The sequence below is a fragment of the Glycine soja genome, chromosome 12 (genome assembly GCF_004193775.1).
Source record: "Glycine soja cultivar W05 chromosome 12, ASM419377v2, whole genome shotgun sequence".
Classification (NCBI taxonomy): Eukaryota; Viridiplantae; Streptophyta; class Magnoliopsida; order Fabales; family Fabaceae; genus Glycine; species Glycine soja.
Window position 1 is genome coordinate 14,760,349 of NC_041013.1, and position 72,089 is coordinate 14,832,437.

The 72,089-nt window shown below is 32.9% G+C and overlaps 1 protein-coding gene and 2 pseudogenes across 1 annotated transcript; 2 read left to right on the forward strand and 1 right to left on the reverse strand.

Annotated features, from left to right (window-relative positions):
- Positions 1-16,751: 16,751 nt before the first annotated feature.
- On the reverse strand, positions 16,752-18,048 carry LOC114379592 (annotated as a pseudogene).
- A 1,317-nt stretch (positions 18,049-19,365) lies between these two features.
- On the forward strand, positions 19,366-20,768 carry LOC114379591 (ervatamin-B-like). Its single transcript, XM_028338279.1, has 2 exons — positions 19,366-19,840; positions 20,054-20,768. The coding sequence occupies exons 1-2, from the start codon at positions 19,414-19,416 to the stop codon at positions 20,638-20,640; spliced, it is 1,014 nt and encodes a 337-aa protein (XP_028194080.1). The 5' UTR covers positions 19,366-19,413; the 3' UTR covers positions 20,641-20,768.
- A 28,272-nt stretch (positions 20,769-49,040) lies between these two features.
- Positions 49,041-53,966, forward strand: LOC114378318 (annotated as a pseudogene).
- Positions 53,967-72,089: the final 18,123 nt, after the last annotated feature.

The following is a 72,089-nucleotide window of genomic DNA, read 5'->3' on the forward strand; positions in this document are numbered from 1 at the left end:
AAGTGTCTCACCACCATCACCAGAGTGGCCACTAGAGTTTCCTCCTCTGCCTTCACCGGAATGGCCACTAGAGTTTCCTCCTCTGCCTTCACCAGAGATTCCAATATCTTGCCTTCATCTACCTATGCGTACAAAGTCCAGAAACCCTCATCCGTTTCCTATGGTTGCATTACCTCCAACACAGAAACCCTTCTTGGGAGGTATGTTCCTTGCCATTTAAGTTGTTTTTCAAAAAACATGATGTTGTTATACTTCATTCTACCAATTTCAAACATTATTGTTTAGTTTTTTCAGGATGTGCACAAGAAGGCACAGGCCATCCAGAAGCAGAATACTACCCCCCACGTAGTGTCTCGTGGGGGTTATGATTATTTGGAGCAGAAGCTCCTGTCTGAGAAGACGGAGAAGAAGCTGGAGGAAGTTGCACAGTCAGAAAGCGTTGATGGCGTCATCGACCCTTCATCCCCGGTCAGACGCCACGTGAAGTGGAAGATGGCCCGCACGAAGAAAACAGGGGAGATAACGACTGAGGTCGCAAAGGAAATCACTGAGAAGATTGTAAGTCAATTTCAACTAACCATTACAATTGTATTTCAATATTTTGTGAATGCCATGTACCCCCGTGTGTTTTTTGTGCAGGATTCCTTTGAGGAGCAGGCCACACAGGGATCCTTCGTCCCCCATGGACGTCAGGATGTTCTCCCCGCTGCTATTGGACGTCCAAAGAAACTTGGACGTGTCCGTGCTACTGGAGCCGGTGTCACCATCAAGCAATACTTTGGATCGGCTCCACGAACGTCCCGCAGCGCTTCCTCCCTGCCTCCTAACGAATTGCAGCAACTGACCCAGCTAATCAGGGACTAGCTAGAGAAGTCCATCACAGAGAAAGTGATGCGGCAGGTCATGGCATCCTTCAGCCACATGCAGTCCCAACTTCAGTCGTAGATGCAATCTCAGGGAATTGCATTGCCTCCTGACCCTCTGGTTGGTCCCTCTGGTCATCGAGTGAGCACAAAGGGGAGTTCTGTTGATTCCTCAGGAAACGATCCTGGGACGGGTGACTCTGACAAGTGTGGCTTGTACATAGAAGCAGATCCTGCTCGCCTGGTTACCATGAGGAGAGTTTATGAGGGATACATTGTTGTTCATAACACTGCTTTGTTGCCTGGCCTAGTAAAGGTGAGTGTGGAGGAGGTTACAGATGCAGATGCTCCAGTTCCTGTACCCACTGATGAGGTTTCCTTAGTGGGGTAGGCACTTCACACCTTCCATGCTTGGCTGACACATCTGGTCAAGTCTTTATCACAGCAAGTACTTACTATCCTTACTATATGTTTCTTCTTTTCAAATTAGGCTATTTAACTTTGTTTCATGAACAGATAGCTGTGTCTCCGGCAAAACCACCTCCAAAGCCCGATCCAGAGATCGATGATCCGCTTTATCTGATGACATTGACCATCCCAGAGCTTTTCTTGAGGCCTTATCAGGTTAGATGGTGTCATACCCTAATTTCGTCCGGGAACTATTGCTTGATGGCATGCAACCTTTGATTGACCGCTTCAAGGTACTTGACACCCTTTGTTGCACAATATGTGAATTCCCGAGACGTGCCGGAAATCAAAAGGAAGCGTTGTTACGCGATCCGTGAAATTCCGTAACATGACGGAAATCAAAAGGAAGTATTGTTACGCAATCCGTGAGTTTCCGTAACTCTTCGAAAGCTAAAGAAAGAGTAATTATATGATCCGCAAGGTTCCATAACCTTACGAAAAGAAAACAAGTATCGTTACGAAATTCGTAAAGTTTCGTAACGTTACGAAAAAAGAATCCCCAAAAAAGGGAAAGGAGGGTGTATTTAGTAAAAAAAAAGGGTGCAAATAGTAACAGGCCCATTTGGGCCTTCCAGATTAGGAAGCAACCTGGCTCGCCTGAGCGAGCTGGGCGGCAACCTCCTCCCCCTTTTTCCTATAAATAGGCTGAAGAGGGCTGTTCTAAGGGTCCCGGATCCCCCTGGTGATGTATTTAAGCTGTTTTGGGTGAACAAAAATGGTTTCCGTGAAGACAATCCAAGCCGAGGTGCTTCCGTAACGCTTCCGAGATGTTTTCGTAAGCAAATCCGTGAAGGTTTTCCTCCGTTATTCACCGTTCTTCAACGGGTAAGTTTCCAAATCTGAGACTTTTAATTCATTTCTTGTTTCTTGGCTTTCATTTTTATTTCGTTCAATTTCGGTTTCTTTTCTTCCATTTTTGACGAGCTTTAACCGATCGTTTAAGCCATTTTCTCGCCTAATAAAAAAATAAAATAAATTTCCACCGATCATTTGAATTGTAATATCCGTTAATTTCTGTTAAAATGAAATCCGACCGTTCGGTCATGTTGTAATCACGTTGGAAACCAAAAAGAGGTAAAATAATAATATAATAATCAAAAAATACCTTTTAGTAAAATAAAGCGAAAAAATCAATCAGACGTTTCTCTTTGGGATTTCTCTTTCTTAATTGAATTGACTAATAACTAAAGTGGAACTAAGGATAAAATCAACTCGCAAAGTCAAGCTCGTCCACAAAAAATCACTAAAAAGTATTTGAAAGTTCAATATCTCAGTTTTTCTTACCAAGTAAATGGATCATTTTTAAGGTCCAACGCCTTAAAATGATCACCTTCCAAATAAAAAGAATTGCTTGATTCACCCTTAAAAAGAACTACGTAGGTCTGATTTCCTCTTCGATGGAGGGTACATCGGAGCAAGAGCCCCGATTTTGTCGACCTCAAAAAATAAAAAGAAATAAAAGTTTAGATACACAATTTCACACAATTCTAATTTAAGGCTGTTGTCCTTTGGGACAAACGTGAGAGGTGTTAATACCTTCCTCAAACGTAAATACAACTCCCGAATCTGGAATATTCTTTATGACCGGTTTCCTTCGGTTTTTCCGATGTTTTCCATAAATAAAAGTTGGTGGCGACTCCGCACATTTTCCTCCTTTGGAAAACGCACCAGAGAGCCTCGCCTTGCTCGCCCGCAAAAGGGTAGGTAGTGACAGATGGGATGCCACAGTGTTCGGGGTCTTTAATCCAGATTTCCCCCTCTACATAAAGCACGAAGACCTCTCCGAAATTGCACACGATGGTCAATGTCTCAGCATATCAGTGTTACAGTTGTAGATTCTGTAAGTCATTTTATATCACTTTTAATTACCTAAATTATTGCTTTCAATTCATAAATATTTAACTTTGACTTAACATAAACAGACATCTCACTGAAACATGTGTGCGAGTGGGGAATTCTGAAATCTATGGATTCCTCGAGCCACAGTCCATTTAGAGGTCTGGGCAATTGCAGTTTGAGTCTGAAAGTTACATAAAGAGTTGGATGCAGAGCTCACAACGCGATGTCTATCTTGGAGCCTACCTAAATGGGTAAGTCACAAAATAACTAAATTTAATTAATGTTTACTAATGTACTAACCCATTTTAGGTTCCATTGCAGCGGATACTGGCAGATGGTGGTCATTCTGCCCAAGGAACACCTAGTTGTCTGGTTTTGTTCATTGCATAACAGGCCAGACAACTACCTTAAGGGGATTATTAATAGGTTAGTGTTCTTTTCAATACATTTGCATTGTAATACCTCAACGTACAACACTAGATTTTAATTGTTACTCATCTGGAACAGTGCTTTAAAAGGTCTTGATAATGCTCCACAACCTAAATCAAAGGCTTCTGCTAGGTGGATTGTTGTCAAGGTACATCATTTACATAAAACTTCCACTTATATATATTTCTTTATGTGTCTGTACACTAGTTGTTTAATTAATATCCAAATTTCATTATGTATTTAGTGTAATAGACAGAAAGGAAGTACTGAGTGCAGCTACTATGTGATGCACTGGATGTCCACCATCATTTTAGGAACTTTTAGGAATAATTGGGAAGCGGTAAGTTTATTTCAAACAAAATCGATTAATTTATAATTTGTATTAAATTATTAACTTATTATGATTTATTTCATCATGTAATATTTTTACGATCCTAGACCATTGTAGCCAGAGAGATTAAAGGCAATGCGGATCCAGTGGACACAGTTTTATCTCCGAGTTAGAGATTAGGCCTAGGATTTAGGGACATTGGTTTTTTCCTTAGTTTACTTTGGTTTAACATTTTTGACATTTTCTATGTAATATGAACATTGAATTCATTTGATGATTGTTCTTTATGATAAATCAATTATTTTATGTTTATTATCATTAAAACTGCTTGAAAGCAGAATAAAATGTTTATTTGTTGTGAATTGGACTTGAAATTGCATTTGACAGGTACAATTTTGGGTTTACTGTAAAAACAAAAAGTATATATAAAAAAATACTTGAAAACAACATCGGTTATTAACAAAAACCGATGTTAATATGATAAACAACATCGGTTATTTACAAAAACCGATGTCGACATGAACCTTAACATCGATTGTAATAGACAACCGATGTTAACGACATCGGTTGTAATAGACAACCGATGTTAACGTTTGTATATTAACATCGATTATTTGTGTATAACCGATGTCAGCATTTTTATTTTAACAACGGTCATTTGTAGATAACCGATGTCAACTCTTGTATATTAACATCGGTTATTTATAAATAACCGATGTGAACATTTGAATATTAACATCGGTTATCTACACATAACCGATGTTATACACAAAGAACTACACCAAATAAGTGTATGCATCATCAATGTTGACATCAGTTTTCTAGAAAAAACCGATTTAGAGAATCGATGTTGTCATATATATGTTAACATCGGTTTTACAAAACCGATGTTAACATTGATACATTCAACATCGACACTTTCAACATGGGTTTTAGAACCGATGTAGAATGTTCTAAATAACCGATGTTGAAAGTGTATTTTCTAATAGTGTATTTCAGCCTAAAGCATAAATATACTATTTTAAATATCTTTGTCTTCTACCCTGGTGTTAGTAATAGTTTTATTCATAGGATGGGCTTACCTATGTTCTTATTTGCCACCAGATTTGGATTGGATCAACTTTTTGAACCAAACTCCACCAAATTAAAATCCGATAGCACATGGAACAAGATCAAGTCAATATGACTTGGTGACCGAAAATATTAATATTAACACTATATGTAATTAAATACTAGAATGTTGGACTATTATTAAGGTATGATTTATAATACATACTTTGGGATAAATATAATCAGCGTATATAAATATAATATCATGTTAGAAAAAATATTATTCATTAGGTCAAAAGTATTTATCATTATTTCATGATTGATTAAACATATAATGATATTGGACTTGGTTGGGTCAACCCGAAGAATAACTTAAACTTGTCCTCAAAATACATAGGATATATCACTACTAGAAAATAGGCTTTTGACATCGGTTGTTTTTAACTTTCAACATCGATTTTTAACCGATGTCAAAACTACCGACGTTAACATTATCTATGTTAATATCGGTTTTCAAAAAATGGTTGTTAACATACATCATAGGACATCGATTTTTTGTCAAAACTGATGTTGTAAGGTGCATAAAAACATGGATTATAAAAAAATGGATGTAGAAAGTGTCTTTACAACATCAAATTTTCCAAAAACTGATGTTCAATGTGCTTACGATATCAGTTTTGGTCAACACTAATATATAAAGTGCCCCTAAAGGATACTTTCAACATTAGATTTAGACCAACCGATGTCATTTTTTCCAAATTTTTTTAATATTTTGTTTGTTTTCACAATGAATCAACCAAAACCAATTTATAAAAAATATAATAATTTTAAATTAAAATATTTAAACAAATAATTAAACATGATAAGTAGGGAGATGATAAGATTAAGCTGACTAATTAATTCTAACTAAATTTAAAACTAAATTAAACATTTTCAAGGTAACCCCATGCCTCTCTAGTGAAAACTATAAAAGACAAGCTGCACTGAGTTCAAGAAACTATCAGCAATAAAGTTTAGAAAAAATGATATCCTCTTCAAACGTGGATATCTTGCATATATAAATCAAATAGTGTATTTCATAGCTGTGAATCAAACAAGTAGTTTCCACTTAAAGGACTCAATTCCTACACATTTTCTTCTTTTACATATATATATATATAGAAAAAGCAAGTTATCTAATTGGAACCTTTTGACTTTTCTATTTCTTCTTTGAATTGGTAGTTGGAATTATAAGTTGCGAAGAGGCAACAACATAAATAAAACTTTTTTAGTGGTCTGAATTAAAACTTGATTCAAAATAGTATTTCTTCAAATTAAAAACTACACTCTGAAGTTCTTGTCTCTAAGATACATGTGGCTTGCTAAATGTTAAACATGACAAATCAAAATTTGTTAGGGACACATGCCCATTGCTCTAGAGTAACACATTTTCTGGCTTCAAATCTCGATATATTATCCCTGTCAACTCTCACCAAACAATATCACATTAAACCTAGTTCTAAGAAAGTGTCTAGCTTGTTATACATCAGAATTTTTTCCTGGCAATATTTTTGGCAAGTTGCAAGGGGAAAATTTTGTGATCGAAATTGGTAGTATGTCAACATATGACACTTGATGACTTGAAAGGAGAATAAAATAGAATAAATTTGTTTTTTATTAGTTCTTCTTTTAATAAGATATGAGAAATAAGAAATAATTAAAAATAGAAAGTTAGAAATACATATAAGGCCTAAGTGAGACAGTAACAGAGATGGGAGACGAAAAAAATCAATAAAATTATTTTGAATATAATTTACATTTTAATAATAAATTAATAGTTTGTTATCATGGACAAACAATTTTATTAAAGACTTAAGAAGTATTCTAACCTAATGCATTGACTCAAATTACATATATAGCATATACAAAGTTAAACACAAAGATAGGAAAATTATCTCAAGGTGACCAAAGGGGAATTACCACAATTTGAAAGGAGATACATTACCCCATATACCATTGAAAACTGCTCTGCTATTTGAATCCCTTAGCAGCTCAAGTCCTCATGCCACTTCACTTTCCTACTCATGACAAAAGAACAAAATTTGATTGCTAGGTAGAAAACAAAGAAAGTACTCATGAGTTTTCAACTTGTTTTAAATGGAAGTAAATTTAGAACAAGTAAACTTGGTAAAAGAACCTAAGACACTAATTGAGATATGATCCTAAGATAGAAACATATAATATAACAATAGCTATATATATATATATATATATCAATGTTACATTTTGCTTGATGTATTTGTGCCTATAATGCGAAAATAACTAATACATAAGAATAGAATATAACAATAGTTGTATAACAATATCACCTTTCTTTACAATTAATTATCTGTACAAGTCAATTTCATTTTTCATTCCCAAATTCAAGTTAAGGGGCATGGGCCTATCTCTTAATTTATGAGTTGGAAATGTCTAGCATAAGAAGCATTTTGTTGGTATGATTTCAATTAATTTAAACGAACCGGCAAATTATTAGGAGGCAAATTCTTATTTCAGAGATATATAATGAAACAAAAATTAGACACATTTTTCAAAAGCAAAATAAACACTGGCACATTCTTGAATTCCTTCTCTTTAGTTTCTCATAAATATATCGAGTCACACATATCTTCAAAGAAGTTATGATAAAAAAAATTATGTCTGTTTTTAGCAGTTGGATAATAAATGCTCCTACAAAAAAATTACTCATACCCACAAGGGATCGTGAGAACACAACAAAAATTACACCGTAGAAAAAATAATAACAAACACAAGAATTTAACGTGGTTCGACACCTCTTGTTTACGTCCACAAAACCGTCACAATTATTTTCCTATCATAAAAATGATTACAAGGTTGTAACTCATCCCAAATAGTATATCACTCTATAAACTCAAGTACTCTATTCAATGGTTACCAGAAATGATAGTAGTCTCACATAAAGACACTTTTCTCTCAACAAAAATGACTTTGTTTCACAATCTCTCTTCTCACGCACTCTCTCTTCATGTGTATCTTCTCCACTAATTCTCTTATCTATTTATACTGAAAATTATCACCAACTATAATAAAAAGATACCCTTAGAAGTTGAAAGAAAAACAACTTCTAATGCATCCATTCAAACAACTTTTACTCAAGTGGAGTTTTCCCAGGACAATGTGGGACTCAACTAGACCATGGCATTACTGCAGTTGGTTATGGTAGCACTGATGATGGCACTCAGTATTGGATAGTGAAGAATTCATGGGGCACATAATGGGGTGAAGAAGGTTACATAAGAATGCAACGAGGCACAGATGCCCAAGAAGGCCTATGTGGCATTGCCATGGATGCCTCGTACCCAACTACTTAGAAATTAATCCTTGAAATCATAATTTGTGTTTCAAATTTACTTTATTTTGCATTGTCAACGCTGCATGGAATATTTTTAATTTTTCATACACTAAATTACTTCTTACATTATTACATCTACCTAGTATATGAGCTTTACATTGCTTTCTCTTTTCCTTCAATTTTATCTATATTCTTTTACGTAGGAGCAGTATTTGCTGCCTATGTAGACATGTCTAGAGGGTTTGTGTAACTGATCTCAAGTAAAAAAATGACTGAACAACATCATTTTAAATCATCGATCAACAGAATGTTGATGGTATTACACTACATGATGTTATGTTAGTAGTAGAAAGTATTCATTGACTTTGCTTATGATTAGTATATTTTTGCCAAAAAAACTAGTGACCACTGTTAATAAAGTTTTCTCTTTATATCGTGTTTTTTTGCTAAAATATAATTTTCGACCTCATAAATAAGAAAATGTTCTTGTTTAATCCTAGCATAATTTTGAGTTGTTCTTTCTTTGTCACAAATTTGAAATATATTATTTTTTGGTATGGAGTTAGACTTGGTTGATTTAAACCTATGTGTCACTCCTTCATCAGTCTCTTCATTAGCAACAGGAGTGGATGATTTATGTGAATTAAAAACTGCCAAAAAATGTAGAAAAAATTGTCACAAATTTTTGAACTCCTCTTTCATAACCTTTTTCATCTTCTTCAAACTCCATTAACTACCATGGCCGTAGACAACACCTTCCTTGCCTAGCTGGTACTCAGCTTCCGGTTGTTGGTGAAATTGAACACTATCCCAAAATCCCCACCACCATCCCTAACCTCACACTGGCTCCACCGTAGACAACACCCAACCTTGCCACTACGATCGATTCAATCTGAACAAGGATGAAGAGGAAGGATTCGTCGTAAAAAACTCAACCACAATTTTTGAATACAAGGAAGTTTTTCAAATCAGAGAAAAAAATGAAGAGAAAATGCAACGATTTGTGTGATGTCAATGCTGCTGCATTTATAGTGTGGAGGTTGTCGAATGCTAGCAGTGATGAGAAATCGAGATCAGAACTGCACAAGAAGAACCAATTAGCATACAGGTGACCACATATTTTTTTATGGCTTAATTGAAGAAGGTTGTCTTAGACATGGTTTTTCTATTTGTGCTTCTCTTATCAATGAATCTGGAAACATCACGGGTGCCCCATTGCATATCAGAACCTCTCAAAGCATGTACCTAGCATCCTTACAAGAAATTATTAAATCTTTAAAATAGAGTTAAATTAATGTTTCTGATGTAGCAAGAATCAATAATGAGTGCTTCAAATTTTGATAGCTTTATTTTCTTAATCTAAAAATATTTAATTTCATTATTTGTATTATTTTGTTTCAATAATTGAGTTTTCATATTGTTTGGGAACCATTATAAGATGGACGCCTCCTTCTTAGTGAAGCTGCTCCACGAGGCCACAATTATATAAATAATTCATGAAGAGGGAGGACCTGACCAATTATGCTGGCAAAAGCAAGTTGGATACCAAGACATGATGAAACCAGACTAAGGCAGAGCACTGGTGTTAGAAGAAGCTGAAGAAGATTAAGGAAGATGGGTTTATAAACTTGTGACAGTTTCTTTTAATTTTGTGGTGGTTTTTATCTCCCAAAATTATTTTCTAAAATTTAAATTAAAAATCATGGGTTCGGATTTATATGAACCTAGGGCAAACACACAAGTAATAGATTTATATTTTGTGAAAATAAAAAGCAATTATGCTGGCAAAAGCAAGTTGGATACCAAGACATAATCAAACCAAACTAAGGCAGAGCACTTGTGTTAGAAGAAGTTGAAGAAGTTTAGGAAAGATGGGTTTATAAATTTGTGACAATTTGTTTTAATTTTGTGGTGGCTTTTCACCTCCTGAAATCATTTTCTGAAATTTAAATTAAAAATCTGTGGGTTCGAATTTATATTAACCTAGGGCCAAACAAACAAGTAATAGATTTTAATTTTGTGAAAATAAAAAATGACTAAAAATATAATAAGAATGGATTCCGAATATTTTCATATTTATAAGGATGAAAAATAATATATTTTAACTTCTTTTTTCTTCCTATCGATGAGACTCAACCATGAACTTGTGTACGGACCCAAGTGCAATTTCACTCAGAAATATTACATTTTTTCAGAAATAACAATATATATGGTTAACTCTTAAAGTTAAAAGTAAGTTTTAGCTGCACAGAATTTTTAAATATCCTATTTTAAATATCTTTGTCTTCTACCCAGGTGTTACTAATAGTTTTGTTCATAGGATGGGTTTACCTATGTTCCTATTTGGCATCAGATTTGGATTGGATCAATTTTAATTTGAACCCAAACTCCACCAAATTAAAATCCGATAGCACATGGAACAAGATCAAGTCAATCTGGCTTGGTGACCAAAATTACTAATAATAACACTATATGTAATTAAATACTAGAATGTATGACTATTATTAAGGTATGATTTATAATATATACTTTGGGATAAATATAATCAACGTATATAAATATAATATCATGTTAGAAAAAAATATTATTCATTAGGTCAAAATTTTGTCATTAGTTCATGATTGATTAAACATATAAGGATATTGGACTTGGTTGGGACAACCCGAAGAATAACTTAAACTTGTCCTCAAAATACATATGATATATCACTACTAGAAAATAGACTTTTAACATAAGTTGTGTTTTACTTTCCACATTAGTTTTTAATCGATGTCGAAACTAACAACATTAACATTATCTATTTTAGCATCGATTTTCAAAAAATCAATGTTAACATACACTACAAGACATCCGTTTTTTATAGAACGAAATATAGCACGATAAAAAATTAATGTTAACATACACTATAAAAACCGATGTCATATAGCACGAAATATACACAAAAAGCAAAAACTACAAAACCAATATCAGTTTTAGTCAAAACCGATGTAGAAAGTGTCTTTACAACATCGATTTTTCCAAAAATCAATGTTGAATATGCTTACGGCATCGGTTTTGGTCAAAACCAATGTAGAAAGTGCCTTTACAACATTAGTTTTTTCAAAAACCAATGTTGAATGTGCTTACGACATCGGTTTTGGTCAAAATCGATGTAAAAAATGTCCCTAAAGGATACTTTCGACATCATTAGTTTTAGACCAACCAATGTCGTTTTTTCTAAATTTTTTTAATATTTTGTTTGTTTTCACAATGAATCAACCAAAACCAATTAAAAAAAATATATTAATTTAAAATTAAAATATTTAAACAAACAATAAGTTTTAAAATATTTTGTTTGTTTTCACAATGAATCATTTTGAATATGATTTACGTTTTAATAATAAATTGATAATAAGTTTGTTATCATGGACAAACAATTTTATTAACGACTTAAGAAGTATTCTAACCCAATGCATTGACTCAAATTACATATATAGCATATACAAAGTTAAACACAAAGTTAGGAAAATTATCTCAAGCTGGCCAAATAGGGGAATTACCACAATTTGAAAGGAGATACATTACCCCATATACTACTGAAAACTGCTTTGCTATTTGAATCCTTTAGCAGCTAAAGTCCTCATGCCACTTCACTTTCCTACTCATGGCAAAAGAACTAATTAAATTTGATTGCTACGTAGAAAACAATAAAAGTACTCATAAGTTTTCAACTTGTTTTAAATGGAAGTAAATTTAGAACAAGTAAACTTGGTAAAAGAACCTAAGACACTAATTGAGATCTGATCCTTAGATAGAAACATATAATATAAGAATAGCTATATATATCAATGTGACATTTTGCTTGATGTATTTGTGCATATAATGCGAACATAAATAATACATAATAATAGAATATAACAATATTAGTATAACAATATCACCTTTCTTCACAATTAATTATCTGTACAAGTCAATTTCATTTTTCATTCCCAACTTCAAGTTAAGGGGCATGGGCCTATCTCTTAATTTATGAGTTGGAAATGTCTAGCGTAAGAAGCATTTTGTTGTTGTGATTTCAATTAATTTAAACGAACTGGCAAATTATTAGGAGGCAAATTCTTATTTCACAAATATATAATGAAAAAAATTAGACACATTTTTCAAAAGCAAAATAGACACCGGCACATTCTTGAATTCCTTCTCTTTAGTTTCTCATAAATGTAGCCAGTCACACATATCTTCAAGAAGTTAGGATAAAAAATATGTCAGTTTTCAGCAGTGCCTGTTGGGTAATCAATGTTCCTACAAACAAAATTACGCACACCGACAATGGATCGTGAGAATGCAATAAAGATTACACCGTAGAAAAAATAATAACAAATACAAGAATTTAACATGGTTCGACACCTTTTTCTTATGTCCACGAATCGTCACAAAATTATTTTCCTATCATAAAAATGATTACAAGGTTGTAATCCACCCCAAATAATATATCACTTTACAAAATCAAGTACTCCATTCAATGGTTACCAGAAATGATAATAGTCTCACACAAAGTGTATTTTGAGAAGGGATTCAGGTTATACTTTATGCCATCCAAACCTGGTCCAATATTATATTTTTAAATAATTGTGTTCTAAAATAATACATGTTTTAATTTATCTTAATAAATAATATTTTTTCTAACATGTGACTTAAGCATCCCAGCTTGTGGGACTTGAGTCTTTACTAATTCAATTCATGCAACCCGGTTTTTCACAGCCAGACTTGAGTCTTGCGTTGATAGGGAAGCGTGATAGCATAGCAAACAAAGGGATGTATTCAGAAGAAATAGATGCGAATCAAGACATAGCAACTACAGGGTTGTCTACAGCAAAGAAGGGTGCAAATCAAGTAGAAAAAGAGGTGCAAGCAATAGTCAATACCAAAAGAAAGATCTCGAAGCCTGCTTACCTTAAGGACTATGTGTGATCCTGAGGAATGATGCTGAATGATCTATCTTGGAAGCAAGGGAGACAAGAATAACGATTTCTGATTTCCTCTAGCACAAAAGGGCAAAATCTGTTATGTAGAAATCAGTATAAATACAATAGCATGTAATAAGCAGCACCATATATGAATGAAATTAACAAATTACTCTCCTCTATGCTCTTCTTCTTCCTCTGGAGGTTCTGGTGCCTCGAAGCCAGCTCTTAATTTCCTGCATTTATGTTCTGTTCGTAATAGGCGTCATGCATTGGACTCGAGTTATTTCCAAACTGGAGTCTCAAAACTCTTCATGCCTTAAATGACTTGTTGTGATCCTAAGCCTATTTTAGTTTCGGTGTGGTTTGTTAGATACTTCATTAGACACCTTGATTCAAATTTAAGGTCGTAGATTGGATCAGATAGCATAACTTTAATAGATGAGTAGGGAGTTTAAAAAGTTACCAGTGATCTTAGACTAATTTCTTCAAATGTATTCTCATAACTTTGATCCTTTGGCTTTGGTTTCAATTTTGTAACAGAGAATGCACCAATCACTGGCTTTGTCATTATCAAAACGAACTTTGAATCATCTTAATTTGCTAAATCCTTTAGCTAGAGAGTTCATAGTTGCTCCTGTTTAATTACACACATAAAGTATGTAGTTCGCAAATGTCACATGAGAGAAGGAAAAAAAGGTACTCATTTCATATTTATTAGGGATGAAAAAATAAAAACAAGTGCAAAGACCAAAATCAAAACTCGATCGTTCATTTATAGGACTAAATATTTCAGCCTAAAGTATAAATATACTATTTTAAATATCTTTGTCTTCTCCCCAGGTGTTAGTAGTTTTGTTCATAGGATGGGTTTTGCTGTTACTATTTGCCACCAGATTTGGATTGGATCAATTTTTTGAACCCAACCTCTACCAAATTAAAGATAGCACATGGAACAAAATCAAGTCAATCTGACTTGGTGGCCGAAAATATTAATATTAACATTATATATAATTAAATACTGGAATGTAGGACTATTATTAAGGTATATTTTATAATATATATTTTGTTATAAATAGAATCAACATATATAAATATAATATCATGTTAGAAAAACTATTAGTCATTTAGTCAATTTTTTTTATCTTTATTTCATGATTGATTAAAAAGATAACAATATTGGACTTGATTGGGACAACCCCAAGAATAACTTAAACTTGTCCTCAAAATACATCTGCTATATATTCTTACACTTAAACTCATCAAAAGTCCCATCAATTTGGATGGAGTCAGCAGAATGAGAAGAGTCACGAACACCTTATTTGATGAGTTGACATTTTAGAATGCTTGCAAACGAGATATAAAAAAGTGACTTAGCTTGAATTTTTCAATCATGTCTTTTCTTTATTAGTTTTTCAAACATGTCTGAAGAAGCAACAACTTTCCCATTAATAATTAACTTAATAAGATACTCTTTAGTGTACTTTTAAGTGTAAACTATTTTTTTTAGTTTCTAAACTTTTCTTAATTTATTTTTTTAGTTGTAAACTTTTTATTTGTATTTTTAGTCCCTTAACCTTTTCCATCCTTAGTTTTAGTTATTTAACTTTTTTTAGTCCTTGCTTTTAATCTTTTAGGGACTAAATGCCAGTAAAAAAAAATTCAAAGACTGAAAACGGATAAAAAAAGTTCAAGGATTAAAAACATAACATTTAAAAAGTTTAAGGACTAAAAAGATAGTAAATTTTATTTTTATTTATTAGGATTAATATCAAATAAATTCTATTAAATAGGGAATGAGATCTGTACAAACTTAATAAATTTTTTTGAAAAAAATATTTTAAGAAATACAGTTGTTGATCTAAGGCAAACTGAGCTTGGTTTCCATGAACAAGTTCACGGATTTAAATTTTGTAGATAGAAGACAGACATTCTTGGAAGGCAATCGAGACCCCAATAACATAAGAATAGGGATGCTAATCATATATATATTTTTAAAGATATATGTTAATATGTCTTTTCAAGATCCTCATTCTTTACATAATAAATTAAAAATGTTTGAAATTTACAAGTGCAGTGATAGAATAATATTAACAATCTATATAGGATAATAATCAAATAATTCTTATGGGAATCAGATATTCTAACATATATTTGGAAGCTTTAAATACACATCCACAGACACATATATCAATCAACCAGACAATTGGTGTTACTGTTGCAAACCAACCGGTGTCGATTACCATTGATGCCGGCGGATCTTCTTTCCAATTCTTCTCAAGTGGGGTTTTCGCACTGGACAATGAGGGAGTCAACTAGACCATGGTGTTACTGTTATTGGTCATGGTAGCACTGATGATGGTACTCTGTAATAGATAGTGAAGAATTCATGGGACACAGGGTGAACAAGGATACATATATTGTGTTTCAAATTAAAATATAGATGTCCAAGAAATCATATATATGTGACATTGCTATGGATGCCTCGCACCCAACTGCTCAGAAATTAAGCCTTGTATTGATAAATTGTGATTCAAATTTACTGTATTTTTCATTTTTATCTGTGCATGTAATACTATTAATTTTTCAAAACACTAATTTACTTAATAAATTATTACATGTACGCAGGATCTGAGCTTTACAAGCCTTTGTAGACGTGTCTAGAGGATTTGTCTAAATGATCTTAAGTAAAAAATGAGGTTAAACAACTTCATTTTAAATGATAATAGAATGTTGACAATAGCCAACTATATGTTATTATTAGTAGTAGAAAGTATTCATCGTCTTTGCTTAAGATTAATTTTGATAAAAAAATCTGACTGATCAACATTAATAAAACTTCTCCTATGAATATATTCAAATGGGCGAGATCGGGAGAACAGAAGAAGGGAGAGTCAAGCAACAAAGATAAATGATCAGGCTCAATCAAGACTATTATACTCCTTTGAATGAAAATCGTGCTAGGGGGTGTTGGAAGAGGCATTTAAAGATGAGCTGTTGTTATCACACCGCCATCGAGACTGCCAGTTGAGCAGATCAGACAAAACAATGCTGGTACCATCAGCATAATGGTCTCACCACAGAGGAATGTTGGGCTTTGAAGGTCAAAATTGAAGAGATAACCCAGAGAGAAACTCAACCAATATATCGAATGCAGCTAGCAATGCTGGTCGTGGTGGAAAATGGATCATTACAATAACCCTCTATCACCCGCCCTGTTGGATAAAAGTCATCAAATTAACTGACTGTGGATATTTAAATAATATGTGAACAAGGTAGTAAGAACAACTTTTACTAATATAAATTTGACTTGCAAAAATATTAGGTCAAATTTCTCAATAGGTTCATAAATTATTTGCAATTTTTCAAATAGATTTCTAAACTATATTTTTTTAATTAGGTCTCTGATCATATATATTCAAATTATCATTTTGCAAAACATCAATCTTGAAAAGTTTTTCTTGCATGGAAGTACATTTGTGAAACATCAATTAGTGATTGAATATTTATATTTACATGCATCAACAATAGGAAAACTAAGGAAATGTTAAACAATATCACATAGCAGAGCATTTTATTCAAGCAGTTGGGTACGAGGCATCCATGGCAATGCCGCACAGGCCTTCTTGGGCATCTATGCCTCGTAGCATTCTTATGTATCCTTCTTCACCCCATTGTGTGCCCCATGAATTCTTCACTATCCAATACTGAGTACCATAATCAGTACTACCATAACCAACAGCAGTAACACCATGGTCTAGTTGAGTCCCACATTGTCCTGTGAAAACCCCACTTGAGTAAAATTGGAAAGCAGATCCTCCAGCATCAATGGAAACCGACATGGTCTAATTGGTTTGCAACTGCTTTCTGTAGTTCCTCCTCACAATTAACAGGTACTGTTTCATAGCCCGTTATTTGAGCTACAGGAGAAGCCTCTTTGTTAGTGTCACAAGTTCCATTAACAGCTGTGTAGGGGTAGTTTGCCTCACTGCTGATTCCACCATTTTTTATAATGAATTCAAACCCATGTTCCATGAGACCTCCATCACATCCATGATCTACACTATCACAATCCACTAACTCTTTCTCTGAGAGGGATACTAGGTTTCCTGTAGTTATTTGGTAGATACCTTCTGTTGCAGCAACTGCTGAAAATGCCCAACAGCTACAAATCTATTTGCTTAGTTTCATAGCAGTGTTCACAAAGAAAACATATAGTAGTGTCACTAGCATGGGTTTTTTTTTTTTTTTTTTTGTGTTACTTACCACATTGGGCTTGGTCCTTGATTGAAGTAACATCACCTTTCTGCCTCCAATCCACTGCCCAAGGAATATCAGTAACGTTTTCATACTTGAATGGTGTTTGTGTTGTTATTCTCAACCCTTGCCAATGTGAACCTTTGTATCCTTTATGGGAAGCCATAAATTCCTCATTAGTTTGGTCAGCTAGGTGATTGATGCTAAGCTTGTAAGGTTTGTTGCCAGCAGCATTGAAGGATTCAATGAATTCAACATTGTTTTCGAATATCAGGAAACGTTTTTGCATCTCAGCAGAATCCTTGTATACTTTACCATATTTTTCCATCCACTGCTCATGTCTTTCGTACATGGATGCATCATGGAGTTTGCGGGACTTTACTTGGGAAGTGCAAATTGAGAGAAGGAGAAGTAGAGCTAAAACTTTCAGGTTTTTGCCAATGGAAATCATCTCTTTGTTAGCAATTGATGACACTACGTACTGATTAATTGTTGCTAGAGAAACTCTATTGAGTTTAGTGTTTGGAGCTAGATGTGTAAATTGGTATGCTCCTAAGGCAATGTTTCGATTAGTATATATAGGATTATTGTCCTTTTAAGGGGAATTATTTTAATCTTAGTCAGAATGAAACTGTATTCTGACGGATGTCCCCTGTTATGGTAAATTGCTTTGTTATATAAATTGGATCTCTTAAAAGTCAAAAGACGGGCAAGGTAAAGTTCCAAAATCCAATTAGTCGAATAAGCTTAAATAACAAAAAGGAAATATATATATATATATATATAAAACTACAAAAGAATCTCCGCAATAATCTAATAAGCCTTACGTATAATTAAAATAAAAAGAAATGAAAAAAAAAGACTGGCTACGGTTTTGTGTTGAACAATGGATTAACTTCTTATTCGGATGCCACAAATTGTATTATTCTGAGGCCGAATTTTACAAGGAACTTGATATGACCTGAGGCCTGAGCCACCATGGTTCCGCTAAATAGCAGCTGTTCACATAAATAAGTTACTTTTTAAATATTATTTTATAGTCCTTAACATATATTAATAATTACTTGGATCGGATTATCACGTTTTTAATCACAAAGTTTTAGAATTACTGTTTTTAGTCTCAGTTTTTTTTTACTTGCTAATCTTTCTTAATGAGATATTGTCAAATTTTTCTTATTTGAGAATGAGATATTCTAACATTTCCCTCCCGCATATAATCGAAACATGAGACTCTTTAATGAACGACAAAATGTAGCCTCAAAATACAGCACATTACTAATAGTCTAATGATACAATATGTGGCATCTAATTAAAAATGAAAGAGTTAAAAAAGATTGTTTGCATGATTGCTCAAATGCAACACATTACTAATAGAATAATAGAAGACAGCTTCGACGGGTAGTATAATAGTACAGCATGAAGCATCAACGCAGAGACGCAGAGGCAGGGACACCTCTCTCTCTCTCTGAAAAGTACTTCTTAAATTAATTGCCAAATTTTGTAACGTCTTCTATATTCCTTTTCTTATTCTCTGGTTTTATTTCACTCATCTTACTAATAATTAATTTTTCTAAATAGATGGTCAAACGTCAATATTTGACCTTTTAATATCTAATATTTAGGAACAAAATCCCAATTACCCTTGGTTAGCCCCTATTTTGTTTTCTAGCAGAGTAGAGGTCTAAATTCTACAAAGCAACTTATATACATAACAATCAACAAGGGCCATGCATTAGAAAACAACTTCATTCTGATTCTGGTTAAAAAATTGCTCACTCCTATAAATACCATTCAAAACATTGCATTCAGAGCATACATATCCAAACACAAAATTCAATATACAAACAATTAATAAAGAGTTATACATTGTGAAGAAAAGACATGGCTTCCATTGGCAAAAAGCAGCACATTTTAGCTCTTGTGCTCCTTCTCTCAATCTGCACTTCCCAAGTAATGTCCCGCTACCTCCATGAGGCATCCATGTCCGAAAGACATGAGCAGTGGATGAAAAAATATGGAAAAGTATATAAGGATGCTGCTGAGAAGCAAAAACGTTTACTGATATTCAAGGACAATGTTGAATTCATTGAATCCTTCAATGCTGCCGGGAACAAACCTTACAAGCTTGGCATCAATCACCTTGCTGACCAAACAAATGAGGAATTTGTGGCTTCCCATAATGGATACAAACACAAGGCATCACATTCACAAACACCATTCAAGTATGAAAACGTTACTGGTGTTCCTAATGCAGTGGATTGGAGGGAAAATGGAGCTGTCACAGCAGTCAAGGACCAAGGCCAATGTGGTAATTAAGTAACAGAATTTCTTTTATCAGTAAGAATCGAAGGCAGGACAACAGGGAGTTTACAACAACTCACATGTTCTGCTCAATTAACTGAGCTAGACTCCCTCGGTTAACACAGAAAATTAACCATAAATTAAAGTGATACTATTTTCTTTTCTATATATCACTGTTATGATGGCATTAATTAATATTGGTTAATCTGTAAATTAACAGGTAGCTGCTGGGCATTTTCAACGGTTGCGGCAACAGAAGGTATCTACCAAATAACTACAAGTATGTTAATGTCCCTTTCAGAGCAAGAGTTAGTGGATTGCGACAGCGTGGATCATGGTTGTGATGGAGGTTACATGGAAGGTGGGTTTGAGTTCATTATAAAAAATGGTGGAATCAGCAGTGAGGCAAACTACCCCTACACAGCAGTTGATGGAACTTGTGACGCAAACAAAGAGGCTTCTCCTGCAGCTCAAATAAAGGGATATGAAACAGTGCCTGCTAACAGTGAGGATGCACTGCAGAAAGCTGTTGCAAACCAACCCGTGTCAGTTACCATTGATGCCGGAGGATCCGCTTTCCAGTTCTACTCAAGTGGGGTTTTCACAGGACAATGTGGGACTCAACTAGACCATGGCGTTACAGCAGTTGGTTATGGTAGCACTGATGATGGCACTCAGTATTGGATAGTGAAGAATTCATGGGGCACACAATGGGGTGAAGAAGGTTACATAAGAATGCAACGAGGCACAGATGCCCAAGAAGGCCTATGTGGCATTGCCATGGATGCCTCGTACCCAACTGCTTAGAAATTAAGCCTTGTAATCATAATTTGTGTTTCAAGTTTACTTTCTTTTGCATTGTCATCGCTGCTTGTAATATTTTTAATTTTTTATATACAATTACTTCATACATTATTACATCTACCTAGTATAAATGAGTTGTTCTTTCTTTCTCGCAAAATTGAAATATGTTACTTTATGATCTGGAGTTAGACTTGGTTGATTTAAACCTATGGGTCAATGCTGCTGCATTTACGGTGTGGAGGTTGTCGAATACAAGGATGTTTTTCAAATCAGAGAAAAATAAATTAAGAGAAAAGCCAACGATTTGTGCGATGTCAATGCTGCTGCATTTACAGTGTGGAGGTTCAGGAATGCCAGCAGTGACGTGAAATCTGGATCGGAGCTGCACAAGTAGAAGCAATTGACATACAAGTGACCAAATATTTTTTGATGGCTTAATTGAAGAAGGTTGTCTTAGCCATGGTTTTTATATTTGTGCTTCTCTTATCAATGAATCTGGAAACAACACGGGTGTCCCTTTGGATATCAGAACCTCTCAAAGCTTGTACCTAGCATCCCTACAAGAAATTATTAAATCTTTGAAATAGAGTTAAATTAATTTTTCTGATGTAGCAAGAATCAATAATGAGTGCTTCAACTTTTAATAGGTTTTTTTTTGTAAATTCAAAGATATTTTGATGTTTTGATGATGCCAAAGGAACACGTTTCTCAAGTTTTATTCAAGACAAGAATTCAAGATATTCAAGAAATTCAAGAAATAATGATCAAGAAAATTCCTAGAGTCTTAGGAAGAAAATTCCAAGTTGAAACAGCAAAAGGTTAGGCCAAAGGATGTAACTTCAAATATTTTTTAAAGAGTTTTACTATCTGATAATCGATTACTAGAAGATGTAATCGATTACACATGACTTGTAATCGATTACACATGGCTTGTAATCGATTACTAGAGGTTTGGAACGTTTTAAAATAGCCATAAGAAATTTGAAATTAAATTTCAAGTTGTGTAATCGATTACAGTAAGTTGGTAATCGATTACCAGTGTTTAAATATTCAAATTTCAAATGAGAAGAGTCATAACTCTTCAAAAGTAACTGTGTAATCGATTATATCATTATTGTAATCGATTACCAATGAGAATTTTCGAATATAACTCCCAATAGTTACATATTTTCAAATGTTTTTGAATGGTCATCAAAGGCTTATATATAAGTGACTTGGGATACGAGAATTCTTCAGAGTTTTTACTGACTAAAAAGTTTTATCCTCTCAAAAGATTAAATTGTTTTATCTTCTAAAAATTCCTTGGCCAAAACACTTGCAATTCAATAAGGAATTATTTGAGCGCTTCATTGTACTATCTTTCTCTTACAAGAGAGAATTCTTCTTCTCTTTCTTCTTACTTAAGAAAAGTGATTAAGGGACCGAGGGTCTCTTGTTGTAAAGTGACATGAACACAAAGGAGATTGTTCTTGTGTGATTCAGAATTTGTAAAGGGTTTTTACAAGATAGTAGAACTCTCAAGCGGATTGCTTGGGAACTAGACGTAGGCACAAGGGTGTGGCCGAATGAGTATAAAACTGAGTTTACATTTTCTCTTCCCTTAAACTCCTTTATTTATTGTTATTTATCTTTTGCATTAAGGAAAATTAGTCTAAATTGAATTATAATAATTCATAATAAGGGAATATCGACATTGTCTTTAAAGAAGGATAAAATTTTAATTAGGAAAATAGTTTGTGATATCTTAATTCAACCCACTTCTTAAGATATCTGAGACCACTTGTCTAACACTTTTTTTCTTGTTAATCTAAAAATCTTTAGTTTCATTATTTGTATTATTTCGTTTCAATATTTTATGTGGATCACTGATTATTGAGTTTTCATGTTGTCTGGGAACCATTATAAGATGGACACCTCCATCTTAGTGAAGTTGCTCCACGAGGCCACAATTATATAAATAATCCATGAAGCGGGAGGACCTGACCAATTATGTTGGCAAAAGCAAGTTGGATAGCAAGACATGATGAAACTAGACTAAGACAGAGCACTTGCGTTAAAAGAAGCTGAAGAAGATCAGGGAAGATGGATTTATAAATTTGTGACAGTTTCTTTTAATTTTGTGGGGGCTTTTCATCTTTGGAAATTATTTTTTGAAATTTAAATTAAAAATTGTCGGTTTGGATTTATGTGAACCTAGGGCTGAGCAAACAAGTAACAGATTTTAATTTTGTGAAAATAAAAATACAATTGAAAATTTTATAGGAACAGATTCTGAATATTTTCATATTTATGAGAATTAAAAATATATTTTAACTTCTTTATTTCTTCCCATCAATGACACTCAAAACCATGAACTTGTGTACAGACCCAGTTTCACTCAGAAATATTACATTTATTCAGAAATAACAATATATATGGTTAATTCTTAAAGTTAAAAATAAGTTTTAGCTGCACAGAATTTTTAATATACTTTTCCAAATTCTTTCATCAAATAAAATTATAGATAAGTAAGTTGTTGCTTTGAAAAATGCAAGCTATGTCCCTTATTTTTATATCCCTTTTATACTCATAATAAAAATCTTAGCTAAGGTGTTCACGACTTTTCTCATTCTACTGACTTGACCTGATTCAAAAGGACTTTTGATTGGTTTCAATGTAATAAAATAGGTCAAGTGTATTTTCAGAAGGGATTCATGTTATACTTTATGCCATCCAAACCTGGTCCAATATTATATTTTTTAAAAATTATAAGTTTTAAACAATTATGTTCTATAATAATACATGTTTTAATTTATCTTAATAAATCATATTTTGTCTAACACGTGCCTTAAGCATCCGAGCTTGTGGGACTTGAGTCTTTACTAATTCCATTCATTAATACCGGGTTTTCACAGCCAGACTTGATTCTGACTTCATGCATTGGACTCAAGTCCCTTATTTGCAAACTCAAGTCTCAAAACTCTTCATGCTCCAACTGGCTTGTTTTGTGATCCTAAGCCTATTTTAGTTTCGGTGTGGTTTTTTAAACACTTCATTAGACACCTTGATTCAAATTTAAGGTCGTAGATTGGATCAAGTACTATAACTTTAATAGATGAGTAGGGAGTTTAAAAACTTACCTGTGATCCTAGCTAGACTAATTTCTTCAAATGTCTTCTAATAACTTCAATCCTTTTGGCTTTGGTTTCGACTCTGTAACAGAGAGTGCACCAATCACCGGCTTTGTCATTATCAAAACGAACTTTGAATCATCTTAATTTGATAAATCCTTTAGCTAGAGAGTTCATGGTTGCTCATGTTAACACACATAAAGTATGTAGTTAACAAATGTCACATGAGAGAAGGAATAAAAAGGTACTGGTTTCATATTTAAAATATTGGTTATTGAATGGTGATAATTTAAAAGTATTCAGTTTTTTTTTAAATTATGATTTAGGGTTTTTAAAAGTATTCATTTTTTAAAAAAATTATGATAAAATTTTAAAAATATAAGAATAATTATTTTTATTTTTTATATTTATTTTAAAAAATTAGTAAATTTCAGAAAACGTAAAGCAGAAAAGAACTGTTGAAAGGCCACATATTTATAAACCTTTTTTTAAAAATGGTTTTTTTTATAATGTTAAAATCAACAATAAAAAATTAATTTATCACCATTTATTTTTTAAAAGTAATAATTATGATTCTAAAAAATCTGCTATTTCGATAATAGAAAATAAAAAATGTTAATATAAAAAAATGAAGACACACATATGCGCTCTATTAGCCCGTAAATGTTATCGAAGCATCCAAATTCTATTTTAATAGCTTCTATTTTTAAAAGTATTCAGTTTCTTGTGAAATGATGCATGCTTCCATCTTGAGTACCGTGAGTTCGACCCCTGCTTACTTCTATTTTCAATTAATTTTTTCTCTTCCATTTTTGTTGACAAAAACAACCTTAAAAAAATAAAGAGAGAACAAAGCATTGTAGCTGGATCGAACCTGCGCCTACGAAACAAATACGAATACCCTTCAAGCCGGTAGACATCAACAAATCTTGTCCATTCCTTTTTTTTATAGTTAAATCTGACGGTGTATGTCCCATTCCTTCTTTTTTTTTCCAAGTTGCGTTGGGTGCAAAAGTAGTTTCACTTTCACACCCTAGACACCGTCGAACAAGTAAACTTGGTAAAAGAACCTAAGACACTAATTGAGATATGATCCTAAGATAGAAACATATAATATAACAATAGTTATATATATCAATGTGACATTTTGCTTGATGTATTTGTGCCTATAATGTGAACATAACTAATAAATAAGAATAGAATATAACAATAGTTGTATGACAATATCACCTTTCTTTACAATTAATTAGCTGTACAAGTCAATTTCATTTTTGATTCCCAAATTCAAGTTAAGGGGCATGGGCCTATCTCTTAATATGTCAGTTTTCAGCAGTACTTGTTGGGTAATCAATGTTTCTACAAACAAAATTACTCACACCCACAAGGAATCGTGAAAACACAATAAAGATTACATCGTAGAAAATATAATAACAAACACAAGAATTTAACGTGGTTCGACACCTCTTGCCTATGTCTACAAAACCATCGCAAAATTATTTTCCTATCATAAAAATGATAACAAGGTTGTAACCCATCCCAAATAGTATATCACTCTATAAACTCAAGTACTCCATCCAATGGTTACCGAAAATGATAATACTCTCACACAAAGACATTTTTCTCTCAACAAAATGACTTTGTATCACATTCTCTCTTCTCACACACTCTTTCTTCATGTGTATCTTCTCCACTAATTCTCTTCTCTATTTATAATAAAGATTGTCACCAACTATAATAAAAAAATTCTCTTGGAAGTTGAAAAAAAAAAACAACTTCTAATGCATCAATTCAAACAACTTCTACTCAAGTGAGGTTTTCACAGGACAATGTGGGACTCAACTAGACCATGGCGTTACTGTAGTTGGTTATGGTAGCACTGATGATGGCACTCAGTATTGGATAGTGAAGAATTCATGGGGCACACAATGGGGTGAAGAAGGATACATAAGAATGCAAGGAGGCACAGATGCCCAAGAAGGCCTATGTGGCAATTCCATGGATGCCCCGTACCCAACTGCTTAGAAATTAAGCCTTGTAATGATAATTTGTTTTTCGAATTTACTTTATTTTGCATTGCCATCGCTGCATGTAATATTTTTCATTTTTCATACACTAAATTACATACATTATTACATTTACCTAGTATATGAGCTTTGCATTGCTTTCTCTTTTCCTTCAATTTTATCTATATTCTTTTACGTAGAATCAGTAATTGCTGCCTATGTAGACATGTCTACAAGGTTTGCCTAACCGATCTCAAGTAAAAAAATAACTAAACAACGTCATTTAAAATCATCGATCAACAGAATGTTGACGGTAATAAACTACATGATGTTATGCTAGTAGTATAAAATATTCATTGACTTTGCTTAAGAGTAGTATATTTTTGCCAATATTCCTAGGGACGACTATTAATAAAGTTTTCTCTTTATATCATGTTTTGTTTGCTAAAATATATTTTTCATCCTTAAAAATAAGAAAATGTTCCTGTTTAATCCTAGCATAATTTTGAGTTGTTCTTTCTATCTCGCAAAATTGAAATATAACTTCTTTCATCACAGGAGTGGATGATTTATGTGAATTAAAAACTGCCAAAAAATATTAAAAAAAAAATCATCGTAAATTTTTTAACTCCTCTTTCATAACTTCTTTCATCTTCTTCAAACCCCATTAACCCCCATCGCCGGAGACAACACCTTCCTTGCCTAGTCGGTACTCAGCTTCCGGTCGCTGGTGAAATCGAACACCATCACAAAATCCCCACCACCATCTCTCTCTAACCTCACACCGGCTCCACCGCGAACAACACCCAACCATGCCACTGTGATAGATTCAACCTGAGCAAGGACGAAGAGGAAGGATTTGTCCTAAAAAACTCAACCACAATTTTTTAATACAAGGAAGTTTTCAAATTAGAGAAAAAAAATTAAGAGAAAATGCAACAATTTGTGCGATGTCAATGCTGCAGCATTTACGGTGTGGAAGTTGTCGAATGCGGGCGGTGATGAGAAATCGAGATCGGAACTGCACAAAAAGAACCAATTGACATATGAGTGACCACAGATATTTTTTGATGGCTTAATTGAAGAAGGTCGTCTTAGACATGGTTTTTCTATTTGTGCTTCTCTTATCAATGAATCTGGAAACAACACGGGTGCCCTTTTGGATATCAGAACCTCTCAAAGCATGTACCCAGCATCCCTACAAGAAATTATTAAATCTTTAAAATAGAGTTAAATTAATGTTTCTGATGTAGCAAGAATCAATAATGAGTGGTTCAAGTTTTGATAGCTTTCTTTTATTAATCTAAAAATCTTTAATTTCATTATTTGTATTATTTCGTTTGAATATTTTATGTGGGTTACTGATTATTGAGTTTTCATATTGTTTGGGAACCATTATAAGATGTACGCCTCCTTCTTAGTGAAGCTACTCCATGAGGCCACAATAATATAAATAAGCCATGAAGAGGGAGGACCTGACCAATTATGCTAGCAAAAGCAAGTTGGATACCAAGACATAATCAAACCCGACTAAGGCAGAGCACTGGTGTTAGAAGAAGCTCACGAAGATTAGGGAAGATGGGTTTATAAATTTGTGACAGTTTCTTTTAATTTTGTTGTGGTTTTCATGTCCCAAAATTATTTTTTGAAATTTAAATTAAAAATCATGCGTTCGGGTTTATATGAACCTAGGGCAAAGAAACAAGTATATATTTATATTTTGTGAAAATAAAAAGCAATTATGTTGGCAAAAGCAAGTTGGATACCAAGACATAATCAAACCAGACTAAGGCAGAGCACTTGTGTTAGAAGAAACCAAAGAAGATTAGGAAAGAAGGGTTTATAAATTTGTGACAGTTTCTTTTATTTTGTGGTGGCTTTTCACCTCCCGAAAATCATTTTCTGAAATTTAAATTAAAAATCATTGCTTGGAATTTATATGAACCTAGGGCCAAACAAACAAGTAATATATTTTAATTTTGTGAAAATAAAAACTACTAAAAATATAATAAGAACGGATTTTGAATATTTTCATATTTATAAGTATAAAAAAATATATTTTAACTTCTTTTTTTCTTCCTATCGATGAGACTCAACCATGAACTTGTGTACGGACCTAAGTTCAGTTTCACTCAGAAATATTACATTTTTTTTTCAGAAATAACAATATATATGGTTAACTCTTAAAGTTAAAAGTAAGTTTTAGCTGCACAGAATTTTTAAAACACTTTTTCAAATTCTTTCATGAAATAAAATTATAGATAGGTAAGTTGTTGCTTTGAAAAATGCAAGCTAAGTCACTTGTTTTTATATCCCTTTTACATTGGTAATAAAAATATTGGCTAATGTGTTCATGACTTTTCTCATTCTACTGACTTGACCTGATTCAGAAGAACTTTTTATGGCTCTCAATGTAATAAAATAGGCCGAGTGTATTTTGAGAAGGGATTCATGTTATACTTTATGCCATCCAAACCTGGTCCAATATTATATTTTTAAAGAATTATGTTCTAAAATATTACATGTTTTAATTTATTTTAATAAATAATATTTTGTCTAACATGTGACTTAAGCATCCCAGCTTGTGGGACTTGAGTCTTTACTAATTCCATTCATGCAACCCGAATTTTCACAGCCAGACTTGAGTCTGGCTTCATGCATTGGACTCGAGTTATTTCCAAATTGAAGTTTGAAAACTCTTCATGCCTTAAATGACTTGTTTTGTGATCCTAAGCCTATTTTAGTTTCGGTGTGGTTTGTTAGATACTTCATTAGACAGCTTGATTCAAATTTAAGGTCATAGATTGGATTAGATAGCATAACTTTAATACATGAGTAGGGAGTTTAAAAAGTTACCTGTGATCTTAGACTAATTTCTTCAAATGTCTTCTCATAACTTCAATCTTTGGCTTTGGTTTCAATTTTGTAACAGAGAGTGCACGAATCACTGGCTTTGTCATACTTTGTCCAGAAAAATATATTTGCCTCTAGCTTGTCATACTTTGTCTAGAAAAGAGATCAATTTTTGTTAGTGTCTGCGCCGAGTCAAAGTCCCACAAGGATACTCTTCAAATATTAAGAGCCTTGTGCAGTTGAAAGACCTTAAGTTGGTAGGCTTAAAGTCTCATGATTGTCACGTATGGATGCAACAATTGTTAGTCGTGGCCATATGAGACATTTTGCCTAACAAAGTCAGGCTTGCCATAACTCGACTGTGCTTATTTTTCAATGTCATATGTAGCAAAGTCCTTGATCCTGTCAAGTTTGATGAGCTGGAAAACAAGACTGTTATTATATTGTGTCAGTTGGAGATGTATTTTCCTCCTGCTTTCTTTGTAATCATGATTCACTTAATTGTTCATCTGGTCAGAGAAATCAAATGTTGTGGTCTATTTTATTTGTCATGGATGTACCTGGTTAAGGGATACATGAAGATCTTAAAAGGGTATACTAAAAATCTACACCGTCCGGAAGTATCTATTGTGGAAAGGTACATTGTAGAAGAAGCCATTGAATTTTGTTCAGAGTACATTGAAAAAGCTAAACCTGTTGGCTTTCCCGAGTCTCGGCATGACGAAAGAGTGGGAGGTAAGGGTTCAAGAGGACTGCATGTTATCACTCCAAGTGTAGAAGATTTGCAACAAGCTCATTTGTATGTGTTGAATAACAGTAATGAAGTTTTGTCTTACATACTTTGCCATGAAGGTTTAGTGGAAGAAAGTAATACAAAAATGTCGAAGAACAGGGTCTTGAAAGAGCATAACAACACTTTCTTACATTGGTTTAAAGATACAATCTTTGTTGATGATAATGCTTCTAAAACGTTAAGAAAGCTAGCAGATGGGCCTAAAAGAAATGTTATAACTTGGCAAGGATACGATATAAGCAAGTATTCCTTTTACACAAAAGCACAAGACGAGAAAAGTACAATGCAAAATAGTAGGGTTACCCTAAGGGTTGAATCACAACACTTCGCTAGTGTACATGATGACAATCCCAGTGTAGCTTTCATCCCTTACTTTGGTTTCATTGAAGAAATTTGGGAGCTTAACTATGTCAAATTTACTGTCTGTGTTTTCAAATGTAAATTGGTTGATAGCAATACCAGTGTGTGGACTGATGATGTAGGATTTACGTTGGTAGATCTAAAGAAACTCACTTACTAGAATAACCTTTTCATCATGGCAGAACAAGCTAAACAAATATTTTATGTTCAAGACCCTTGTGATGAAAGGTGGTCAGTGGTTCTACACAGGAAAACAATTAGAGTTAATGTTGAAGATGATGATTCATACATTATTACTTATATTAGTCCTTTGTCCACACAAATATCGCCTAACATCGTTGGAGAAGAAGAAGCTGACGACGTTCATGTTAATCGTAATGATCATGATAAAGGAAAATTAATTAATATCGTCTAATGTAATTTTTTTATTATGTACTTCATTTCAGTCCATTCATATACATATGTTATTCAGTTTTGTGATAAGGTTAATTACCTAATGTTTTTTTTCTTTACAGGTAAATGGCTACACCACCCAGCTCTCCTCCTCCTCCTCCTCCTACTAGTGCAGCATCACAGTCGTCATCTACCTTGAAGCAGACAAGAAAAGCCACACGTCTAAGATCATTGGCAACTAGACCAGTTGGGGCAGAGAGACCTCTAGTCCATGTAGATCCTACGACCAAGAAAGCCGACGGTCCCCACAGAAAAAAGTTAAGAACATATTTGGGGATCATCGCTCGTGATAAGGTGGATGTGACATTTGAGAATTAGAAACAAGTCCCTGCTGCTCAGAAGGATTTGATATGAGAGGATATTAAGGTATTTTAGTTAAATGTTGCATTTTGTTTATTAACAATCAAATTTTAATTTAGTAACAATAAAGTGAAATTTTCCATTTGTCAAGATGAATTTGATATCTCTAAAGCATCTGATTTGAGTTAAGACTGTGGGGGAGCGGTGGAGACAATTTAAGTTTGATTTGATGTCGAAATGGGCACTTGCAGCTACGGCTGGGTAAGCGGGCCGACCCACCCCGCGTAAGGCCCGCCCGCATAAGCCCGCATTGGTAGCGGACCGGGCCAATCCGCCCCGCTTCTTATACGGACCAAATAAATTGGTCTGCCCCCGCCCCGCGGGTCAAACGGGCCGGTCCGCGGGCCTAATTTTAAAAGAATTTTAATTTTAATAAAAATATAATACAATCAAATTAAGTTCAATACAAATGTAAATAAAATCTCAATAATTAGTCAATTACATCAATAAAATAAATAATGTCTTAACAAAAGAAAATCCAAGCAATAAATCTAAAATATGAAATTTATTCATCTCCAACAACAAATGATTCCATATTTGAAGTAACTTGAGTTTTCTCCATCTCCATATCTTCATCTTCTATTCCTAAAACTCGAAATAATAATAAATATTAGAATAAAGTCAAGTTAAGTGATTAAAAGACAATAATTATTACATATTATTTACCTTGCATATCAAATACTAGTAACCAATTTTTAGTATATATCAAGGCTTGTACGTTATCAATAGGAAGCCAAGTTGGATATTTGTTAAGCACACGTGAGGAGAAAAAATGTTCTTAGCCTGCTACAACTGCTAAATATAACATGAGCTATTTTTTATAATAAAAATATATTGAAATATCTTTAAAAATATTTATTTAACAATTATTTTTGGCTTAAATGATAAGAATTGATATTTTTATTATTTATGACTTTCAGATATGAAAATGATAGATTAAAAGAGAAAAAGATCGAGAAAATATCAAAAAAGAAGATTTTTAGCAGGTTATCACTTATCTTTTTAATCTTAATCTTTTAACAAACAAACTAATGTTGTATGTTATAATAACATCGGTTCTTTCAAAAACTGATGTCGAGCTTCATAAACAACATCGGTTTTTATTAAAAACCGATATTGCTGGCAATAAAACAGCATCGATTAATGTTGTTTTATTACTAGCAACATCGGTTTTTAAAAACTGATGTTGTTTTATGACCAGCAACATCGGTTTTTAACAAATACGAAGATATATTACTTTTTTTTTATAATTCCTATTATATAACATAGGTTATTTCAATAACTGATGTTATAATTTTATATTAACATCGGTTTTGAGAAATTGATGTTAACGGTATTACTTTAAACATTGGTTATTAACCAATGTTGAAACCCTATTTTTTAGTAGTGTAAGGTATTACGAAACAACCTATATATCTAAGTTTTAATTTCATAACTAATCACTATGCCTATTTTAAATTCTTAAAAAAAACTTAAATTATTTGCAATTTGACCCTCATTGTCACATAAAAGTATTGAAGAAAATAGGTATGCGTATACTAGACCATCAATAAATCTGAGTCTTTTTTTATCGTTTTCCTTGTTTATGTTTTGTATAAATTCGTAAAATGTTTATTTCATAATTCAACTTAGACTTGAGGGTGATAATATGAAAAGTTGTAACTAATTAATCTATAAAATACCTGATTTCAGTTTTATTGAAAATCTTATAAACGTTCAAAAAATGTCAAGAAGGTAACTTCATGGTATATGTTGTAACAAAAAAACAATTCCTCCTATAGGCATGGCTTAAGTATAAAGAAGTCAAGTTTTACACAGGCTAAGCAGTTGTTCACCGACAAATTGGCTGACCTACTTTTACCAAATCTAGGATGAATGACTAATGATAAAAGAATTGGGAGAGTGTAAAAAAAAGACAATATTAATGTCTAAGGTGAGAAACAAAAACATTTTTTCCACAGTGAGAAACAAAGGTAGTGGATGTTGAATTAAAGATTGAAGACTTGAAGATTAGTCTTTGATTTTTTATTTTTAATCATTTTACAATGACAAATAAATTTTAAAAGATGTGACATTTGTATTAGATATTTTTTAGACTAGGCATGATGAGTGATTTAGTCTTAGTTTTCTTATATCTATGCTTAGTAGAAATAAAAAATGGTAGTTAATAAATTGATCTCAAAGTTTCTTAGAAGCAATGAGTTTAACATAATGTAATTAATTACAAAGTTTAGCAATCAATTACAAAGTGTTAAAATAAACAATAAAACTCATTTCTACTTGAAATTTGATAAGAATCATCGAATTAATTGATTACCAATTTTAATAATCGATTACATAAGCCAGTTTTAGTAGAAGGAAGACTCTGTGGCTCGAGATAATCGATTATCATATTTACTAATCAATTAGATTGCATATGAAAACTTTAGGAGCTCTCCGTGTGTCGAAATAATCAATTACCACATTGGACAATCGATTATTCCAGAACCACAAAAGCTTGAGATGCTCTCTATGAACGAGATAATCGATTACCATATTTTGTAATCGATTACCACGGTTTTGGAAATGTAGAACAAAGACAAATTTGAACAAATAAATTGATTACTATATTTGATAATCAATTAAATTAGCTTTAGTTATTAAAATTATAAATACCCTCACTTGTTCTTTCTCATCAGTGACTCTTGATGCAATCTTATCTTTTGGAAAACACTTTCTAAGAGTCATCTAAGGGAATTACTTTGTATTTCTTCAAGAGATTCAAGTTGATCAAGATTCATTAATTCTTCATCATGAGTTGATAATCAAAGGAAGATGTTGGGATATGTTCATGAAGGTGTATTCAATCTAATTATGATTTCTTTATACTTTCTTAATCTTGGTTAGGGTTACCAAGGGATTTATGATTTGACAGGGTTTCAATTCATGGAATTTCTTGTTGTAGGGTTCAACAAGGTTTTGGTTCTTCTCTTGTAGGGTTCAAGGAAAAAGTAAAATTTTAGAAAATTGCATGTGCATAATGTTTGTATTTGATTCTCTAATAGTGGAAGTTTCAAAGGATTTTAGAACAACGAGATGTAGGTCCTCTTGAATAATAAACCAGTATAAATTCTGTGTGTGATTCTCTCTTTCTCTAACCTTAGTTTTGTGAATCAATCATGGTAATGAATTGATGTGAAAGGCCATAAAAGTTTGTTTTTTAAGATTTTTGAATATATTGATTTTACGTGTTGTTGATCTTTCTTCAACAAGCCTTTTCAGAAAACCTTGATTTGTAAATAAGGGTTAATTTTAATTGAATCTAGGAAATAATTGGTAAAATCTTAAAGAATCTATTCAACTTCCTTTCTACATTCATGGTTATTCCAACAGTATATAATATTTTTTGAAATTAGTGTAAGATTACAACAAGAATATCTACACCACATTAAATTAAAATTTTATTATTATTTTTTTTCTCTCTATTCGTGTTCTAGAATTTATCAAAAAAACCTTCCCCCAAAACCCGAAATCCCAATCTTTGCCACAATTGCCACCGCCACCATGACACCAAGTCCAATTCTACTCCCAAAGCTTGAACCTTTTGACGTCAACACCCGCACATACCAACAAGAAGAAGAACAACAATGTTAGAACCCTCATTGGTCCTCGTGGTGGCTCTGGCGTGTTGGATTGAGATCAATTTGAGAGGAACCTTTTCTATCCAAACCTTCCTTTTTTTGTTTTATTTTTGGATTGAGATCGATTTGAGAGTCCCATAATTCATTGTTGTTATCAGGATCCGAATAGATACCCCTTTTTGCAGAAGCCTGGGCATTCTCTTATCAATAAGCTCAATGCTTCGCGACTAGAAAACTACTATTCTACATAGGTCGAAATGGGTATTCTACATCTGTGCTCAACCATTGTTGATACTAATGTAGTTGAAAGTAAAAACTTTCAACAACGGTCAACAATCGATCGTTGTAGAATTACACTGATTTCTACATCGGTGCCAACCAAACCACCGATGTAGAAGGGTGCCTTTCAAATACGGGGATGACATCAGCAATGACTTCGAAAACGTGTTTTCTACATCGGTGGTGACGTCACGCATGACATAGTAACTGGCACGATGTAATAAATATGTGTTTCAACATCGGTGCCAATGTTGCATGTTGTTTCAACATCAGTGCTTACGTCAGCACCAATGTTAAATGTTGAATATCCTGCAATTAAATTTTAGGTTAATTAATAATCAATATTTATATTTACAATATTATTATATAATATGAAAATCAATATTTATAATTACAATATTATCTATATTACTAATAATCAATAAATATAATTATATAATATGAAAAGCTGTATTTATAATTACAATATTATCTATATTTGTAATAACCAACAAATATAATTATATAATATGCAATAATATTATCTATATTATCTATGTATGTAAATGTTGCACAGAAAGCCAAAATAATTAAGCATTCATCAACCTAATATGACCTTGTATGTGCATGTGCTAATGAAATGGATGCCAATATGATTTCATAGTTATTCTCAATAGTTTTCTCCTTCTCTTATACCAGTTGAAGTTGCATATTAGCACAACATGTTATCTCTACCTTTTATATATAAGGACACATGTGTATGCTTATTTCCAGTTTTCACAAGACACAACTTATATGCGTGCAAATTCACAAGTCCTTCTGCTTATCCATTGCCATTGACATAGAATTAGTTGGTATAGAACTAATATGCCCTTATGTAAAGGTCAGAGGGGAAACAATTTCTATTCTAAATCCATAAAGATTTATGGCTGTAGAGGAGAGGCTCACGGATACTGCTACCAAACTCCCCTTGACCTCATTTAAAAACCACCTTTATTTCATCCAATCAAGCAATCAATCATTTTTATTTTCCAATCAAATCCGTAATCACCATCAAACAGAAAGGTACCTTAAACCTAAACACTATTGGGGAGTTTTGGACACCAAAAAAAGATTTGTTGGGACTTGGGGATTTTTATTTTAAAAGATGGACAAGAACTTTATTATACTCTACATTTTTTTATTTTTTGGAGTCAAAATTAGGCGCTAAGAATAGCTAATATACTGTATGAAATTTAAGGTCATTAATTAAGAAAACTATAATAACATATGAGAGAACAGAGTACTTGGACAAGTTATTACCTCCTTGGCTAAAGAACTCAAATGGCTTTCCATAATATATATTTTTTGTTCTAAACTCTAGCTCCTGTGAAACAATGTATATTAAGATTTAGTTACCAATAAAAAAAATCAAAACATGAGAGGGAGGGGGCCGGTGGGACAACTAAGGTTAAATACAGAGAGTGAATGCAGTACATAATAAAAAAGAAGCAATTCTTACCCCTTTTAGGCTCAAAACTGCCTTTTCATTCAGCAACTGATTGGTTAACCACCAATGTAGCCTGCATAACACATGATGTATTTGAAAATATTAAATATCTTAATAAATCATTTCTCAATGATCTGGCAATTGTTCCTTGTTCTGTTCAGGCCAATGATCTAGATTGGGCCCAAGATCCAATATGCCATCAATAATATACTTCAAATCACACATAAGATTCATTCAAACATTCAAACATTCAGCAACTGATTGGTTAACCACCAAGTTTCATTAACAAAATTTCTAAATATATGAATTGACTAAGGTTAAATATATACCAGATCCAAAACCACCAAAATAATTATAAGAGTAAGTACCTAAAATTACTGAACAATATCAGTCACTTTAGTCCATATTATTGCACTTAATCTTTACACAGATTCATACAGCTTAAATTTCTATCTCCTATGCTACTCAAGCAAATACCTCAATTATTGAAATCCAATTAGTAGAAACTAAGAAACATGGTTACAAAGTAACAAAAAAGTTTGTTAAATTTCGGGTTCTAAAAGGGGTAAACAGGTAAATACCAATGAAAAGGGGTGTTATTCCTAATTATCTAACAAAGCAGGGGCTACAGACTATGGATAAAGGATGCAACAATGTTGGCATACAGGACACGCCTCTGTCATCTGTTTCTTATTAAATTATCGGGTACCAAAATTGGCTCTAAAAGGAAAAAGGTTCTAAATTTTGAGAACCACAGATTTACCAACAAATGGTTTGCAATTGTATTGTCTATAGTAAACAGTAATGCACAAGAGAGATACCTCTGTAAGTTTCTGAACTTGAAGATGGAAGCCAGCTTCTTTCTTGTGCCAATCAAAGCCCTAAGAACACATTTTATACAATGTTCTTAACCAAGAATAATAGCAATATAGCCTCATATTCCAGGATAATCAAAACCAGGAAGAAAAGACAGTATCTACATATGATAGGGTTAGTCTCAACAGGCTGGTATTATTTTCCTGATGCGGTCATAGCAAACCATATAGCGGGCTGAATAATTAGGGTCGTGAGCAGAGCTATGTATTGCTTCAAAAAGAGCCTTCTGACCATATAAATGTCATTAATTTTGAGTAATTTTTATCATTTAATAATTTGTAAATATATATAGTATGCATTATTTAAAATACAGAAAAATAAATAAAAAATAGTTGTTGTTCTGCTATCCTGCTATAGTGTTTTTGGACTCGCTGCTATCCGGGAATTAAAACATCTGACTTGATTATTTTTAAAGATAACATAAACCTGGGGAAGCAGAGTGCGTGCTGCCACTACTAAAAAAAGTTGTTTTTATGACGCACATTCTAAGGCGGTTCCCAGGAACCGTCTTAGAATGTCCCTTAGTGGCATTTTTGTAAATAGCGGTAAGATAATTAGGACGGTCTTCGAGACTCGTCTTTGTAGGACTTATTTCTACAACGGGTGTAAATAGAAACCGCCTTTGTTCATTTTTTAAAAAATAAAAAGCTTTTTTGATTAGGTTTTCGCATGCATCCTGCGCGCGACGCCGCGAAGCTCAGAACTCGAAGGACCTCGAAGCTGACATCCCCTGTGCCACATCAATGTTGTTGCAGTATCACCGTGCCGTAGGCTACCCCGTTGTGGTTGTCAGCTGTGTCGTGAGAGTGAGAAGCAGAGGGTAACGAGGAAGGTGAAGTGGTTCGATGACCAGCAGGGAGTGGGTCGCGTCAACGACGCCAGCACTGGAAAATCCTTTTACGGCCCCGGCGGCCCCTATGCCATGTTCGCCGGCAAAGACACCAGCAGAGCCCTGGCGAAGATGAGCAAGAACGACGACGACATCCCCCCCTCCCTCGACGACCTCTCTGATAAGGCGATAGACGTTCTCAATGACTGGGAGAACAAATTCCAAGCTAAGTACCTGGTGGTTGCTCGTGTTCTCAATTAATCATATGATAACCTAAGTGTATTTTGTACTCTATCATGTGAGTGACATGATCTCTTACCGAACTCAATCACCCTTAAATTCCTAATAATATTAATAAAATTCCTCTATCCAAATTCTGGATATGAGATTGGATTTCTCTTTCATGCATCTCATGTAGCTCCTCTAATTGATTTTAATTTCTTTTATTGCTTAAGAAAGGGATTTTTGTTGCATTTCCAATTTGGGTTATCTTATTTGAGTACTAGCCACTATGAAGGAGAAATTAAGAAAATTGCTCTGCAATCTGCGTAATTAAATTATCTCCTCTGCTAAATTATATATAAATCTCTGTAGTGCACATGCCTTTGACCCCTGGCCAACACGTTGGATAATTCTTCATTGTCCCAAATTATTTAGGTCAATGTAGTGCACATGCCTTTGGGTAGTTATAGTTTGTGTATATGCTGATTGGAATATATGAAGTGAAAGTGTGCTAAACAATGTATAGAGTAAGCACAAGAATTATTTTGATTTTTTTTACTGTACTCTTAAGAGTTAAAGCCATTTTAATTTCTTTTACATGGCTTGATTACATGACTCCAAAAATGCTATAGTGGGATAGCAGTAGTGGGATGACCACTATTTAGATCCCGAAGTACATTTATATTACTAGATGTTTGTGTTTGCTGAAAAAAAACACCTACAATTCAAAATCTTGCCTCAGGTTCAATTTATTTCTTAGACAAGAAAAATTATTAATGTCCTCTCCACTTGGTTTTCTTCTTCAATTGTGTATCTTGTCATTCAGGGAATCAGTTATGCTAACCTTGCCCCCCCTGTGTATGTTGTTCTTGGAAGCTCAATGGATCTTGCAGTAGGACATGTTTCTATTGCTTCCCTAGTGCTGGGATCCATGCTCACAGAGGAAGTGTCTCCCAGTGAACAACCTCATCATTTTCTTCAATTAGGTTTAACTTCAACATTCTTTGCTGGGATCTTTCAAGCCGCTCTTGGAATTCTAAGGTAATTAATTCCTTATTAGCATTTCCATTTTTAGTTAAATTATTTACTTAGTCTGTAAAGTTATTTTAATTTTAAGTTTTAGTCTAGATACTAGAAAATGATAAGTTTTTAGTTTTTAGAAAATGATAAGTTACTAGCTGGAAGTGTTACACATTCAAGAACTGAGCTTGATGGAAGTTCTGAGACTGAGATGATGGTTTATCCTCCATTCGAATTCTCAGATGTTTCCCCTCCTTCCATTATTACCGAGGGAACCCATGGAGGTCCGTGGAGAAAAAAAATGTCTGATTTAGATGGAACTGTGGATGAAAAAGACTTCCCCTGGTGGTGTTTGGACTCTGTATTGAATAATCGGTTACCTAGCTTCTAGAGAAAATATGAAGTAATTAACGTTTTGCCTTCCTGTACACTCTCATTGTTTGGTGGAACCCATGCTTGTAGTAGCAAGGAAGAAAACTTGTTTGTGGGTCATGGCAATTGCATTTATTAAGAACTTGGTTGGCTGATTTCATTCTTTCTTTCTTTCTTTTTTAATCTCCTTTTTTTCTTATCGTAGGCTTATTCTAATGTTTGAACATGATTGTGGATAATCATATATATGATAGTATTTTATACACATCCCATAAACAAATATGATGATACTGAACATAGTAGTTTATAACACAAATCAATTAAGTAGTTGCGATTTTGTTTTAAGTTATAGTAGTTTGCTGCTAATATTTATCCAGTGCTACCTGTTGTTCGGTTCCATGTATTTTTCGTATCATCTATCTATATATTTTTGTTTTCTTACTTTTTGAGAGAGGGTGGAACATTTACCAATGGATATGAGTCACTGACCTTGATGAAAATTTTATAACTCTGGAATTCTTTATAATTATCATTTCTCTTGGGTTAGTGAATAGTAATTGTATACCATTTTTCTTATTAAGATTATCTAATTTTGTTAGTTGAATCATATGCGTGAATTTTTGTAAATTCTCTCGATGTCAATTCTGATGGATAAAAAATTTATATAATAAACTTGATACAGATCTTTTTTGGATAACCTTTGCGGATGCAGTTTCTATTTGCATCCATGTGAAGGTTCTAGTCTCCAAAACCTTACCCAAGGGAAGCTAAGTGCTCCACGTATATTAAGAATTCATCAAGATTTAATTTCCTTAGTAATGGACAGATTAGAAAAGAAATCAAGCAAAGAATGGGTGCCATGAGTATTTTGTGCTCATCGTATAGCTTCACAGCCAGTCAAACTATGCAGACTTAATGTGTTTGTCTATTAACAACCTATGCAGACTTTTCTAAAAGAAAATCTATAGTCAAACTAAAAGTTGCTAAATTTCCTAAAAATGGGAGAAATTGAAAACTTCAGCACTCTTGCCCTATAGCTTCACAGTAGACACCAATACAGGACTCAACACAATTAACCTGCAATCCCTCATTGTTCAAGTCTCAAGGTATTTTCATGGGAATCCATAGAGTGTTAATTGTGTGAAATATGTCTCCAAGATACCACAAACCATAGAGTGTTTCCACTTACAAGCTTTATCAAGGAGAATATTAACTTACATTTCTTTACACCTATAAAATTGTTCACTCATTCTTTTTCTACACAAATTGCCCCCTGGAATCTAAATGTTAGTTATCTTACCTGCATTCCGATGCATTATGGGATTTCACTAACCAGCAGGATTCATACGAGATATGCCTTATTCACAAGTACATTGTATTTTGTACACCATAGTATTTATGCAGAACCTGGATTGCCACTTATAAATTGTAATCTATTTCTTGTTTATAACAATTATATAAATTTTATAAAGAATAAATGATATATGCAGTATAATTCAATCACAGACAAACATGTAAATTTATTAATTTGTATAATAATTAAAAATCATATCAATGATAATTTTTAATTAGTTAAAAGTATAATTTTTTTTACATAATGTATGCTTTCTTAAACTACAGTAGTGACCTGCTTATTTAAAAACATATTCTGAGTTTTTGGTATGCATTGCCAGCACTTGCTACTCCTTAGTCAAAAACATAAAATGTGCATTTTTTTTTCTCCATGTTACTTCAAATTAAATAGTTTTTTTATGTGTTTCTTCACAGAAAATAATATAAATATTAACTCCTACACAAATCAAATTATAATTATTTGTTGCTATTAAATTTATTTAATTTTATTTTCTTCCTTTTCACTAAAAATATAATTTAATTAAATAAATTTATAGTTTTATGTGTTAGTAATTTCTTTTATGTTAATATTTTTTTTATATACTTATACTTATTTATACATGTGAATGATGAATTTCTTTTTTGGTTTATATCATGATTTTATTTTAACACCTTAATTTGTATTTTAATCATGTTTTGATTGTTAAATATTTTAATGTTTAAAATTATCGATAGGTCTAAGGTGTTTTTTGTGTCACTTAATTTTTTTCAAATTTATAAAACTTAAAATTTTGTTTATGAAAATTAAAAAGAGAAATTGTGATTGGTGATTTTTATTTTAATATTTTGTCATATTTATAATAATATTAGTATATTAATTATTTAGTTAGTTTTTAGTTTTTAATTTGTTTTAAATCGTTATTTATTCATTTATTTAATAATTGTAGTAGAAATTTTTTTTACTTGGTCTCATTCTATTCTGTCATTTGCAATTCCCCTGCCTATTCATGAAATGATGCTGAGTACACTTATATTTATAACCCAATTTTTTGTTGTGTTATATGTTTATTGTTAACTTTGTTCGTTTAGATTGGGTGAAAAGTAGGCACCGATAACAAAAGGTAATGCTTTGGTTTTTATTTTGGCTATCAATCTTTCTTATCTGTCAATTTGATTTAACATGTTAATCATTTACAAATACAATGTTTATTTTATTTTATTTTTTTATTACTACAAGCAAGTCATATGGCTAACTGGCCTAATAGACTATGATTTACATTATATTTAGGCTAATATACCCAATGTTTTTTTCATCTCATTTCATTGGCTCTGTACCTTAAAAGAACAAAAACATATTGTTTTGTGTCTTTTTATTTCTCTCATTATGTCTATGTTTTGTGTCTTTTAATTGAAATGAGTTCATCAATTTCCAGGTTCCAAGTGATAAAAAACTGCCATCTTTTTATCTCTTAGACAGGATTGTTAAGAACATCGGACAAGATCCAAGTGATCAAAAACATAAAACAATCATATAAAGTGGAAGTAAATATCTATTCTTTTTTTTTTTTGTTACTTTGTGGCTTTTAATTTTGATATATATGATATGATGATAATCGATGTGCCTTATGAGCAGGGGATGTGATGGCCTTGGACCTCGAGAACTGGAAGACCAAGTTAATAGTAAGCATCACTTGCTTCTTTTCAAACCATGGGTTATACTTATAGGAATCTTGGATTTTATATAGCTACGCAGATATCATAGCAAGTTGTTCCTGAGCTTTGGACCGATGTAATTGATTATAATTTTTAGTTTAAAATGCATGTTGGGTAGGATTTTAGCTCCATCTTTTAATGTTGCAGTATGCTAGTCATTTGGTCCAACTCTGACAGCTTGGTTCTATATAGGCTGAAGTTGATAGTCTATATGCTGAGGAATGCAAACTTGATGATTGTATAAGGTTAGCTACTAATTTCCCCCAAGATTTTGTATGAGTCCCAGTTTGTTATTTTCGATTGTATGCTTTCACATCTCAGTCCTAATAACATTGCGAGTAATACTCATATTCATGATGTTTTTCTTACCCAAGTATGTACAATTCTTAATTTTTGTCGTTATCCTGACTCCGGAGATCTGCAGTTTAACCATATGTTTTATGGAATTGTTCAATTACAACATAGTTCACTTTTTAATAAATATTAAAATGAAAGTCTACTTGTTTTACCGCGATAAATAGATGTTTTGCATGGTTGAATTTTGTTAATTAGTGTGAGCTTGAAGATGTATGCTAAAATGACTCTGTTACTAGCTAAATTTGGCAAAAAAAAAAAATCAGCATTCTACATCTACATCAGTTGTAGACCAAAAACGATGTAGAAACTCTACATTCTACATCAGTTGGATCTCATAAATGATGTAGAAACTTCACAATTCTACATCGGTTGGACCTCACAAACGATGTAGAAACCTCACATTCTACATCGGTTGCACCTCAGAACCGATGTAGAAACCTCACATTCTACATCGGTTGCATCTTAGAACCGATGTAGAAATCTCATGATTCTAAAACGGGTCTGACACGATGCCTGTCTTGGTAACCATGCCCTTTTAAGACGATCTTTCAACCGATGTTGTAGGGCCTAGCATTTTCAACGACTCCTATCTACAATCATGCATCAAAACTGATGTAGAAAGGTTCTCAGAATCGATGTAGAAGGCCTATTTTCTAGTAGTGTGCATTCTCAGTCATGGGTTGCAAGTCCTTTGTATTGCAAGGGACACACTTCTTAGATGACAACAGTAAAATAGAAAGAAAGAAAAAAATTGATAGTAGGAATAAGTTTTATCAAACGCCTACAGTGAAAGATGTTGTAGGTAGACATACCTTTGTTGGTAGTGCAAAATGCAGCGCTTGTGCGAGGAGGGTCCTCAATCTTATATATTTGAGAATTTATTCTAAATGCAACAGAGTGAAATCTGTCAATGAGGGAACAATGATAGAAAGTGAAGAAACAGATATAGAGGAAATTACTGTGTGGGTGTGCATGAATAATAATAGGTTTGTGAAAAGGGTGATAGTGGTAATTTATTCCTTAAATATATACCGATCATTGATCAACCACAACGGAACCTTGCTCATTAAGTTACATAACCTCTCTCTAAACTTTAAAAGCAACTAACTTCCTTTAAAAACATTTCTAAGTGTTAAAAAGATGACATGGATCTTTCTGTACCATTATTTTTCTCTAAAAGCAACTAAAACAGTCCATGTGGCTTTTATACTATCATGAAGATGCCATGCCAGTTGTGTCCATATATATGATCATAGTTGATGATCTAAGAATATGAGTCACCAAAAATAAAAAAAAGGGAATATTCATGCACATCCTAGCTTAATTTCTCTTTAAATAGCTCTTTGGAATAGAATCAAGGAACTTACCAAATCCATTACAAGAATAAATTTCTTACACCTTCAATAAAGCTCAAGTCCTTTAAAGCATCAGAATTCAGCCATGAACACCACATTACTTCATTCACTCAGCATAGCTACCTATAATCAACTGCATAAGTCAATACTCAACAAATTCTTACCTGATCCTGCCAATGAACGCCAATTGTCAACAACAACGTCAAAGCAAAGTAAAACCTTCTTTTCTTTACCTACAAACATTAAATTTTATATATATCAAGTAATGGCTTAATTTAGAGCTTCAATATTTCAGGTAGAATATATTCGATTATTAGGAAATCTTCACTAATTGCTACACGCACAAGAGCTTTACCATGCTGAATTGCCTTCAACCATCAAAAGACAGGACAAGAATTCCATTAATTTACTTAGCTGAGCAAAGCAATTCCACGGATAGTAAACTAAATGAAAATACCAGGCATTACAAATCTGTGTAGACTCTAAGGCTGTAAAACAGTCACTAGTTCACATCAACACCTGTAAAACAGAGACAGCTCTAGCAGAAACAAGCTTACCATAAGGCTGGAAAGTTGTACTCTTATATGAGTGCCAAAAAGTGGCTCCAAATAAACAGTGAGTGAAACATTAAATTCCATACCTCAGCAACCTTGACACAAGAAGCAATATATAAAATACTCCCTTGTAACAACAACAATAATGTAAGAGAAATGTTTCTTTCAAGCATGAGAAGAACCAAATAAAGACAAAGTTTGTAATTAATTTCCTGAGTTACCTGTAAGTAATATATAAAATACTCCCTTGTGCCCCAATACTTGTATTTCCATTTCTTACATTACTCAGAGCATGCTTAATTTCATATGGTAATATGTTCCTAAAAGCCGAAGAAACTCCCTAACAGACAAAACTATTTTTCAACCGAAACTTTCTTCACGAGTCACAACAAACAAGAAACAGCTAATAAAGACGTCAAAATTATTTTCAAACTTTCTTTCTTAAGCAATCATTAGAGTAATTTGTTCCCCCCCAAAAAAAAAACAAATCATTTGAGTAACTTGTTTTCTCCCTCAAACTTTCCCAGACATGGCAATTTAAAGATAGTACCATAAATAAATCAATCACGAATGAACTTCTTTAAATGCTAAAGATGCCTGTGGCGTGCCAGTTTGGTTGCCCATCCAGAACATGGAAAATTATACTATCAATTTTGCCCAAGGCGTAGTAGCTATACCTTCTAATTAACCTCTTGGTGAATAACGTAAAACCGAACATGCTAGAAATCAATTGTACCTCAATAGTTTTTTTCTTCTTGCTCATTCAATTAACAATTCAATGCATCCAAAGGGATAGACCAAAAACTAACACATAACTTTCTACAATATTTATTTAACCAGAAAAACAAAATAATACAAGCAAAAAAAAAGAGTATGTTTTTAATATAAAATATGTTAATTTATACTAACTTTTTTTTAGGATGAGTATTATTTTTCTTTTAAATCATAAGCATCCTTTTCAATAAGCATCTTTTAATAAAATCCTACGAGAAAGTCAAATGATCAATGTTTGTAAGAATAGTTGGAAGTCCTAATATAAAGGCAAAGTTCTTAATTAGTACTAAATAAATCTCTTTCCATCTTTTTCAAAAATAATAAAATCAACCAAATTCCGGGGTGAATAATAAAGCAACAGATATCTGAAACCAAATGAAAACACAGGTTACAAATAATAATAAAGTAAAAGTAAATAAAAATAAAGTGGCAAATGATGGTGAAGGAGTGGGACTTACAGAGCTCGAATCCATCGAGGAGGAACATCAAGGGAAGCAATGACAACAAGATCGACTTCAGCGTTGAGCGTAGCCAACGATTTGAGAAGCACGCGTATGGCTATGTAGAATTCGTAGTCCCTTGGTGTACCTACGTACATCATCATTGCATACGCATTTCTTTTCCCTTCTTTCACACCGGAAACACACCAAAACCCCGATAGCAACACCAACAACACCACCACCAACATTCTCATAAACCCTGCATTTTTTGAGTCACCTCGCTTATTCGCCCACGCCATCAACCACCAAAAAAATCAGAGAAAAACAACGAAAGGAAGTGTTAATTGAAGCGATGATGAAAAGAGAGGTGGTGGAATAGGGTTATCTGTAGGAAGTGAAAATATCTATTTGCAGTAGTGGAACTCTTGTTTTAATTTGAGCATGTCAAGAAGTAGTGAGAAGGTGGAGGAATAGTCTTGGAATTAGTCAGTTTTGGGAGGAAACCGAGGGAAAAAAGGATTGAATGAAGAGAAAGTAGGAAGGCAGCTTTTAAATGGAATCTACTCCCATACGAAAAGGAATCTACTCTTATAACTCTCTCAAAATGTTGAAGTCCGACACAAGCTTTCGGGTGGAGACGGTGGCAAAGTCGATGGCTTCTAGCTGGAATAGCCACACGACGGAGAAAATAGAGGGTAACAAGCTGAGTGTGCGTAATCATAACGTGCATGAGTCTGAACTAAGTGAAGAATGGGAGCAACGGGGTGGAGATTGCATCGCGACAGGGGTTTGAGTTTTTTGGAGGTTAGGGTTTTTTGAGGTTTCACTGGAGGAGAGGGGAATGGGGGCGGAGGACGAATGTGGAGTTGGGAGTGGTGGTGGCACCAGGGAGAAGGTGGAGAAAGTGTAATGGGAAGAGGAGAGAAGAGGAACAGCTAGCGAGTGGGGAGAGGAACAGACGTCAGTTGGGATTTGCACTTTAAGCACTACTAAGACATTTTTGTACGACCGTCGTAAATATGATGTCGTAAAAAAGTGTTTTTTTAGTAGTGCTTAAAGTGCAAATCCTTTATGAATACTCCTAGAAACCAATCCAAGTTCGTTATTTCAACATCATTCAAATTTGTGTAGAAAAAATCATTGGGTGAATCCGCCTCCAATTCAACAAACACCAATCCAGCAAATAAAAAATAAAACTTCCTATTCAAGGAATGAAAAACATGGGAATAAGGGAAAGGTAGGACATTAATTAATTCACACATTCACGCCACCGGATCCATCACCGACCCAATATTGAAATGCTTATGTACCAACAAAAGATTAAAATTATACCCCAAAAGAAAAAAAAACTTGAGTGACAATTACAAGTCTGATCTGGGAAAGAAGATTCAAAGATGTTAAAATTGAAGTAAAGAAGAACGTCTCAGATCTGAAAACGCACTCATGCATTAGAAAACAACTTAATTGTGATTCTGGTTAAGAAATTCCTCACTCCTATAATTACCATTCGAAATATTGCATTCAGATCATACATATTACCACATTTCAAAACACAAAATTCAATATACGTACAAATGATTAATAGTGTCAACCTGACTTGTTGGTATAAAATATTAATATTAACATTATATATAAATAAATTGTAAATATATGATTATAATTAAGTATAATTTACAATATATATTTTAGGATAAATAGAATCAACATAAATATAATATCATGTTAGACAAAACATTATTCATTAAGCCAAAAACTTGTATTATTAGTTTACAGTTGATTAAAAATATATTGAGATTGGACCTGGTTCAGAAAACTTGAAGAATAATCTGAAGTCATCCTCAACATACATCCAATACATTTTTTATACTAAAATTCATCAAAAGTTCCCTCTAATCAGGCCGGGTCTTAGAATGAGACGAGTCATGAACACCTTAGTTGGTGAGTTGACATCTTATTACATAAAAGAGATATATAAAAAAAGCAAACACGTTAGCTTGCATTTTACACACATGTTATAAGCAACTTAACTAACAATAAATTGAATAATAATATACTCTTTAATGCATTTTTAATTATGAGGATTAATATCAAATACATTATATTAACTAAATAGGGAATGAGATCTCTATAAATTTTATTTGATAAAAAAGTTGAAAAAAGTGTTTTAAGTAATGTTGCAAGTGTCTTGCTAATTTTTTTTAAAAAGCTTTATGTTTGGGCATATAAATTGATTCTAAAACCAATAAGTTATTGATGTAAGTGAAACTGAAGTTAGATCTTTTGAAAATGTTCACTTGTTCAAATTTTGAGGGTAAATAAAAACCTTACCGGAAAGGAGAGACTCCAATAACATATAGCAACATTGATGACAAGTCTATTTTTATTCTTTTTGAAAGGTATAATATACGGCAATATTTATTCAAATTGAAGATCATATCCTTATCCTTTACTACCTAATAAATTAATTACGACTGTTAGAAACTAAACGTGCTATGATAGGATGACATTAATAATGTATAGGATAATTATCAAATTTTTCTTATTTGAGAATGAGATATTCTAACATTTCCCTCGTGCATATAATCGAAACATGAGAATCTTTAATGAACGACAAAATGTAGCCTCAAAATACAGCACATTAATAATAGTCTAATGATACAATATGTGGCATCTAATAAAATATGCAAGTTAAAAAACTTTGTTTGATTGCTCAAATGCAACACATTACTAGTAGAATAATAGAAGACTGCTTCGACGGGTAGTATAATAGTACAGCATGAGGCATCAACGCAGAGACGCAGAGGCAGGGACACCTCTCTCTCTCTCTGAAAAATACTTATTAAATTAATTGTCAAATTTTGTAACGTCTGCTATATATTCCTTTTCTTATTCTCTGGTTTTATTTCACTTATCTTACTAATAAATAATTTTTCTAAATAGATAGTCAAACGTGAATGTTTAACCATTAAATATCTAATATTTAGGAACAAAATCCCAATTAACCTTGGTTAGTCCCTATTTTGTTTTCTAGCAGAGTGGAGATCTAAATTCTACAAAGCAACTTATATACATAACAAGTAATTAACAAGGGCCATGCATTAGAAAGCAACTTCATTCTAATTCTGGTTCAAAAATTGCTCACTCCTATAAATACCATTCGAAACATTGCATTCAGAGCATACATATTACCACATTAATTCCAAACACAAAACTCAATATACAAACAATTAATAAAGAGTTACACATTGTGAAGAAAAGACATGGCTTCCATTGGCAAAAAGCAGCACATTTTAGCTCTTGTGCTCCTTCTCCCAATCTGCATTTCCCAAGTAATGTCCCGCAACCTCCATGAGGCATCCATGCATGTCCGAAAGACATGAGCAATGGACGAAAAAATATGGAAAAGTATATAAGGATGCTGCTGAGAAGCAAAAACGTTTACTGATATTCAAAGACAATGTTGAATTCATTGAATCCTTCAATGCTGCCGGGAACAAACCTTACAAGCTTAGCATCAATCACCTCACTGACCAAACAAACGAGGAATTTGTGGCTTCCCATAATGGATACAAACACAAGGGATCACATTCGCAAACACCATTCAAATATGAAAACATCACTGTGTTGGTTAATTTGAAAATCGAGATAATACTGGATAAATCTGAAGTCGTGTATAACATTTTCAGATTGAATCAAATTTCGGGGTTCAACCAAAATTGTTCAATCGGATAAAATCAGAAGATTATAATTCAAGAGTTTTGTTTTGGTCTTGTATGTTTTGTCACCCGTTATGCTTTCTGAACCAGAATGATTATTTATGATCAAAGAACAAATGGTTTTTGGCGGTTGATGGAAGTTATTTCTTTTTAAAACCTGCCGTTGATGGAAGTTTTAGTAACTTCCATGTAACTTCCAACCGTTGATGGAAATTTTAGTAACTTCCATGTAACTTCCAACCGTTGATGGAAGTTTAGTAACTTCCATGTAACTTCCAAAATTTTCCTAAACCGAACATCTCGTTATTACATTAAAACAAGCGTGCACTCTTATTTTAACATAATAAAGAGATCAATTATACTAAAATGTCCAACAAACCTCCCCTATTTTAGTGTAATTACCGATCAAATCACCAAAGTCATAACATACAAAAAACTACTGCATAGATGAAATATCGTGACGATTGATTTCATCTTAGCAGATTACACGTTTCAAATATTCGAATATCAGGGTGTCACTAAGGATTGAACCCTTTCTATTCATAATGAATACATGAAGATAATCTGCACAATAGTTTATAACATTACTCTTGCTCGACACTAGTTTACTAGCCTGTGTCCCTATCCTTCATAAGCATATCAAAGCCAAGTCCCAGCTTCTTGAAGCGGCTAAACTTCATGCTTATATAGGTAGTCCTTTTCTTTCTTGCACCTGCAAATGCAATTTTTCAAAAGAACCATTGAGAAGTTATACTTCAAACTCCTTAACTTACAGAACCGAACACATTCCTTTTGGGATACTTTCGATGATGTGTTCCAATCTCTACATGTTAAGCTTTCCACATTGAATTCAGCACCTAATGTCATATTAGATGGGAATTGGGTATCTTAACATAAGAGATTTCAGATGGACTTTAATCCTAATCCCACAGCTGACCTTTTCACGAGATCTCTACTTAACCCTTTGGTTAAATGATCAGCCAAATTATGCTGAGTTCTCACAAACTCCACTGATATCACACCATGCATGATTAACACCCGAACCATGTTGTGTCTAACACCCAAGTGTCTAGACTTCCCATTATACACTTGATTATATGCCTTAGCCAAAGTTCATATGGGGTAACCTTATTCCTTTTGTTAGGAATTCGGTTCAACAAGTAACAGGCTGTCAACATAGCCTTACCCCAAAATCCTTCACTTAAACCTGAATAGGATAACATGGAATTCACTATTTCTTTCAAGGTTCTATTCTTCCTTTCGGTTACACCATTCTGTTGTGGTGTATAGGGAGTTGTAGTTTGATGTATTATTCCAGTAGATTGAAAATAAACCGGATCATAATACTCACCTCCCCTATCCGTACGAAGAGTTTTGATTAGCCCATTTTGATGAAGTTCTACCTTTTTCTTATAAATTTTAAATTTATCAAGAGCTTCATCTTTTGTATTTAATAAATATACATAACAATACCTTGATGCATCATCAATAAAAGTAACAAGATATTTTTTATGACCTAATGATGGAGTAGCATGCAAATCACACAAATCACTATGAATAAGGTCTAAGACTTTAGTCTCACTTTTAAAATCCTTAAAAGGTTTCCTAGTGATCTTGGTCAACATGCAAGTTTTGCATTTTTCAATGTTCATATCAAAAGGAGGAATCATACTTGTTTTTGACATATCTTTTATTCTTTTGTAATGAACATGTCCTAATCTAGCATGCCAAATTTCTGATTTTGTCATATTAGTTATAGAACTACACGAGGCCATACAAACAGATTCATGAACAAAAGGAACATCAATGTTTAATTTAAACATTCCATTACAACGATAACCAAATCCAACAAACGAACCATGTCTTGACAAGATGTACTTGTCACTTTCAAGTACTTGCTTGAAACCACAATTATTTAAAACCATACCAGACAATAAGTTCTTACGAATACCAGGTACAAATAAGACATTATCCAAATACAAACTTTTTCCGGAAGTAAAAACTAAATTCACACAACCTAATCCTAGGATTGGTTCAGTTGCAACATTGCCCATCTTCACAATAGAGCCATCATCGATTGGTCTAAATTCCTTGAACCAACGACGATCTTTGCACACAAGGCTTGTTGCTCCCGAATCAAACCACCAAGCAACGTCATCATCCTGCACATAGAATGCATCAGATATTAGTGATACATAATTTGAATTCGTATTTGAATTAAAATTATTCACTACAATCTGACCTTGTTGCTTTTCAGGATCATTAGACCCACTTGGACCAGCCTTGTTCTTTCCTTTGAACACCCGGCAATCCCTCTTTAAATGACCAGGTTTCCCACACTTCCAACATGACAATTTTGTCTGTTTGTTTGGACCTTTGTTCTTATTTCCTTGAAATTTTCGTTTGTTACCTTTAGCATTGTAATTTTGCTTAACTGTTCCACTTTCCTCTACCATATTAACAGAAGAGGAACCTACTACGTTTTTATCATTGACTTTGTCAATTTCCTGAGCCCTCAGCGGCTCCTCAATCATGAAATGACTACCGAGTTGAACCAGAGTCAACTCTTCCTTCTTATGTTTCAAGGTATGCTTGAAGCCTTTCCAAGAAGAAGGCAGTTTATCAATTATAGATGAAACTGCAATGGATTCATCCATTTTCAAATCATGTTGAGTAAACTGACCCAAAATCCGCAGCAGTTCATTATATTGTTCCATAACAGGCCTCAAATCAATCATTTTGTAATTAAAGAAATTACTAACTAAGAATTTGTTACTTGAAACATCTTCTGCCATATACTTGGATTCAAGAGAGTCCCATAATTCCTTAGCAGACTCTACATTTTGATAAATATCAAAGAGAGAGTCAGACATACCGTTTAGAATGTGTCCACGACAAATGTAATCGTCGTTCTCCCATTTCGAATGCTTCCTTGCTTGATCCAGAGTTTCGTCTTCCATAAACACCAGCATCGGTGTACTCAGCACATACACCACCTTCAATGTTGTCAAGAGAAAGTGCATCTTCTTCTGCCATCTTCTGAAATCCTGCCCTTCAAACTTGTCTAACTTCGCAAACTTGCTTGTCATCTTCGAACTATCGTTCGTGTTCTCGAAAGCTTTGATTCAATCTTTTGTTGGTTAATTTGAAAATCAAGATAATACTGGATAAATCTGAAGTCGTGTATAACACTTTCAGATTGAATCAAATTTCGGGGTTCAACCAAAATTGTTCAATCGGATAAAATTAGAAGATTATAATTCAAGAGTTTTGTTTTGGTCTTGTATGTTTTGTCACCCGTTATGTTTTCTGAACCAGAATGATTATTTAAAAGAACAGATGGTTTTTGGCGGTTGATGGAAGTTATTTCTTTTTAAAAACTGTCGTTGATGGAAGTTTTAGTAACTTCCATGTAACTTCCAACCGTTGATGGAAGTTTTAGTAACTTCCATGTAACTTCCAACCGTTGATGGAAGTTTAGTAACTTCCATGTAACTTCCAAAATTTGCCTAAACCGAACATCTCATTGTTACATTAAAACAAGGGTGCACTCTTATTTTAACATAATAAAGAGATCAATTACACTAAAATGTCCAACACACTGGTGTTCCGAATGCAGTGGATTGGAGGGAAAATGGAGCTGTCAAGCAATGAAGGACCAAGGCCAATGTGGTAATTAAGTAACAGAATTTCTTTTATCAGTAAGAATCAAAGGCAGATAACAGGGAGCTTACAACAACTCAGGTGTCCTGCTCAAGCAACTGAGCTAGACTCCCTCGATTAACACAGAAAATTAACCATAAATTAAAGTGATACTATTTTCTTTTATATATATCACTGTTATGATGGCATTAATTAATATTGGTTAATCTGTAAATTAACAGGTAACTGCTGGGCATTTTCAACGGTTGCGACAACAGAAGGTATCTACCAAATAACTACAAGTATGTTAATGTCCCTTTCGGAGCAAGAGTTAGTGGATTGCGACAGCGTGGATCATGGTTGTGATGGAGGTTACATGGAAGGTGGGTTTGAGTTCATTATAAAAACGGTGGAATCAGCAGTGAGGCAAACTACCCCTACACAGCAGTTGACGGAACTTATGACGCAAACAAAGAGGCTTCTCCTGCAGCTCAAATAAAGGGATATGAAACAGTACCTGCTAACAGTGAGGATGCACTGCAGAAAGCTGTTGCAAACCAACCCGTGTCAGTTACCATTGATGCCGGAGGATCCGCTTTCCAGTTCAACTCAAGTGGGGTTTTCACAGGACAATGTGGGACTCAACTAGACCATGGCGTTACTGCAGTTGGTTATGGTAGCACTGATGATGGCACTCAGTATTGGATTGTGAAGAATTCATGGGGCACACAATGGGGTGAAGAAGGTTACATAAGAATGCAACGAGGCACAGATGCCCAAGAAGGCCTATGTGGCATTGCCATGGATGCCTCGTACCCAACTGCTTAGAAATTAATCCTTGTAATCATAATTTGTGTTTCAAGTTTACTTTCTTTTGCATTGTCATCGCTGCTTGTAATATTTTTAATTTTTTATACACTAAATTACTTCATACATTATTATATCTACCTAGTATAAATGAGTTGTTCTTTCTTTCTCGCAAAATTGAAATATGTTACTTTATGATCTGGAGTTAGACTTGGTTGATTTAAACCTATGTGTTAATGCTGCTGCATTTACGGTGTGGAGGTTGTCAAATACGAGGATGTTTTTCAAATCAGAGAAAAATAAATGAAGAGAAAATGCAATGATTTGTGCAATGTCAATGCTGCTGCATTTACGGTGTGGAGGTTGTGGAATGCCGGCAGTGACATGAAATCGAGATTGGAGCTGCACAAGTAGAACCAATTGACATTCAAGTGACCAAATATTTTTTTATGGCTTAATTGATGAAGGTTGTCTTAGACAAGGTTTTTCTATTTGTGCTTCTCTTATCAATGAATCTGGAAACAACATGGGTGTCCCTTTGGATATCAGAACCTCTCAAAGCATGTACCTAGCATCCCTACAAGAAATTATTAAATCTTTGAAGTAGAGTTAAATTAATGTTTCTGATGTAGCAAGAATCAATAATGAGTGCTTCAAATTTTGATAGTTTTTTTTTGTTAATCCAAAAAGTCTTTAGTTTCATTATTTGTATTATTTCGTTTCAATATTTTATGTGGGTTATTGATTATTGAGATTTCATATTGTCTGGGAACCATTATAAGATGGACGCCTCCTTCTTAGTGAAGCTGCTCCACGAGGCCACAATTATATAAATAATCCATGGAGAGGGAGGACCTAACCAATTATGCTGGCAAAAGCAAGTTGGATACCAAGAGATGATTAAACCAGACTAAGGCAGAGCACTTGTGTTAGAAGAAGCTGAAAAAGATTAGGGAAGATGGGTTTATAAATTTGTGACAGTTTCTTTTATTTTTGTGGGGACTTTTCATCTTTGGAACTTATTTTCTGAAATTTAAATTAAAAATCACGGGTTCAGATTATGAACCTAGGGCAAACAAACAAGTAATAGATTTATATTTTGTGAAAATAAAAAGCAATTATGCTAGCAAAAGCAAGTTGGATACCAAGACATAATCAAACTAGACTAAGGCAGAGCACTTGTGTTAGAAAAAGTTGAAGAAGTTTAGGGAAGATGGGTTTATAAATTTGTGACAATTTCTTTTAATTTTGTGGTGGCTTTTCACCTCTTGAAATCATTTTCTAAAATTTAAATTAAAAATCTGTGGGTTCGAATTTATATGAACCTAGGGCCAAACAAACAAGTAATAGATTTTAATTTTTTGAAAATAAAAAATGAAAAAATATAATAAGAATGGATTCTGAATATTTTCATATTTATAAGGATGAAAAATAATATATTTTAACTTCTTTTTTCTTCCAATCAATAAGACTCAACCATGAACTTGTGTAGGGACCCAAGTGCAGTTTCACTCATAAATATTACATTTTTTCAGAAATAACAATATATATGGTTAACTCTTAAAGTTAAAAGTAAGTTTTAGCTGCACACAATTTTTAAATATCCTATTTTAAATATCTTTGTCTTCTACCTAGGTGTTAGTAATAGTTTTGTTAATAGGATGGATTTACCTATGTTCCTATTTGGCATCAGATTTGGATTGGATCAATTTTTTGTACCCAAACTCCACCAAATTAAAATCCAATAGCACATGGAACAAGATCAAGTCTATCTAACTTGGTGACCAAAAATATTAATATTAACACTATATGTAATTAAATACTAGAATGTATGACTATTATTAAGCTATGATTTATAATATATACTTTGGGATAAATATAATCAACATATATAAATATAGTATCATGTTAGAAAAAAATATTATTCATTAGGTCAAAATTTTGTCATTAGTTCATGATTGTATTTTACTTTCAGCATTGATTTTTAATCGATGTCCAAACTACCAACATTAACATTATCTATTTTAACATCGAATTTCAAAAAATCAATGTTAACATACACTACAAGACATCGGTTTTTCATAAAAACCAATGTCGTATAGCACGAAATATACACAAAAAGTAAAAACTACAAAATCAACATCGGTTTTAGTCAAAACCTCTGTAGAAAGTGCCTTTATAACATCGGTTTTTTCAAAAACCGATGTTGAATGTGTTTATGGCATCGGTTTTTATCAAAACCAATGTAGAAAGTGTCTTTACAACATTAGTTTTTTCAAAAACCAATGTTGAATGTGCTTATGACATTGGTTTTGGTCAAAATCGATGTAGAAAGTGCCCCTAAATGATACTTTCAACATCATTAGTTTTAGAGCAGCCGATGTCGTGTTTTCTAATATTTTTTAATATTTTTTTTTGTTTTCACAATGAATCAACCAAAACCAATTTATAAAAAATATATTAATTTTAAATCAAAATATTTAAACAAACAATAAGTTTTAAAATATTTTGTTTGTTTTCACAATGAATCATTTTGAATATAATTTACGTTTTAATAATAAATTGATAATAAGTTTGTTATCATGGACAAACAATTTTATTAAAAACTTAAGAAGTATTCTAACCCAATGCATTGACTCCAATTACATATATAGCATATACAAAGTTAAACACAAAGTTAGGAAAATTATCTCAAGCTAGCCAAAAAGGGGGAATTATGACAATTTGAAAGGAGATACATTACCCCATAAACTATTGAAAACTGCTTTGCTATTTGAATCCTTTAGCAGCTAAGGTCCTCATGCCACTTCACTTTCCTACTCATGACAAAAGAACTAATTAAATTTGATTGCTACGTAGAAAACAATAAAAGTACTCATGAGTTTTCAACCTGTTTTAAATGGAAGTAAATTTAGAACAAGTAAACTTGGTAAAAGAACCTAAGACACTAATTGAGATCTGATCCTAAGATAGAAACAAATAATATAACAATAGCTATATATATCAATGTGACATTTTGCTTGATGTATTTGTGCATATAATGCGAACATAACTAGTACATAAGAATAGAATATAACAATAGTAGTATAACAATATCACCTTTCTTTACAATTAATTATTTGTACAAGCCAATTTCATTTTTCATTCCCAAATTCAAGTTAAGGGGCATGGGCCTATCTCTTAATTTATGAGTTGGAAATGTCTAGCGTAAGAAGCATTTTGTTGTTGTGATTTCAATTAATTTAAACAAACTGGCAAATTATTAGGAGGCAAATTCTTATTTCACAGATATATAAAGAAACAAAAAATTAGACACATTTTTCAAAAGCAAAATAGACACCGACACATTCTTGAATTCCTTCTCTTTAGTTTCTCATAAATGTATCGAGCCACACATATCTTCAAGAAGTAATGATAAAAAATGTTAGTTTTCAGCGGTACCTGTTGGATAATCAATGTTCCTACAAACAAAATTACGTACACCCACAAGGAATCATGAGAACGCAACAAAGATTACACTGTAGAAAAAATAATAACAAACACAAGAATTTAACGTGGTTTGACACCTTTTGCTTACGTCCACGAAATCGTCACAAAATTATTTTCCTATCATAAAAATGATTACAAGGTTGTAACCCACCCCAAATAGTATATCACTTTACAAACTCAAATACTCCATTCAAGGGTTACCAGAAATGATAATAGTCTCACACAAGGTGTATTTTGAGAAGGGATTCATGTTATAATTTATGCCATCCAAACCTAGTCCAATAGTATATTTTTAAGAAATTATAATTTTTAAACAATTATGTTCTAAAATAATACATGTTTTAATTTATCTTAATAAATAATATTTTGTCTAACATGTGACTTAAGCATCCCAACTTGTGGGACTTGAGTCTTTACTAATTCCATTCATGCAACCCGGTTTTTCACAGCCAGACTTGAGTCTGGCGTCATGCATTGGACTCGAGTTATTTCCAAACTAAAGTCTCAAAACTCTTCATGCCTTAAATGACTTGTTGTGATCCTAAGCCTATTTTAGTTTCGGTGTGGTTTGTTAGATACTTCATTAGATACCTTGATTCAAATTTAAGGTCGTAGATTGGATCAGAAAGCATAACTTTAATAGATGAGTAGGGAGTTTAAAAGTTATCGGTGATCTTAGACTAATTTCTTCAAATGTATTCTCATAACTTCGATCCTTTGGCTTTGGTTTCAATTTTGTAACAGAGAGTGCACCAATCACTGGCTTTGTCATTATCCAAACGAACTTTGAATCATCTTAATTTGCTAAATCCTTTAGCTAGAGAGTTCATAGTTGCTCCTGTTTAATTACACACATAAAGTATGTAGTTTGCAAATGTCACATGTGAGAAGGAAAGAAAGGTACTCATTTCATATTTATTAGGGATGAAAACATAAAAACAAGTGCAAAGACCAAAATCAAAACTCGATCGTTCATTTATAGGACTAAATATTTCAGCCTAAAGTATAAATATACTATTTTAAATATCTTTGTCTTCTCCCCGAGGTGTTAGTAATAGTTTTGTTCATAGGATGGGTTTTCCTGTTACTATTTGCCTCCAGATTTGGATTGGATCAATTTTTTGAACCCAAACTCTACCAAATTAAAATCCTATAGCACATGGAACAAAATCAAGTCAATCTGACTTGGTGGCCGAAAATATTAATATTAACATTATATATAATTAAATACTGGAATGTAGGACTATTATTAAGGTATATTTTATAATATATATCTATACTAAGTCTTATAAATGAGATGTCTATGGAAATGCCTATTGTGCCCATGCTCCAGGTGGTGACACGTGTCCCCCTGTAGTTAACAGAATTGGAATTTTGTAAATTTTTTAAGATTGACACGTGACCCTACGACTGTCCATTTCTCCCGTGTCTCTTCCTTTCTTTCTTCTTCTGTGCCTAATTTCATTTCTCTCTCTATTTCTCCCGTGCCTCTTCCTTTCTTTCTTCTTCTATTTTCTTCTCTTCACTTCCGATTCGAACACAACCAGCCATATCCCGCCGCAAGCTTTGGTTGCTCTACATGCCTCCTTCTCCAGCCTTCTCCCGTTGTTTCCTCTTAACTGCGTTTCGTCATTTCCTCACCTTCTCCCGTTTGCTTTTTTTTCTTCATTTTTGTGGTCCGTTTCTTCCAGCTTCACTTGCCGTTGAGTTTTCCCCTTGCTGAGGTTTTCCATTTTCTGTTTGCTACACGAGGTTTCCTCTGTGCTTTCTTTCTTCTCCATTTTTGTGGTTCGTCTCTTCCATCTTCACTTCCAGTTTTTGCTTTGGTTTTCTGTTGAGTTTTTGTTCTTATGCATGTTTTCTTCTTAACTGATAATTATTTTTTTCTTACTGATTTTTCTACTTTGTTTTTGGTTCTTTTTTTATCTTTCCGCTTACCAGGCTATCGACAAAGAAACATCATGCAAGCAAGTTTTTTTCCCTTTTCCTGTTGTGCATGTTTGTTTTGGTATTATTTGTCTTTATTTGCAAGGTCTTAATTTTGTTTGTTGTTATGCATGCTTTCTTCTTAATAATAATTATTTTTTGTTATGTTGTTGTTCATTTTTTGTTGAGTGAAAAAGTTTTGACTTTTGCTTCCCGTCGTGCTTGGTTTTGTTGCTGTGCATTTTTTGTATGGCAAACGAGCTTTTGCTTTTCTTTTCCTGTTGTTCTTCTCATGCATGTTTTCTTTTTGTTCTAATGCATGTTAACTTTTCATTTTCTTGTGTTTTTGGTCCCTTTGTTGTTGTCCATTTTTTGTTGAATGGAAAAGTTTTTACTTTTGCTTCCCTTTTTTATAATTTTATTGATGGTCTAACTTTTATCCGATTTCTTTAGAATCAATTGGGTTTTGATGGTTTTTAATTGCAGGTTTCTTGGTGCTGTTTGTGCATTGTACATTATTATCTCTACATGTTCTGCTGAGATGTGCTTCCATGCATTACTATCTCTACATTGGTGGTTTTTGTGAGCTGTTGCATTTAGTTTTGTTGAGCCTATTTGAAGTTCCCCTAAAACCCTGTTTGGATCAACTTATGTACTTAACTCTTATAAAAGTTGTCTCATCTAACTTACGGGAGGAGTTTTATTCATTTTACTTTCTTATTTTCTTCTCTTACAAGTGCTTATGAAGGAAGTAGTCTCAATCGGGCTTAAATCACCATTTTTGCCTGATTTTTCCGCTTAATGATGGATAGACATCGCACAAAGCTTTCTTCCAAACTTGCTGATATTGGATGCTTTAGAAGATATTGTTGTTGGACTTATTTTTATCCGATTTCTTGAGAATTTTTGTTGTTATGCATGTTTTCTTCTTAATTGATAGTTATTTTTTTCTTGCTCATTTTTCTACTTTGTTTTTGGTTCCATTTTTATCTTCCCGCTTACTAGGCTATCGACGAAGAAGCTTCCTGCAGGCAAGTTTTTTTCCCTTTTGCTATTGTGCATGTTTGTTCCGGTACTATTTATCTCTATTTGCAATATTTTAATTTTGTTTGTTGTTATGCATGTTTTCTTCTTAATAATAGTTATTTTTTTAACTGATTTTTCATCTTTGTTTTTGCTTCCTTTTTATTTTCCCGGGCTATCGACGAAGAAGCATCCAGCAGGCAAGTTTTTCCCCCTTTTGTTGTCATGCATGTTTGTTTTATTATTATTTGTTTCTATTTGCAAGGTTTTATTTTTGTTTGTTGTTATGCATGTTTTTTTTTCTTAATAATAGTTATTTTTTCTTACTGATTTTTCAACTCTGTTTTTGGTTCCTTTTTATTCTCCCAAGCTATCAAGGAAGAAGCATTCAGCAGACTAATTTTTTTTCCTTTTGCTGTTATGCATGTATGTTTCATTATTGTTTGTTTCTATTTGCAAGGTTATAATTTTGTTTGTTGTTATCCATGTTTTTTTCTTAACTAATACTTATTTTTCCCAGTTGTGACATTGATCTTGGCTACCTAATATGGTATTTAACAATGGAACTATGCATGCTTTACTTTTTCAATAATATCTCTCTTTTCTTTTCTTTTCTTGGCTGTATATTGCCTGTCTCGGATTTATTATTTGTGGTAAATTTTTTAATCTGCACTGATAATGTGTTTTCGTTACAGAGGTTTCATTTCCATTATGTAGTTTTCATAGTCCTTTTCTCTATGCCTTTGATTGTATTAGTCTCTCAAGATTACCAATTTACCATCTGATGAGTTTTTTCGCTTTTGTTGTTGTGCATGTTTATTTCGGTACTATTTGTCTCTATTTGTAAGGTTTTAATTTTTGTTGTTGTTATGCATGTTTTCTTCTTAATAACAGTTATTTTTTCTTACTGATTTTTCATCTCTGTCTTTGGTTCTTTTTTATTTTCCCGGGCTATCGACCAAGAAGCATCCAACAGGCAAGTTTTTTCCCCTTTTGCTGTCATGCATGTTTGTTTTATTACTATTTATTTTTATTTGCAAGGTTTTTTTTTGTTATGCATGTTTTCTTCTTAACTAATAGTTATTTTTTCCAGTTGTGGCATTGATCCTGACTGCCTGATATGGTATTTAAGACTGCAGGCAAGTTATTTTTCCTTTTACTATTGTGCATGTTTGTTTCGGTACTGTTTGTCTCTATTTGCAAGGCTTTAATTTTGTTTGTTTTTATGTATGTTTTCTTCTTAACTAATAGTTATTTTTCCTTACCAATTTTTCTAGTTTGTTTTTTATTCCCTTTTTATTTTCTCGCCTTACCAGGCTATCGACGAAGAAGCATCCAGCAGGCAAGTTTTTTTCCCTTTGGCTATTATGCATGTTTTTTTCATTACTATTTGTCTCTATTTGCAAGGTTTTAATTTTGTTTGTTCTTATGAATGTTTTCTTCTTAGCTAATGGTTATTTTTCCCGGTTGTGACATTGATCCTGCCTGATATGGTATTTAAGAATGGAACTATGCATGCTTTACTTTTTCAATAATATCTCTCTTTTCTTTTTCTTGGGTGATATATTCCCTGTCTCGGATTTATTATTTTTTAACAGTCATATTTTTAGACACTCCATTCTCCTTAATTTTATTTTGTTTTCTACAATCATTCTCCTTAAAATGTTAGTCAATATCTTTCATTTTTCATTATTGCTTTATCACATAATATCATCTTTCATAGTTATGTTTTTGTCTCTGTCAATAACATGATCACTAATATTGTTATAGATCTCTATTTAAACAATAATTTTCTCCTGAAGTGGATTGATTGTCCATTTAATTTGTTGTTGTCCTATGTTCTAGATTGACCCCTGAAGCAATTTTTAGATTTTAGAGTACTGATAATATGTTATTTTAAGTAATATTTGTTTGACTTTGGCAGCTTGAGATTATTAGTGATATTGTTCATGTTGGTCTATTTTGTAGTCCCCCAAAGATGTTCTACTAGAGGAAAAAACTCTCATATACCTGTCTTCAGTGAAGATCTTCTCTTCATTTACCTTCTTCCACCCATCATCTTCAATGTCGGGTTAGTTCACTACTCTTGCTTCTTTTTTATTATTTTCCTTATTGAGCTTTCATTTACATGTTGAACTGCATAATTTAAGCTACATTATGATTTGGTGGAAACAATGATTCCAACTGTTTAGGGAAATCAATAGTTGTATTCGTTGAACTGATACTTCAATCAGAATGCATTTAATTGAATGATTGTGTCTGCTTCTCTTAGACTGACTTCAATTTCAATTTATTCTTTAACCATTCCAAGTTCCAGGTGAAGAAGAAACAATTTTCCTGCACTTTTATGACTATAATTCTCTTTGCAGTTGGTACTTTGATATCATTATCTTTTTTAGACACTCCATTCTCCTTAATTTTATTTTGTTTTTTACAATCATTCTCCTTAAAATGTTAGTCAATATCTTTCATTTTTCATTATTGTTGTATCACATAATATCATCTTTTATAGTTATGTTTTTGTCTCTGCCAATAACATGATCACTAATATTGTTATAGATCTCTATTTAAAAAATAATTTTCTCCTTAAGTGGATTGAGTGCCCATTTAATTTGTTGTTGTGCTCTATTCTAGATTGACCCCTGAAGTAATTTTTAGATTTTAGAGTACTGATGATATGTTATTTTAAGTGATATTTGTTTGGCTTTAGCTGCTTGAGATTATTACTGATATTGTTCATGTTGGTTTATTTTGTAGTCCCCCAAAAATGTCCTACTGGAGGAAAAAACTTTCATATACCTGTCTTCATTGAAGATCTTTTCTTCATTTACTTTCTTCCACCCATCATCTTCAATGTCGGGTTAGTTCACTACTCTTTCATTTTTAAAATTATTTTCCTTATTGAGCTTTCATTTACATGTTGAACTGCATAATTTAAGTTACATTATGATTTGTTGGAAACAATGATTCAATCAGTTTAGGAAAATAAATAGTTGTATTCGCTGAACTGATACTTCAGTTTCAATTTATTCTTTAACCATTCCAGGTTCCAGGTGAAGAAGAAGCAATTTTCCTGTAATTTTATGACTATAATTCTCTTTGGTGCAGTTGGTACTTTGATATCATTTTGCATAATATCACCAGGTAATTGAAGTCATCAACTAATGCTTCTTTTATAAATTGCATTACAAAGTAGTAACAATTCCTATTTGGTATTCAGTGCATTTGTGTCCCAATTTGATTATAAATCTTATTTATTTTGAATAGGTGTCATACACTTTTTTCAGAAATTGGACATTGATTATAAATCTTATTTATTTTGAATAGGTGCCATACACTTCCTCTGCTCACTCTAAAACTGCTTATGATAGTATCAGCATGCAAAACCCAAAGAGGTAGAAAATAAATTGTTGGTTTGTTGAGTGAGGCAAAAAAAATGAAGTTTTAAACAAGCACATGTCTTCTTTCTACTCTCTCTTAGTTTATGTTATTTTTTTGTTTTGTTTAATTATTATTATTATTATTATTATTATTATTATTATTATTATTATTAAAAAAAATAGCAAAATTGAGGACACAATTATTGGAGCCTCCAAAAGTATGCTTCTATTTATACTGTTTATATCATAATGCAATTTTACATTTTAAATCATAAAGTGTATTGTTGTTGCAGGAAGCTCGATTAGATATATGTGCAAGCATTCCCCTTTTAACATCTTAATCTGAATGTGAATTTCAATTTTCCATCTTGACAATATCGGTATGATATAGTATCATCCAATTGGATGTGAATGTCCATTATGCATGCTTGTGTTTCATTTCTTATATTTGTTGTTCGGAGACTTGCGGTTGATTCATGTTCTGTTATTGTTGAGTGTGCCTTTTTTGGCTATTTTTTCCGAATTTTTTTTTGCTTCTTTGTTGGCTTTGCTGAGCTCACTTTGTCTTTCAGTTTGCGTTTTGTCAGGTGTTCCATTTGGTTGTGACAAGAGTAAGATAATCCTTTTCCAGTTATGGTGTTGTATATTTATGCATGCTTGCTTTTCCTCTATTCCTGTTTGTTGGCACAGCAGAGGTTTAATTTTTCCTGGCTGATATTCATGTGTGACTTTTATCTTCTTCTTTATCCATGATTCACTTGGGGAGCATATCACATTTTTGTGTTAATTCCTCATAATGTTTTTCAGTGTGGTTGGTATAGGCTGATCAGATGAACAATAGAAATGATGCACAGGGTAGTAGAAGCTCTTGATGCTAATGTTAAAAGGTGGTCAAGTGTGAAAAAGGAAACTTAAGGGTGTTACCAAGAAAATTACAATATGTATGTGTAAACATTCTAAATGTGTTTAAGTTCACTGCATATGTTGAGATTGTTATGCCTTGATAGATATGAACTTGCCATGAATCTTTCTTTTTCTTGCTTACTCTCTTGAAAATATATCATTTTTAAAATTGAGCTTATTGCTGCAATATATTTCTTGGTGTTGTAAGAATGGAGGTTGGTTCTTTGTAAATATTGGTTTGGAAGTATGTCAATTTTCTATGTTTTTTGTTCTTCTTTTGCTCTTTTAATATGATCTTTCTTTTTTTGAACTACTACTGTATTCATTAAATTGTACTCCATTAATTTTTGTTCAACATCAATTGTCTTCAAGGCAAGTATTGAAGCATATAAATCTTGGGGATTATTTAAGTTCTAGAGTTCCAATCTTAAAGGGGTGCTCTGGACAGAAACCAAGTGGCGAAGTGAAAGCTTCCTCATTAAAATTACTTGCCCACATTATGCAATTCCTACAAAGGTTAGTCAGATTCTTTGTGATGTGAAAATACTATCATAATTTTCAATTGTTGTTAACATTGGTTTGGAAACAATACCGAGCTTTTCAATCTATCGGTTGTCTTTTCTTTGGAATTATTTTACATACACAACAACTTTGCTTCTAATGTTTGATCTAACCACAGCTTAGTCATGTCATAACTTCTGTTTTCAAATATTATTCCTCATTGTGGATTTGCATAATTATATAGTGACTATGGAAGTCTTCAATTATGTAGTAACTATTTTCTGAATCTATTTGTGCAGGCATGAATTCAGACTTAAGCATGATGATTGGATGAACACGGTAAAACCTGATCTTCATCCTGGTGTTTCAGCATAATTGCATGATAAATTTGAGGTATCTGATGCAGAGATTGAAAACTCTAAATATGTTAGAAGTGAGATGCGTGCTGCTGTAAATTCGCTTTTGAAGGTAATTATTTGACACCATTCTGCATCCTACTTTCCTCAAGTCCTTATTTAATGAAAATCTTTGAGTTATCTCTGTTTTAAATATTATTAAATCTAAAGTTAATTAAGGATTAATCTCAAAATCAACCTATAAGATCAAAACCTGTAAAAATATGTTGCAGTCTCACTAAAAAAACCAATCTCATTCCAATAAACTCATAAGCTAAATAAACAATTATAGGTTTCAAAAATCAAATATAATTATCTAAATCAACTTTATACCAGCAAGACTAACATATTTTATATATAATGTAATATTATTATTATTATTATTATTATTATTATTATTATTATTATTATTATTTACTTATGCCCAATATAATGAGAGGAACACTTACTTCTGTATTAGCTGAGTTTTTTTTTCAACCATGTATTTGTGCGTGTTATTATCATGATTATTATTATTATTACTCAAGTCAAGTTACTATGAGTATGCTAAGGTGTTGCCTAGGATATTCCCATGATTTAAATTTGTCACCATGAGCAAGGCAACCACGAGATTTGAAGAAGTAAGTGTTCCTCTCATTTTTCACTTTAATTTTATTTTATTTTAATTTTTCATGCTCTGTTACACTAGCTGGTCTTTTTTGTTTTGGGGATTCAGCAGGTACATGCACAAGAAATTTCAGAGTAAGTCTAATTTTTCACTTCAATTTTATTTTATTGTAATTTTTCATGTAAGCCTGATTTTTCACTTCACTTTTATTTTATTTTAATTTTTCATGCTCTGTTACACTCACTACGTATCAATCTGCAATTGTCTTTTTTGTTTTGGGGATTCGGCAGTCACATGCACAAGAAATTTCAGAGTAAGTTTGATTTTTCACTTCAATTATTATTATTATTATTATTATTATTATTATTATTATTATTATTATTATTACTCAATTCAAGTGACCATAACTATGCTAGGGTGTTGCTTAGGATATTCGCGTGATTCAAATTTGTCACCATGAGCAGGTCAGGGCAACCACGGGATTTGAAGAACTAAGTGTTCCTCTCAATTTTCACTTCAATTTTATTTTATTTTCATTTTTCATGCTCTGTTACACTAGTTGGTCTTTTTTGTTTTGGGGATTCGGCAAGTACATGCACAAGAAATTTCAGAGCAAGTCTGATTTTTCACTTCAATTTTATTTTATTTAAATTTTTCATGCTCTGTTACACTCGCTGCGTATTGATTCGCAATTGTCTTTTTTGTTTTGGGGATTCAGCAGACACATGCACAAGAAATTTTAGAGTAAGTTTGATTTTTCACTTCAATTATTATTATTATTATTATTATTATTATTATTACTCAAGTCAAGTGACCATGACTATGCTAGGGTGTTGCCTATTTATCTCAAAGAGGTTTACGTAAAATTTTGGGAAAACGACAAAGATTGATGTCTTATTGTCACCAAGAGCAAGTCAGGGCAACCACGGGATTTGAAGAAGTAAGTGTTCCTCTCATTTTTTCACTTCAATTTTATTTTATTTGAATTATTCATGCTCTATGTGTTCTTTTTTGTTTTGGGGATTCGACAAGTACACGCACAAGAAATTTTAGAGTATGTCTGATTTTTCACTTCAATTTTATTTTATTGTAATTTTTCATGCAAGCCTGATTTTTCACTTCTATTTTATTTTATTATAATTTTTCATGCTCCGTTACACTCGTTGCGTATTGATCCGTAATTATCTTTTTTGTTTTGGGGATTCGGCAGGCACATGCACAAGATATTGCAGAGTAAGTATGATTTTTCACTTCAATTATTATTATTATTATTATTATTATTATTATTATTATTATTATTATTATTATCATTGTTACTAATAATATAGATTATGTTGGCTCTAGCTAAAGACCCTTTTCAGTGTTGTGATGACATAAGTTAATACTAATATTTTCTATCTTTGAATTTTTTTTCTCTCATGCATCTTTGCTTAATTGTTGTTGTTGTTGTTGTTGTTGTTGTTGTTGTTGTTGTTATTATTATTATTATTATTATTATTATTATTATTATTATTATTATTATGAACTGAGGATGATTTTTTGGAATTAGCTCACCCTCACAGGATTGGATTTTGGTAGGTACATGCACAAGAAATTCCAGAATAAGACTGATTTTTCACTTCAATTTTATTTTATTGTAATTTTTCATGTAAGCCTGATTTTTCACTTCAATTTTATTTTATTTTAATTTTTCATGCTCTGTTACACTCGCTACATATTGATCCGCAATTGTCTTTTTTGTTTTGGGGATTGAGCAGGCACATGCACAGGAAATTTCAGAATAAGTCTGATTTTTCACTTCAATTATTATTATTATCATTATTATTATTATTATTATTATTTTAACTGACTTGCAATTGAGAATTACTGTTGTGCCATCTCTTTACATCCATCACAGTAATTAGTTAATTATAAATATTAATTAACTTTCTTCATAATTCACTTGTGAATTTAATTTTAAGTCTATATTGCAATTAAAAAAAACTTGCAAAGTAACTTAACAAAAAATAAACAAAACCTATTGCACTAGATGGAATCACTTTGAATGATATCACTAAAATTTCTCGTAAGATTATTTCCTGACCTCTCACTATGGCATCATATGGGGATGGTAACAATCAATTAATTAGTAGTAATTTATTGGTTTTTTGGGCATTTCCGCTTCAAGCTTTGGTTATTATTTATCCTCTTTTGCAAAATCTTCCAAGCTGTGTAACTAGACATCTAAATGGTTGTGATCAACATATGACAATCCTTAGAAGATTAGGCCCTCCGTTACAATGGAATGTTATCGTTCTTGATATTGGAATTGGGGAAAATATATTGTGCAACCTTGGTATAAATTCCTTAAAAAAAGTAATTTTTCTCATGGTGATGAAATCCCATTCTACTACAAGCGTCATGAACAAATTTGGGAAATTATTATTAGAAGTCAAAAGGATTGGGACGACAATGATAATAACTAAATTAAGTTTAGGTTGTTTTTTTTTGTTTATTAACATTACCTTGATCAATGAGTAATCTTGCTCTTTTTCTTTTTGTTTATGCCAACAATCTAATTATTATTAATGTTACATATATTTTTATTTTCATACTAATTTTTCATTTTAGAGGATAAATAAATATTCATACAAAATAAATTACAAGTGACCCGTGCATACACACAGGTTACCAACTAGTTTTGGTATAAATAGAATCAACATATATAAATATAATATCATGTTAGAAAAACTATTAGTCATTTAGTAAAAAAAAATTTAATCTTTATTTCATGATTGATTAAAAAGATAACAATATTGGACTTGATTGGGACAACCCAAAGAATAACTCAAACTTGACTTCAAAATACATCTGCTATATATTCTTACACTTAAACTCATCAAAAGTCCCATCAATTTGGATGGAGTAAGTAGAATGAGGAGAGTCACGAACACCTTATTTGATGAGTTGACATTTTAGAATGCTTGCGAACGAGATATAAAAAAGTGACTTAGCTTGAATTTTTCAATCATGTCTGTTCTTTACTAGTTTTTCAAACATGTCTCAAGAAGCAACAACTTTCCCATTAATAATTAAGTTAATAAGATACTCTTTAGTGTATTTTTAAGGGTAAACTATTTTTTTAGTTTCTAAACTTTTTTTAATTTATTTTTTTAGTTGTAAACTTTTTTATTTGTATTTTTAGTCCCTTAACCTTTTTCATCCTTAGTTTTAGTTGTTTAACTTTTTTTAGTTATTGCTTTTAATCTTTTAGGGACTCAATGTCAGACAAAAAAAAAATTCAAAGACTAAAAACGGATAAAAAAGTTCAAGGATTAAAAACATAACATTTAAAAAGTTAAAGGACTAAAAAATAGTAAATTTTATTTTTATTTAATAGGATTAATATCAAATAAATTCTATTAAATAGGGAATCAGATATGTACAAACTTAATAAATTTTTTTGAAAAAAGTATTTTAAGAAATATAGTTGTTGATCTAAGGCAAACTGAGCTTGGTTTCCATGAACAAGTTCACCGATTTAAATTTTGTAGATAGAAGATAGACATTCTTGGAAGGCAATCGAGACCCCAATAACATAAGAATAGGAATGCTAATCATATATTTTTTTTTAAAGATATATGTTAATATGTCTTTTCAAGATCCTCATTCTTTACATAATAAATTAAAAATGTTTGAAATTTACAAGTGCAGTGATAGAATAACATTAACAATCTATATAGGATAATAATCAAATATTTCTTATGGGAATCAGATATTCTAACATATATTTGGAAGCTTTAAATACACATACACAGACACATATATCAATCAACCAGACAATTGGTGTTACTGTTGCAAACCAACCGGTGTCGATTACCATTGATGCCGGTGGATCTTCTTTCCAATTCTTCTCAAGTGGGATTTTCGCACCGGACAATGTGGGAGTCAACTAGACCATGGTGTTACTGTTATTGGTTATGGTAGCACTGATGATGGTACTCTGTAATAGATAGTGAAGAATTCATGGGACACAGGGTGAACAAGGATACATATATTGTGTTTCAAATTAAAATATAGATGCCCAAGAAATCATATATATGTGACATTGCTATGGATGCCTCACACCCAACTGCTTAGAAATTAAGCCTTCTATTGATAAATTGTTATTCAAATTTACTGTATTTTGCATTTTTATCTGTGCATGTAATATTTTTAATTTTTCAAAACACTAATTTACTTCATAAATTATTACATGTACGCATGATAACTTCTAAATAATTGTAAACTAATAGTAGAGAATTAGTCAAATTTTGGCCTGAAATTAATTATTTAGCAGTTATTTGTGATTGAAAGTTAGAAAATTAATTAAATTGAATTTTTGGTTGCAGATACGAAAACTGAAGTGACATTAAGCAAAAAGGCAACAAGAAGTGAAGAAAAAGAAGAAGTTTGAAGCAGGCCCAGCCCAACACGCGCGCTAAGGGCGCGTCATGCGCTAAGCGTGCAAAGCAGTACAGGCGTTAAGCGAGGCGTTAAGCTCGAAGATGCAGAATCCGTTACGCGCACTAAGCGCGAGCCACGTGCTAAGCGCGCGATCCAACAGAAACACACGCTAAGCCTGCAGCGCACGATCTAAACGCGCTAAGCGCGAGGTGTCGTGCTAAGCGCACTTGCGAAGGCCCAAAGCCCACTTCAACAGCTATAAATAGAGATCCAGTCCAAGGGAAACAAGACACCTCGCCTCAGAGCAATTCTCGCAGCATTCCAAGCCCGAGCTCTCCCTTTTCTCTCTATATTCTTTGTTTTTATTACCCCCATTCTTTCTTTCGCCCCCAGTTGTAAAGCCCTCAATGGCCATGAGTAGCTAATCCCCTAGCTAGGGCCTGGCAGGCCTAAAAAGCCAACGATGTATGGTGTACTTCAAGAGTTATCAATGCAAAGAGGATTCATTCCAGGTTTCATGTTCTAATTCCTTTCTTCTTATCTTGCATTTATGTCTTAAATTTCTTTTCGGTTTTATTCGCTCGGGAGAGGGTAATTCCTAGTAAGGGTTTAAGAATTAATGCACGCATCAGTTTTAGGGGTTATACGCTTGGGAAAAGGTAACACCTAATAGAACATCTTAAGAAAAGGATACTCAATAAAGTGCAATAAAGTCCCTGTGGAAACGATACTCGGACTTCCGAGGATTACTACTTAGAGCGATTTGGTACACTTGCCAAACACCTCAACAAGTTTTTGGCGCCGTTGCCGGGAATTTTATTTTCGCACTTAATTGCCATACTATATCAGTTTGTAAGCCCAACTCTTCTTTTCTTGGCTTATTCTGTTAGTATTCTTTCTCTTCTATTATTTCTTTCTCCCATAAATTGCACGGGTAGTGCCTTTTTGTTTTTATGCGACTTAGAACTGCATCTGGAGACGTTGTCCCTATTAACTTAGAAATTGAAGCTACTTGTCGGCGTAACAACGCTGCAAGAAGAAGAAGGGAGCAAGACATAGAAGGAAGCAGTTACACCTAACCTCCTTTTTCTCCAAATCACACTCAAATGGACAGGGAACCGGCACGAAGAGTCACACTAGAGGACTTCTCTAATACCGCCACTCCTCAGTTCTTCACAAGTATTGCAAGGCCGGAGGTTCAAGCAGCCAATATCTCCTACCCGCACTCTCTTATTCAGTTAATCCAAGGGAACCTCTTCCATGGTCTTCCAAGCGAAGATCCATATGTGCATCTAGCCTCATACATAGAAATATGCAACACCGTTAAAATCGCCGGAGTCCCAGAAGATGCGATATGCCTTAACTTCTTCTCCTTTTCCCTAGCAGGAGAGGCAAAACGATGGTTTCATTCCTTTAAAGGTAACGACATATGAACCTGGGAAGAAGTAGTGGAAAAATTCTTAAAGAAGTACTTCCCAGAGTCAAAGACCGTCGA

Excerpts from the sequence above, each read along its gene's own strand:
- LOC114379591 (XM_028338279.1), top strand. The coding sequence starts at position 19,414 with ATGGCTTCCATTGGCAAAAAGCAGCACATTTTAGCTCTTGTGCTCCTT. Across the intron at positions 19,841-20,053 it reads CAAGGACCAAGGCCAATGTG|GTAGCTGCTGGGCATTTTCA; the intron begins GTAATTAAGTAA and ends GTAAATTAACAG.